Below are 67,257 nucleotides of genomic sequence, written 5' to 3' on the forward strand. Positions count from 1 at the left end.
TCATGCAAAATATTTTGAGAGACGCAATTGGGGGCTTTCTACTGATTCTGGAACTAAACTTAAAACTAGTATGGCAGAAAACTGGTGATTTTCCCGTCATATCCACCTTGGTTTTGCTACTTCAATTTACATATTAATTCTCATTGCGTGCTACCATCTATTTAATATAAATTGGATGAAACAATGATGATTTTCCCCTTGCCATCATTATAAGTATTCTGCATATGCCTATCCCTATAAATACATTAACTAAAGGGACATCACACACCTTCATCTTAGTCCCTGCTCAAAATTGCTAATCCTAATATATGTTTTTGCTTCAATTCTACCTCAGTCTAGGAATAGCTTTCAGCTCCACACTTATGCAAAATCTTCCACAATTCTTGCTTATTCATTTTATTACACACTTTTTTCTATCAATAAATGTATTTTGTCTTTCTCACATTCAAACACTTTTCAGTGACATAAAACTGCAGGGCTCTTCCTGAATTTTGCTGTCATCTCTTGCCATCTGTCAACCAAACGTCTGCAAAAGAGCTTCTTGGGCACACCTAACTCATTAATTCCCACTCTCACACACCCCCTCCTCCCAGTTTTTGCATATACTCTTGCTACCTTAAGCTTTGTGCAGGGGAACAATAACAGCATTCTTCCAGTTGCCAGACAGAGATGCAATCTTCACATATACTTTTGGTAAGGGCTGAAGATGGCAATGTGACAAATAAGGATAGGCAGAACCCTTGTGTTAAGATGAAAGAGATGCCAGTCTTAGAGGCTGGGAAACAAATGGCTTAGCATTCATTGGTTCAAAACAACTGGAGGGGGGAAAAAGGATTCACTCCTAGGGCTGAGGTACATACATATAAGGGTTTCATTCCTGTGCTCTTCTATCTTCTGAGCATGTATGACTTGGTCGTACCTTCCATAAAGCTATCCCAAAGGTGCTTTTTTTCACGGGGCAACTGGACTTTTCAAAAGGCAAATAGCTTCCAGAAAGCTGTTTAAGTGTCAACAAGTGTCTGCAAGTGTCAACTTACTGAAGAAAGGAGGCTACTCACTGCTGTGATCGGTAGAGAAAATCTGACGCAGGTAAAGCAGGTTGCACAGCCAGTTTCACCTTTTAACCATAAGCAAACCAACTCCCTCTTCTCTTCTCTTCTCTTCTCTTCTCTTCTCTTCTCTTCTCTTCTCTTTTCTTCTCTTCTCTCCTCTCCTATCCTATCCTATCCTATTTTAACATTCCTCCAGCTTCTCTCTCTATATCTATAGCCTTCTTGCTTTTTAACTTTCTCACAGATTATTTTAGTAGTAATATTTTCTTGGACACTGACAATTGTAGCGTTCATTTCAATGCCACTCTTCAGTATATCTCTATCATTCCCTTAGAAAGCTCTAAAATACTCTTTCTGGCATTCCCTGTTTGAATTTCATCCCATTTTTTAATTTTATTTTTAATTTCATTCATTTTGCCACAGGCTCCTTATTTTTGCCTTATTTGGCCATTTCAAAAACAAAATGTCTGTTCCTTGTGATCCTTCAGGATATTCTTCTTTTCTCGGTACACATCGTATGTATCTTTTAATCTTTTTTGTAGGAATTACTTTTCTATATGCTCTTCTTCACCCTCTTTTATATCAATTTTCTCAAACATATTTTCTCAAAATATCAAACATATTTTCTCATATAGGCCATTAGTGTAACTCCACATATTTCCATGTGATGATTTAGATTTAATATAGCTGCCTATTCCAGTAGATGAACAGTATAACTCTTTGTTTTGTTCCAAGCAATTTCTACATACTCTTTAAGTCTACTTACTATGCATTTTATTGAGAGATTAATTTATCCCCCAATATATTTATAGGGAACCTATATAAACTTTCTTTTCTGCAGTTTTTCTACGTTCACTCCTACGTTTCATCTTTTTTCCTTTTCTTCTTGTCCATTTTTTTTCTTAAGCTCCATTCTAAACACAGATAGTCCTCTACTTACAACCACAATTTTCTTGTCAGAAGGCCACAAAAGGTGACAATATGACCCTGAGACACTGCAACTGTCATAAATATAAGTCAGTTGCCAAGCGTCTGAATTTTTCACCATGTGACCATATGAATGCTGCAACGGTCAAAAGTGTGTAAAATGGTCATAAGTCATTTTTCCAGTTCCTTTGTAAGTTTGAACAGTCACTAAATGAACTGTTGTAAGTCGAGGACTACCTGTACTACTTTAAATGGTCTTAAGTGAATACTGTATTCAGACTAAGTTTATCTATCAACCTAAGCTGTTGGTTATTAATCAATCACAACTGACTGGGTTTGTGCTAAATTGTTTATTAACCTACATGGTTCATTTCACATCACACTAAGCCAAAAGCAAATTCACCCCATTAGTTCAATGCAATGTGAGAACCCAGCATTTCTGCACTATATTCATGGCTTGCCAAAAAGCTATTACCTCAAAAGCAGTGGTCAGATTCCGTAGAATGTCTGCTTCTTTGTCAGATTTTGGAAAAGCCCACAAAACCTGATCACTGAAAAAGAAGGAATGAGAGTGCAAAGATCTGAGCTGCAGAAACCATGAACAGAAACTATGAGTTTCCCCACTCTGAACGACTGTGCAGCCATGAATGTACATAGACTCCCAATAATGTTGCAAGGAGCCATTCCAGGAGCTTTGGCCGCCATCTACCATGTTTCCCCCAAAATGAGACCGAGTCTTTTTTCTTTTTTAACCTCCAAAAGAGGCACCAGGTCTTATTTTTTGGGGGGGTGTCTTTTCCATTCACCTCCGGCACCGACAGCCCCGCTCAGCCAGCCCACTTCTTCAGCGGTTAAAGGAGCAGCTTCATTCTGCAGCTCAAAATTGAGCTCAGGCCTGCATTTGCAGTCAGTCAGGCCTTTCCAGAAGGCCTCTGCAGCTGAGAACTGAGCAACAGATTCAATCCATAGCTCGGTTTTCGGTTGCAGAGGCCTTCCGGAAAGGCCTGACTGCAAAATGCAGGCCTGAGGATGCCACAGAAGAAGCGGGCCAGCGAGGAGAGGCCTGGCTGCAAGGTAAGTGGGTGCACAGTGCACGGGGCAGCTCCACCGCCCCCCGCCCCCGCTCTAGCTTGATTTTTAGGTGTGTGTCTCACCCCAAAACTAGGGCTTATTTTTGGGGTAGGGCTTATATTAGGCCCACCCCCCCAAAAAAATCAAGCTAAGGCTTATTTTCGGGGTAGGTCTTACTTTCGGGGAAACATAGTAATAGGTGTTGGAATAGCCCACGTTGATTGGGACAGTCCTACTGATCAGCTGGAATGGAGTCTGTGTAAAACTAGAAAAATATTGCGCATTTCTCACGGTATGGTTGCATATGATGATTTAAGTCAGGCTATTCTTCAAAGCGCCTGAAGGCAGGAGAAGAAGCAACGGGTGGAAACTAACCAAAGAGAGAAGCAACCTAGAACTAAGGAGAAACTTCCTGACAGTTAGAACAATTCACCAGGGGAACAACCTGCCTCCAGAAGCAGTGAATGCGCCAACACTGGAAGTTTTTAAGAAGAAACTGGACAGCCATTTGTCCGAAATGGTATAGGGTTTCCTGCCTGAGCAGGGGGTTGGACTAGATGACCTCCGAGGTCCCTTCCAACTTTATCATTATTATTATTATTATAAGCCTCTGTGTGCCTTTTTCAAGGGTCCTTAATGTCAGCGGCCCTATATGGATATAGAAGCCTACCAAACTGGAAACTCACTACAGTCAAATGAAATGTCTGAAGGAACCACATAATCTTGAGGGTACCGCTAAATATACCGCCCTGCAAGCCAGATAAATCCATATTGGCTTATCCAAGTATGATCTTGAAGAGAGTTATGATTAGATATATGCCAAAAGCCCAGCTAATACCATTTTACCATATGTCAGCTTTGGCAAAAGAGGACACTTGAGTGAGGGAAGTGCACATTTGCTTTTGTTTTCCCAACACTGTGAAACTGCAAATAGATCATTAGATCTGTTTTATTTCCTATGGCCATTTTCATTTGAAATGAAAAATCCCTACCACTTATAAATTACTTTGTTGTGAAATTAAGAGTCAGTACTAGTTAAAAACCATGACTTGTATGAAATCAGAAACCATATGAAACTCCATTACTGAAACCCTGTTTGTTAAAGGAGTGGTCTCTGGCCTCTTTTCCTGGAAGCACCTAATCCCCAACTCTGCTGCCTGGAACCACGTAGCTATGAACACTTCTATTTTTAATTTTTAATTTTTAATTGTAAGATAACTTGCCAAGGAAATCAGCTTGTTTGATAACTCTAGCTAATAGGATTGAAGTTTCAGGCCAAGAAACCAAAATGCTGGGTGTTGCTTTAGTTTTGTGCTTGTTATAACAAATCTCTGCTTGCCATCTGAAGACCATTTTCTGCCAACAGAAGTAGGGTGGGTGGTGAAACCAGTTAATTTGGGACAAGGTTTTGACTAGTGAAGAATTAGGCTGTCTGGCAAGTCCTTCTAGGCTTCAGCTGAAGTATAAAGCAGAATTTGGTGTGAACTGTGGTTCATGACCTCTCCTCTTTTGCTCCAAGTTGACGGGAACTCTTATGGACATCTGGTTCTTCCAATGAGAAGGAAGAGAATGAGAACTATCTCTTCTGATTATGGTTGGAAGTACTGAAGGCCACCAAGAAGTCAGAAGAACCAAATGGAAACCCCCCTTTCCATGCCCTCACTTATATCATCACTAGGGTGGTCAAGACTGTTTCCATCCCAAAATTGGGCAAAGAGCTTGGTCATAAACAGATTGAAAGATATTTAATCAGTTGCATCCCAGATTACTTGGAGTTGAGATGACATGCATCCCCAAACCCATAACATCTATATAGTCAATTTCACATCTACAAAAATGTTGAGATTCAGTATGTTATGTTAAATTTAATTTTGAAATATTTTTATTGGTTTTATTATCCTAATGTATGTGGACTCAAAATCTAAGTCCTCAATATGGTACCAAGCTGGCGAGATATTTGGCTTGAATTTCATTTGAGGCTGTTGGATAACTTTGTAAAAATAATGGAAACTTCTATAACTGAAATTGTTCTGCTGATGGAACAAATTTTGCCACTGAACCTCAGAGCTGAGTAATATTCCTTCCTGATCATATTCCAACTTTGAGAAATCATTTGGTGTACTTCTTGGTATAGATTCATCAGAAAAAAGGAACTGAAGATTTCTGGAGAAACTGGAGACTGCACTGATGAATTGATTATCCTGGTTTCAAAACAATGAGCTGATTCTAAAACTGTTGATATCTCATTTTCACTATTATGTGATTCACATGATCTTTCAGAAAACAGTCATGCAGTCTGTTCTTGGGAAATTTCTGGATCAGCCAAACTTAGGCAGGAAGAGCACCTAAGTGATAAGATTAAGGCTGCATCACTGAATAAACATACAAAATGCAGGGATTAGAGAGAGTAAATGCATTCACTCATGCAGAATCCATTAGCAATGGTTTTGAGCAAAAACAAGATTTAACCTCCAAGGAAAAATTGTGCATGTAATAACTCTTTTAATCCACATATAAAATGAGTTTGAGGATTTCAGTTTTGATGGCTAAGTTTATTTTTTATCTATTGAAGAGAATATATCCTATTGTGATATAAAGTTTATTATTAACTTATTAAAGTTTATTTTCTTTTGGAAAGTCCCATACAATGATTTATCAAAGATTTGGGACCTGAATGTTAGAAATCATTGAATACTTGGATTACTACCCTCATGTTAATTATGTCATAAAAAGTTAGCAGAAACCTAATTGTTTGAGAGAAGAAAAAGAAGAGGATATAGTATTGTCTATGGAGATTCTCAGTCATCCAGGTCATGGTTGTCCCAAAGATGCTTTTTGAAGAGGCAACTGGACTTTCTTGTTTTTCTTTGAAGACCTTTCCTTCCATTATCCACCATCCAGTCAGAGCTGAAGAAGCTTCTTGGATGAGAAGCAAAATGTCTTCCAATAAAAACAAAAAAGTCCAGTTGCCTCTTGAAAAAGCACCTTTGGGACAGGATATAATATTGTTTTTATTAAAAATATATTCTGTTTCAATTTTAGGTGGCAATTTTAAAAAAACATTATTCTAAACTGACTTGTTAATAGACAGTTGTGCTCTGTCTTGAGTTTAGTCTCACGGTGGCATATATTGGCATTAAATTGATATATAATTTGTCTATGCTACAAGCTTCTCATTATGACTCTTCTCCCCACAATAATTTGGCAATATACAATAAAGTTCTGATCTCTACATCCATTTGGGCATATGTCCTTATTTTCTGGAAATATTTCCTATCATTTTCACTAAAAGATAAATACATACCTCTGGGAAGCAGAAACAGAGGTCTTTTGATTGAAGATTGATACCAAACATAAAAGGAAAAACTTTAGAGCAGCCATTTGCAATGAAACCAAGAGAAATAGTAAAGGTTGGTGACTTTGTTGATTTTCTAAAGTCTATATTGAAAGAATGGTTAAAATTTAATATTCTCTCTCTTTCTCTCTCTCTTTCTCCCTTCTGGCAACTCCCTTTTCCTCAATCTGAATCTGGGCAGTTCATATTTTTGTTAATAATGATAATTGCTAGCATATGCAGTTCTGATTGATTGCTAGAGTTAACGAAAATTATACTTTGATCCCTGTAGCGTGAACCTTATGCTTATCTTTAATTGGGCAGGAAGCAAAGCACATTCTCTTTTCATTGATTAATTTATTCATAACATATATGACATTTTCCCATTGGCATTAGATGAATCACAATGTCCTTATTTAATAAAATATTGTAATCATGCTTTGAATTCAGCAGGTAGGTCTGGTCATGGTATCTCAAATACTGGAAAAGGGGAAGAATATACAGTAGTAACCAAAATGATTAAGGAGTTGCAGCAGAAAGATGTAAAATGATCCATCAGCCTAGAAAAAGAATGAAGATTTCTTTTTCTGAGAATGGTGTGATGATCAACAAATTCATGGAGAGGCTGTGTAACTCAATTCATACTCTCTCTCTCTCTCTCTCTCTCTCTCTCTCTCTCTCTCTCTCTCTCTCTCTCTCTCTCACTCTCTCCCCTTCCCTCCCTCCCTCTCTCCCTCCCTCCCCCCTCTCTCCCTCCCTCTCTCTCTCTCTCTCCCTCTCTTTCTCTCTCTCTCTCTCTCCTTCAAATCAATGTTGATTCCTGGCAAGTGTCTGGATTTGTCCTTCAGTTTTTATGGCAAGATTATGGCAAGTGGTTTGGCATTGTCTCCTAGGACTGAGAAAGAGGGACTAGCCTAAAATCACCCAGCTGGCCTGGTGCCTAAGGTGGGACTGGAATTCACCATCTCCTGGTTTCTAGTCTGGTGCCTTAACCACTACACTAACTGGTTTCCTCTTTTATATATTTATGAGCGGGATTTTACATCAATCAGGGCAATCGTGTGTGAGCAAGCATTACTAATCTTCATCTGACAAGCACCTCTGACATGTTCTCAACAGTCCAGATGTTCCCCACTGCCCCAAAAGGGATTGAAACCACTAATATGCCAGTATGTAATTTATTCTCCCATAGGAAATCATATTTATTCAGGATTTATTTACATATAATTATTGTATATAAGATATAAGCAACAATCTCTCTTTTGGTTTCATTTTTTTCTGACCCATCTGGTTCCTCAGCATTTTTATACAGTTCTTTCTTCTGAAACAGCTAAAACATTTTCCCTGCACCTCAACGTTTTTGAATCTGCAATCCGATGTTCAGTAAAGCACCATCAGACAGAATGGGAGACATATTTCTATAATTGTGCCTTAGAAGGCGTGGTTAATAATTGGAGCACAGGATCTCCATCAAAACAGCAGAAAAAGAAACCAGTAGTATCAAATAGTATCGGCCATTTATTATATTATACTTGGTATTATGCTTATTACAATAATTATATATATATATTAATTAATTAATTATAATAGAGTAGGAGTCATACTTGGTTTTGAATATTTGTTATACTTTGTTTCATTGCATACAGTACCAGATCAGTCAGAGCCAGCAATGCTGCAGAGGAATGTGCAACCTTACATTTCATGTTTGATTGTTTATATAATTCTAAACCACGGAATGATATTATTTCTGCTTCCTGTGAGATACCTCTCCGACTTTTCCACATTACAAAGCAGGATAATTATAGATAATCTCATCACTGGATTCTTTTTTCCTAATAAGTTGAGAAATTGAAGCAATACATTTCAAGAAATGGGGAAGAAGGCTGCAATACGGATGCCATAAAGTTTGTTTCTCTTCTTTATATTTTTCACACAATGCTTCATAATATCTGAATGGCCCCACTTAGGTGCTGGTTCTACCTACTGAAAAGCTGAAGAACTCTAGATTCAGTTGAAGTAGCTCATTCTAGACTATGGGATCAATATCATGGACTGTCAAGGCCAACAATAACTTAATTACCTTGAAACAACTCATTTCATTTAATTGTACAGATAAGGGGAAGAGCTAGTAGGCACAATTATGCAAGCTCTCTGCTGATTAGATTTACCAGAGTTTTCAGAAAGTTAAAAGCAGTCGTGTAGGTTTGAAGACACATCCATTTCTATTACACCATTTTCTGATATAAACCAAGAATCATTCCTCTTGAGCTATGATTTGTTCTATGGAAAAACAAAACAAAATATGCACTGCTTTCTTCAAAGTAGTACCTACAAGATGCATTCCCAGACAGTATGGGTTGCAAATTATGGGCATTGCACTCTCAACATCAGCTTGGAGAAGGCTATAGCAGTAGCTTTTATCTCCAATTAATGAAAAACAGGAGTAAAAAGATTCACTTCCTAGGAGATTCTGACTGAAATGATAATGATAACACTACATAGAATGCTCTGCAAATGTAAAACATTCTAAAGTACATGACAGAACTAGTTGATCTTCTGGTTATATAACAAAGAAAATCCCAGCAATGCTTCAAGTCAAGCAGAAAAACAATCCTGGAACCAAACCGGTTACTTTGCTATGTTTGGATTACAAGATTGCCCCCCCCTCCCCCCGAAATGTTATCCATCCTGATATAAGCTAATATTATTTTAATTATTGATTGCAGTAGAATGCATGATTTACAAATGGATGGGTGGTGATGGCAAGGAAAATTTCCCCAAACTGAATGGAGAGTTAAGATAAGGTTGGGGAAGACTTTTCTTGGATTCTTAACTTCATGCGGTGCTGGTGCCTCTTCTCTTCAGAGGAGCTCTTCCTCTGTCACACAGTGGCAAATATTCTTTGGAACATAGCCAAGTAGTTAACTCTTAATTTTATTGTCTAATTAATAGACGGCTAGTTAAAGAGCTACTGAGATGGACTTTGTCCTGCACATATAGCAAAGTCTTCATTCCTTGTCTCTGAGTCTCGACACAGAGAGCTTAAATATTTCTTGATTGCAATGGACAAAACACTGAATGGATAAATGTGAGAATAAATAATCCCCCCCCCTTTTTTTCTCTCTCTCTCTGGCAATTCCCCTGTGAATACCCCATCTTATTTTTCCACTTAAACTTGTCTTACATAGTCAATTTCTTTAATCTCAGTAATATTATAAAACCCTTTTAATATTTCAGGATGGTGAGCATTTTGTTCTGACCAACTTATTGAAAGGCTAGCTATCTCAGTCCCTCTATTAATTCATTACTTATCTCTTTACTCATTAATTCAGAGCTGGATGCCCAATGATGAGAGAAAGTGGTAAATGCAATTCAGCTAAAACAGGAAGGGCTCAGATTTCCTGTCTCTGCATAGTTAGGATTGATTTTCTTCTCACGCGGGTGCTTAATTCGCCAGTCTTGTCTGTTTACCTTGTCCTGTGCCATATTTTAATTAAGATGGAGACCGTGCGTATTTGAAGCTCCCCTCATTCTTCTGCTTATGCAAGGAATATCAGTAAGAGCTCATCGTAGCTGCTTTTGGGGTACAGGATTAGGCCATATTTCATTCAAAAGACTAACGCAGATTATATGGCTTCACAGAGGGCAGCTAGATTGGTGGAATGATTGAGATTCCTGGGCTAGAATCCAGGTGACTATGAGTTCTAGTCCTGTCTTGGGCAGAAAGCCAGAGAAGTGACCTTGGACCAGTCTCTCTCTCTCTCAGCAGGCAATGGTAAGCCATTTCTGAAAAAGTTTGCCCAGAAAACTATATGGCCTTGTCCAAACAGTCACTAGTAGTCAAGAGTGATTTGAAGGCACACACACACAAAAAGAAATCACCAGAAACTACCCCAGTAACCTGACCATTCTTGCACAATTTAATAAGATTAGCTAATAGTCCTCTAAATCAGAACAAGTATAGAATAGAACGGAACGGAACGGAACAGAACAGAATAGAACAGAGCTGGAAGGGATCTTGGAGTTTCTAGTTCAGCCCCCTGCTCGAGCAGGAGAACCTATACCAGGGGTAGGCAACCTCGGCTCTTTTATGACTCATGGACTTCAACTCCCAGAATTCCTGAGTCAGCTATGGGAGTTGAAGTCCATGAGTCATAAAAGAGCCGAGGTTGCCTACCCCTGACCTATACTATTTCAGACTATTTCAGACAAGTGACTGTCTAGTCCAGTGATGGCGAACCTTTTAGAGACCAAGTGCCCAAACTGCAACCCAAAACCCACTTATGCATTGTCGGGTGTGGGGTGGGTGTGGCCCATTGCGTGGGCGTGGCTGCAGTGGTAACGGCAGATTGGGTGGGACTAAAAAGTTCAATCAATTCCAACTTTGCAAGATCTTTTTTTTCCCCGCGAGAAATTGAAATTGACTGATTGATTGAACCATTATTTTTTTTTGCACACGCGGCGGAGGCCTAAAGAGAAAAGGTTTTATAAAACCCAGCTGAAGGCCTACGACTGGGGCGACGGCACGGGTGCCCACAGAGAGGGCTCTGAGTGCCGCCTCTGGCATCCGTGCCATAGGTTCGCCACCACTGGACTCTAGTCTCTTCTTAAAAACCTTCAGTGATGAAGCACCCACAACTTCTGGGGGCAAGCTGTTCCACTGGTTAATTGTCCTCACTGTTAGGAACTTTCTCCTTAATTCCAGGTTGCTTCTCTCTTTGTTCAGTTTCCAACCATTGTTTCTTGTCTTGCCCTCTGGTGCTTTGGAGAATAGTTTGATGCCCTCTTCTTTGTGGCAGCCCCTCAAATACTGGAATACTGCTATCATGTCGCCCCTATTTCTTCTTTTCTTTAGACTAGCCAAACTCAAGTCCTGCAGCCATTCTTCATATGTTTTAGTCTCCAGGCCTTGGATCATCTTAGTTGCTCTTCTCTGAACTTTTTCCAAGGTCTCAACATCTTTTTTTGTAGTATGGTGACCAAAATTGGTTGCAGTATTCCAGGTGTGGTCTTACTAGGGTTTTATAAAGTGGTACTAATACTTTGCATGATCTTGATTCTATGCCTCTGTTTATACAACCCAGGATTGTATAACTGCTGCACACTGCTGGCTCATAGTCAAGTGATCCAAGGTCCCTCTCACAATTACTGTTTTTGAGCCAGGTCTCGCCTAGTCTGTACCTATACCTTTGATTTTTCTTGCCTAAATGTAAAACTTTGCTTTTCCTCACATTAAAATTCATTTTGTTGAATAGGGCCCATTGTTCAAATTTGTCAAGATCTTTTTGGATCCTGAGCTTGTCTTCTGGGGTGTTGGCTATTCCTGCCAGTTTAGTGTCATCTGCAAATTTGATGAGTTCCCCTTCTATTCCCTCATCTCGGTCATTAATGAAGATATTGAAGTGTACTGGGCCTAAGACAGAGCCTTGTGGTACCCCACTGCTTACCTCTCTCCATGTGGATATAATATCATTGAGGACTACTTACTGAGTACGGTTTGTCAGCCAGCTACAGATCCATCTGGTGGTAGTGTTGTCTATCCCACCTTTTTCTAGCTTACTAAGCAACAGGTTGTGGTCTACTTTGTCAAATGCCTTACTGAAATCTAAATATACTATGTCCACAGCGTTTCGCTGATCTACTAATTTAGTCACTTTATCTAAGAATGAAATAAGATTGGTTTGGCATGATCTGTTTTTGACAAACCCCTGGTGGCTACTGATTATAACTTTATTTGCTCCTAGTTGTTTGCATATCTGTTTTTTTATTATCTTTTCCAGGATCTTCCCAGGTATTGATTCCCAGTACAGAGCTAGTTTACTTAATCAAGAAATTCCTTAACATGGAGAAATCAGATTTAGTCATAGTCAAGGATATACAAGTAACACAAATGCCCAACCTTGTTTGATGAATGTGTCAAGGTTTATGTAAGTTGTTAGTAGGTTACAGCTAATGAGGCAGAATCTTTTCTATATACTATGGAAGAGCAATGCCAAGAAGTAAGAGTTTGAATCAGACATTTAAGTCCTCTGGTTTCATGGTAGAAGCCCCGGCATAACATTCGGAAAACATACCTTCTGCTAAACTGAGACTGGATCCCTAAAACAAGGGGAAGGGTGTTATTGGCTTTAAACTATTTCAACGTTATTTCTGGATTTCAGGGTAGATCTCTAGTCTGGATTAGGCAATTTGGCCAAACAAGTATGGATTTGTCCAGATCAATATACAGAGTGAGATCAAGGTATGAATTATAAAGTGCAATTGTCTAAAACTTTACATATGGATTAGAGAGGGTTTAAACTATTCATCAGCAGCAGAGAGATATTTTTTTTACAATTATTATTAAACTACATACATTTCCAAATGGCAAAGCAATGTTATTTCTTCGTGTTGTTTGAAATAGCCATAGCACATATACAACAAAACCATTCTGCAACTGTAAACAAATAGACTCCTGTGTTGATTTCTACATCTTTATGTATGTATCTACCCTTTCTAAGAGCGACATATTTGTGAAGAAATGTCACCAGGCCCACTGCCAAGGGTGGATGAAGATAAGGAATTGAGCAGTCATAGGGAGTAAGATGGCTGTGCAACTGAAGAAAAATAGCTTCTTTAGAAGTATATAACTGTGGCAGAATGCCTGCTCATTTGCCCACAGCCATAAAATGACTAAAATATACTTTCTTTGGAGCTTGGGAGAAAGTATCTTCTGTCAAATGGGTGTGCAAATCAATTGCATTCTACATGACAATCTGTGTTTTGATCATTTCCATTTTCTCTTTTGAAGTACCAGCCAATCCTGGTGACGCAATTGTTTGAACTGCTACTTTTAAAGCAGATTTTGCCCATATTCCACAATTCCTCCAGAATAGATATCTTATTCCTTTCTTTTGGAGAAAGAAACTACCATGACCATTTCACCATCCCACAATCACATGGAGATGTCTCTATGGTAAATACCTCCCCAGTCTGTAGTGGGTGGGGCTTTTCCAGAGTACTGCAAGCCAATTATACTGGCTGGTCCTCTGCATACATATATCTTCTGCTGTTTAAGAAAGTACAGCCACAGAGTTCATGAGTCACAATCTTGAAAGAAGAAAATTTCTTTTACACTGGAAATCTTCTCCAAGAAGTCTGGTTGCTAAAGAGAGACTGGCAAGAAACATCACAGATTCAAGTGTGACAAATAACAACAGAAAGGTAAGGTAAGAGCTGGTGCAGGTAGATTGGTACACGTGATACATTCTCTTAATGTTTAATTGGAAATAAACTTCACCAGTCAAATAAATAATGTCTTTTGACTTAACTTTGGTCAGAGCAGACTTTCAGTTCCTACATTGGTTTGCTTATAAGTGAAAACCGATTTGATTTATCTTGGTCCTGATTAAAATTAGTCTATGGAATTGTTGAATTATAATCATAATTATTAAAATTCAGAGGAGGTCATATTACATAGGGGACGATGCGTCAATTGTTGATGAAAATTAGAAAGGATTATCAGATGGGTGATGATGTGTTGGGAGATATAAGTTGACTTGCCACTAGTTATCTAAGATGACTGTGCTGAGATACTTTCCAAAATACAGATCCCTACAGGCTGCCCTATATGTATTGATTCCCTGGTCCTTACATACCACTGTTGTAGTTTTGTGTAAACATCAGTTAGCAAATTAGTTATCTGTTCTTATGTTTTTCCCACAAAGCTTTGGAAAAACTATCATTACTAAAAAGGAGGGACAATCAGTTTCGCCCAGTAAATGTCTTATGAAAGTGTGAACTTTCAAGACTATATAATTTATTATATGACTCAACAGCCAATAGCTCCAGTTACAGATTGACAAGCTTTGGTATGTTGTCTAAAGTCCTTTCCAAGGTGATAAATATGCTTGTTACTACATTTTCTCATCCTTTAGAAAGTCTGATCTTGCTTTGTACAAACATGGGAAGCAACTCCGAAGATCCTTCTCATTGTAAGGTAAATTTAAAGGATAACACTGTTTTTTCCTCAAACATATTAAGCACCATTTAAAACAAAGAAGGTGATAGGCTATTTTTATTGACTGTTAACAGAGAAACAAGCAACAGGCTGCCATAAAGCCATGCTTGACATATTGTCAAAGGCATTTCCATATAGTAGTAATCTATCTGCATATAAAGATATATGGACAATTTGACAGTATGTAATTTCTAATGTCACTTTTTTTAGCTGGATAAATTATTTGTCAGTATGTTTGGTGTCATTTAAATGCATAAATTATTCGCAGATTGATTGGGCAGATACCAAATTCATTGCAGAATCCAGAATAGTTGTTTGTACATAGTATACCTGATTGTGATCTTGAAAGAGTAAATTGGAGATGTCTAGGTCTGTACTCATACTTCTTTACATGAAATGCTTAGAGGAAGCAGTGAGGAATGACTCAAAGGTGTTGTGTGTTGAAGTTGAATTTCATGTTCATAGTGGATTCTTTAGTTGTTGTGTAGCACTAGAATTTAGATCACAGAGGATGTAATTCTTGAATGTTCAGCAAGTCTCCCTGTATTTATATTTCTATTGGTTTTATATTGTGGATGTGGCTTGATCTTATTGTTTATTTACTTATTTATTAGATTTTTTACTCTGCCTTTATTTTTGTCAACTAATGGTGGTGTTCATACTCAGTGCTCATTCCTCCCATTTTCCACAACAGCCCTTAGAGATGGGTTGGGCTGAGAGAGAGTGACTGGCCCAAAGTCACCCAGCCTGCTTTCATGCCTAAGGCAGGACTAGAATTCACAAGTTTCTGATTTTTAGCCAAGGTTCTTAGCTACTAAGCCAAACAGGCTCCATGGTCTCCTTCTGCAGTGGACAACTGGATGGAATTATTGATAAGAATTTGGGATTTCTTGCATGAACTCTGGAAGTTGTAATAAAAAAAATATACCATCACCAAAAATATTAAAGATCATGGTTGGATAAGGCAGAACACAATTCTAAATGCAGCATGATTAATACAGCCAGTTTTGCTGCCCACATCTGCCTCTCAGATCATGTTTGCATCTCTCATAAGTTCTCCTTTCAGTTACGATGGAGGCAACCCTCAGAAAACCCAGCCAACTCTAGAAGTTGTAAAACTTTTTTTTTTTTAATATGTTCAGCATATTCCAGGTTGAGGAAAGCCATTTTTGAGAATTTAGGAGTTCCTCCATGACTACAGTCTACAGAATCTGACTGTGGTCATACTCTCTTTCATTTTCAGCAAAAAGCAGCAAATGGGAATTGTGTTGCTCCACCAGTCTCCGAGGAGCAGAAGAATTTTGATATGCTCTATACAATCGAAGATGCGCCTCCATGGTATCTTTGCATCCTCCTGGGATTTCAGGTATAATAAACTGGGTTAGCTCCTTCCAGGCTCTTTTGCTGTTCTCCCTAGCTTGTTTAAATTAACAAATATTTGGCATGGTGATTGTTTCTCCACCCACAATAACAAACTGACTCTTTACATGTATTTAGATGTTACTATGTGTGTTCCTTCATTAATGATGCTATTGTTGAAAAGGTACAAGACGTACCTTGACTATGAATCTTATACTGAATGGTGATTGCATCTTACTTCTATTGTTCTTTTATCTCTGCAATATTAGCTTGTATAGAACTTTGCACCCCAATCACATCTTGGGACTATGCTTTCGTACATCTATTTCAGATGCATTTTTTAAAAAATTGAAAAATTTATAGTGAGAAGGAAAATATGCTGTGTCACCCTTACAAAGCTACCAAGACTAGGATCTCATCTGTTGGCTCAGTGCTAATAATGGATGTACAACAACAATGAACCCAACTTTGTGTGCCCCGTTCTCTACATAGGACAGGGGATTCCTGGTGGTCTGTGTCCCAAATAAGTCGTGTATAATTAGAGGGGAGGGGGAGGGAAACACTGAACTAAGCATGGTGTGATATTTGTGTTGCTTGCAGACAGTGGCAGTTGATATGCAGAGTCCAGCTTTTGTTTAATCTGAATCAGGATCGATCAAAACATTTCATTTTCGGTTTTGATTTTGCTGAAGAGTAGCTGACCTGAAACACTGATTAATTGTTCTAACTGTCAGGAAATTTCTCCTTAGTTCTAGGTTGGTTCATTCCTTGATTAGTTTCCATCCGTTGCTTCTTGTTCTGCTTTCATGTGCTTTGGGGATTAGGTTGACCTCCTTTGTGGCAGCCCCTGAGATATTGGAACATTGCTATCATGTCATTTTATTGCAATAGGAGCAAAAAGTGACTGTTGGAAAGGCATTTGGGCATTCAAAAAAACATTCTTGCCTCTTTTAGGTTTTTTTTTTTTTAAAGATTTCAACAAAGCTCAGAATATGCCACGCATGATTAATCCTCTGTTTTTGCATGTCATTGCCCCCATTTGGCCTACACTCTTACAGCCCTGGCCACTGAATTCACAGATTAAAGAAAGGTCATAGAACTCTCAGGAAATGTCTTTGACTACTATTTTACAAGGAGAGGATAAGCCCTATTTGGGGAAATTACTATCTGTATTAGAACAACAGGTCAGTTGTGAGAATGTCAGCATTTCTGCATAACCAATAAATCCCAAAGTGGTGATGCCTGTGTGTCAGTTTGGAGACATCGTCTAATCTTATGCTCATTTGACACATCCTCCACCCTAATCTTTCCTCCAGCACTACTTGACGTGTTTCAGTGGCACCATCGCTGTTCCCTTCCTTCTGGCAGAGTCTCTCTGTGTAGGGAAGGACCAGTACACCATCAGTCAACTGATCGGCACCATCTTCAGTTGCGTGGGCATCACCACCCTCATCCAAAGCACTGTGGGCATTAGGTATGATTCATCTGGTTTGATCCTTGGTGAATGTAACAGAGAGGAGACTGCGGCGAGAGGGCAGCTGTTAAGATATTTAAATTTAGTAGCTGGAATAGCGGGGTTGTACAATGAGCCAGAACATGCAGTTATAATTGATTAGTTGGAGAGTGCTGGCTCTTGCGTGAGGTAATCTGTGCTGTGATTGGTTGCTGCGGGTGTGGAGGGGGGAGTTTCCCCTTTTTCCCGCCTTTTTTTTTCTGTGCGCCCTGTGTGCTCTGTGATTTACCTCACGATGCCCCCATTTGCCCGACTATCTTGTTTGCTGTAAATATAGATGTAAAATATATTTATTTATATAAAACTACAAGTTCATGTCAGCCTGACTTCATTTGGACACCTGACAGCAGCACTGAATCCATGCACTGTTGTTTCCCCTCCCCCCTTCTGTAAGGCAGGCTTCCTCTGTTTCAAGCCAGTGCCCTGGCATTCCTGGTTCCTGCCAAATCCATCTTGGCCCTGGAAAAATGGAAATGTCCTCCAGAAGGTAACTGAAACTTGGATAGCCTATAAGTTGAGAGGAGCTAAAACAGAAATATCTTCAGAAGCCTTTCACTGAGTGAAGGAAATCAGTAGCTTTTCAAATGGTCATACAGATAGTCCTCGACTTACAAATATTTGTTTAGTGACCGTTCAGAGTTACAATGGCACTGAAAAAAAGTGACTCATGGCTGTTTTTCACACGATCATTGCATGGTTACATGATCAAAGTTGTCCCGTGGCAACTAGTTTATATTTATAACGGTTGCAATGTTCCAGGTGATCACTTTTTGTGACCTTCTGATAAGCAAAGTCAATGGGGAAGCCTAGTTCACTTAATAACCATGGCAAGAAAAGTCATAAAGTGGGGCAAAACTCACTTAACAACTGTCTTGCCTAGCAACAGAAATTTTGGGCTCAATTGTGGTCATAAGTCAAGGGCTAACTGTATACAGTATGTGATGGGACGTGACTATAAACAAGAACTATATATAGTATCCTCTGTGATACCATGCCTTGCAGTAAGAGGACTTAACAGTCTCCTGATTATGAAAAATTCTTGATTTTTTTTGTATTTGTTTTGAAGTAGCATCCCAGAAGTAAACTTGATAATTCTTTTCATGTTGATGTGCAGAAATCTTTGTTGCCCCAAGGGCTTAAATAAAAAAAAGTTTAGGGAAAAAATGGATATTTAAAAGAAAACAACATCAGGAGTATATGTGTGCTGTAGGAATGAGGAAGTTGTCACACTATTAGGACATAATGTGACATAAAACTATCTGCTTTAACTTTCCAGATGAAGATAAAGCTGAGATTGAGGTGTACAGCATCCTCTTTTGCATTGATTGGGTGAATTTAGGCTCTAAAAATTGCTAAAAGCCAACAGGTTTACTTATAGAATTATATATAGGTCCCAGGCAGACCTCTGACAACTCACTTTTTCTAATGTCATACTGTAATAGACCAGTGTTTCTCAATCTTGGGAACTTTAAGATATGTGGACTCCCAGAATTTCCCAGCCAGATGTCCATGTATCTTAATGTTGTCAAGGCTGAGAAACACTGTTGTAGACAAATTGGTTGCCTTCCAGATTTTCTGATTAGAATTCCTAGAATTCTTTACCCTTGACTTTGGAAACGATAGCATGTAGGAGGTCTACAAAAGTTTAAAATACATACATTCAAAGCCATCTTGGGGTCTGGATACAGACCTTTGGGGTTAACTAATATTATGTAGAGTCTAAAAAGTAAGTAATTAGAAAGGCATTAAGGGCATACAACCAAAGACATTAAAGGCATACAATAAGAAAAAGCAACATGGCTAGATTTAATTCATACAAACCATTCACAAGCTTTCCATAGCTTTCTGTCTGTAGAATCCATCCTTGCATCCACCATGGTCGCACACTTTCCTATACTACTTTTCTCTTTTTTTATTGTCATAAACTCCATTCAACAAAGACATTCTCTGTCTTCTTCTTCTCAGCCCATTCATTCAGTCTTTACTTTATAAGTTAGGGTTGGAATTTGGTCCGTTCATAGCATTTCTTTTACCCTGGTCCCTCTGCTTTCCATTCAGTTTGCATTCAATCATCAGCCTCTTCACCTTGACCCACGCTTTTCCTGTTTTACTACGCTTACTTCTTAAGGACCCTGTCCTCATTGCATTAAATTTATTTTGTTTCTCTTGGCATACCCGACTGTCATTTCTATGTAACAAAATCAGGAGAAGCACACATTTATACACAATTTTTAACAAATGTTTATTCCTCAACACATACTACCTACCACCATAACATCAATAAACTGGATGGAGGGAGAAGAAATATATTGGCTCATGTTCACTATTCTGTCTGGGATTCAGGCTGTTCTGAAATAGAGTTACCTTCCTCCAGAAAGAGAAAGTGTATTGTCTAATTGTGCTCTTTAACCCTAATTTCTTGCTTAATTCATGCAGACCAAATCTATGGCAACTGGACATTACCACTGAACACCTCTCACATATGGCAACCAAGAATGAGAGAAGTAAGTTTGATCCCAGCCTTTCCAGGTGCACACCCGGCCACATTTTTTCAGGATATCAATCATCAGTGGGAAATAGTGAACAGGAGGAACTCTTTATAGCCTTCAAAGGTTTTTTTTATGGCAGACATAAAAAAGAAGACATCTTCTGTTTATAAGTACAGTGTCAGGGTTCTGACAGATGTTACTCTTCAAAGAACTTCGAGGCATTGTTTACCTTAAAGAGTCTTTATTCAAATAACATGCCATCGGCACGTAGATGGTCGAAGCCAAAATCTGAATTCTTCTTTTTCTTGCTTTGACATACAGTCACCAGACGTTCTTTATTTTAAGGGACAAACCTTCAATTCCGAAAGCTGTCCTTTAGATTTATTTGATTTGGTTATTTATTTTCTTGGTTTTGCTCTTGAATTTTCCCTTGTAATACAAAGTTATAAACATAAACATTTTAATCCTTATGAACCTCTTTTAGATTTGCCTCTTTTTCAGGTTTGTCTTTTATTTATTCCAAGAAAATAGGATCATTGCACTTATAAGTAATTTTCCATACTCATCCAGGAAAGCGTGTATCAGATGTTAACTTTTCCTAATTCTTCTTTGTTAGCTAGATGGTATGTTAAGCAAGATGAAGCAATTAAAATGTGCTATTTACTAAGACTTCAAATATGTCCCAAAGGTGCTTTTTGAAAAGGCAAGTGGACTTTGTTTTTCCTTGAAGACCTTTTGCTTCTCATTCAAGAAGCTTCTTCAGTTCTGATTGAACTGAAATCAGAACTGAAGAAGCTTCTTGAATGAGAAGCGAAACGTTTTCAAGGAAAAACAAAGTTTAGTTGCCTTTTGAAAAAGCACCTCTGGGACAACCATGACCTGGATGACTGAGAATCTCCATAGAGAAGATTTCAAATAATTGCTTGAGCTGTGTCCTACTATGAGGTGTAGAGCTTTATTTAGTATGTTTTGGGGAGGAACTAAGGTATACAAGGTTAGGGTTAGGATTAGGATTAGGATTAGAGTTAGGGTTAGGGTTAGGGTTAAGGTTAGGTGACCAAGAACTTTCCTGGAAGTTTCTATTTTGCTTGGATTTTTATTTTTATTTTTGGCAATGCAGGAGTGGGGAGGAAACTTTGTTGGAAGGGACCGGTGCAACAAGTGTCAGGGAACCCCTATGTGCATCTCATCAAAATACCTTTCATGGCTGTCAGAGTGGATGAAGCTTAACATTTGGATTCTTTACAATCGACGGGAGAAGTTAATTTGATTTTAAACAGATGCTTTGACTTCTTTGAGGCATCCATTCACTCTTTAAATCCCCAAACCCTAATTCTCCAGGTTTAGAGTGCAACCCTTAAGGTGCTATGCAAATCCTGGTGTAGCCTTCAAGTTGAAGAAAGTGCACATCTCTGGATTAGACTTATAGTTTTACATTTATTGCTCAAAGCTGGTTGGCAAGAAACTATACTGGGAGACTGCAGGACTCAGATATGGAGGCTCAGCTGGGAGGATTTATGCATCATAAATTCAGGGCTTGCTAGGCTAGGGATTAAGGTTGCAGTGAATAAGGGCAGGTTAGAACCCAATTTGTACAAAAATGTGTCTTTTATAAAGGGTTATAACCCAACCCAAAGCAGCTGGGCACATAAATGTGAAAGACCAAGAAAGTTACATACATCTTTGCAAGAAAGCAGGCGTTTTGTCCTAAATTATAGTTGCCAGCTGTGCATTTCTCAAGCAGTGATAATGAAGAATATCATAAAATGCATGCATTCTTCTGAACATTTCTGTCTTTTTTAAAAGTAAGATGTTCATCTTACCATGGGGGTAGAGGAAGAGGATAACCAAGTGACTGTATTGGCTTCCTTATTTAGTCTGCTAGTTCAGATGCTGACAGTTTATAGCCAACACTGAAACATCTGTTTTCTCTTCCCACTTAGAGGTCTTCCTCTCTAAGACTTCAGGAAATCAAGTCAATCTATGAAATGTCTAATCTCTTTATACAGAGGACTATCCTTCCTAAATTAGGATTATTACAAATATTCTGAGTGAAGTATTTGCAATGCATCTTTGCCAACATAATTCATCCTTTTCCTGTTTCTATTCTAGATTCAAGGAGCTATCATCATTTCCAGCCTGGTGGAAGTGGCAATTGGATTGGTGGGCGTTCCTGGGGCCTTACTCGGCTACATTGGGCCCCTGACAGTCACACCCACTGTCTCCTTAATAGGTCTCTCCGTCTTCCAAGCAGCAGGGGATAGAGCTGGATCACACTGGGGCATTGCCGCATTGTAGGTGCTCCTTTTTCAGTACAGCAGATTTTCAGACTGATGCAAGAGTGGAGCAAAGCCTGTAGAGTTGCAGAACTACTGTAGTATCTCAGAGGAGTGAACTGCAGAGATACAAACTGGCCCGTTGGCCAGATGCTCTCTCATCTCCTCACTCAACTGCCAGACCAAGCCAAATGAAGCAGAGAGTGAAGTTCTGGATGGTTGGCTACCAGTGGCTCAAATCTTCAGAAAGACTGTGCTTGTGCACACTTACGGGTGTAAGTGTGCATGATAAGTAGAATAGGACAGTGGCATGGTGAGAACATTATGAATCTCTTGATCTCTATTCCTAAGGGGTTTGTAGCTCTGCAGTTCTGCTATATGGTATGACCAAAGAAAGACCACATAATTTTACAAGTGATGGAATAAACCACACATGAGTGTTGGCGGCTGAAGTACCACAATTCACAGTTTGAAGGGTCATGAATTTACAAAGTGGATGTTATGAACCTTTCAGTCACCACACTCATTCTATGTGATTCTCACTGGCTTCAGGGAAGTTTGTTTTAGGGACCTAAATTGGAACCTTGCATTTTATACTCATCCATTGGTTCACTGTGGTTCTGTCACTCTAGACAGGCAAGGGAGCAAGGGCTGAAAGAATATGTTGTGGAAAGAAGCACTGAACTTTTCTTGGTGAGACTGTTGACAATTATCTGAGCTCAGCTCAAGTACAACCGATACATTTTTCATATATTTGCTCTGACCTCAGCAGGTCTCAGCTGAATGCTGCTGGACTTGGACTGAAGCTCTCCAGGCAACAATACTCCAAGTCTGGTGACAGCCTTGCCCATGGATGCTGAGTGATGAGTGATGAGCACAGTCAGAAGATGAAAGCAGATTCTAAACCAGCCATCCAAAACCCTGGCTATGCTGAACCTCAACTCTCATGATTCTCAGCTAGTATGCCTGTTAGCCAAGATTAGATTCACCTATGGAAAAGGTCATGTAGTCATTAGATGCAAATTCAGAAAGAAGTTATGTTAAGGTTTACACACTGTCTCAGTTTTAGGACTTGGTGGTGGGAGGGAATGAAGTACCTTTGTGAAATTATTCAGCATAAATCAGAAAATCAGATCAAATGCTCTCTGAAGAGGTTAACCCAGGGCATATGAGAGCCAGTTCATGCGACAGACTGTTGATCCAACTGGTGGTTTATTAAAATTGCAGAACTGCCTTTTTTTTTTTTAATCTGCTGCCCTCCAAATCATTTTGGACAACAACTCCCAAGAGTTTTAAAAAGCATAGCTACTGTTCTGCTATCCAGAATTTGGAGAGTTGTAGTCCTAATATAACCTGTGTATCACATTTGTGTAAGGAAATGCCTAGATAATGGTAAATTCATGATAAATAACTCCCTAGATATAATCCAATAAATCCAATTTGAAATCATATGAATAGATCCCAGGGTTTCTGCATCAAATTGCTCCTAATCTGTTCACTCATGTCTTTTCTCTCCTTTGAACAGGTCTATTTTTTTAATTGTTCTATTTGCTCAATACCTACGAAATGTTTCCTTTCTCCTTCCTGGTTATAAATATGGGAAAGGCTGCATTTTGATCCGGATACAGATCTTCAAGATGTTTCCAGTAAGGAGATTGTCATTTGTTCATCATTTTGGTATGGGCACATTTTCTGTGGCCCTCACAATTTGGTCAGAATTTGCTGATTTTTATCCTGCCATGTCTCCCAGTTGCATTAGTTAGCATGAGCAGCTTATTCTTTACCTGCACAGAGGGTTACTTTGAGAAAGAGTAAATAATCCATTCACATGCAGTACTCTCTCTTATCCATGATGAAAGGTCAATTGACACAGAAGCTTCCCATGCATCAAGAAGGCAAAATGGGACAAAGGAGAGATTAGAAGTAAATTAAAACTAAACATAACAAGGAGAGGGGGGTTTTAAAAGCTTTTGCAAATCAGTTGTATACATTTGTTTGATTTTGGTTGAAATACTCAAACCTGCATACTTGAATATTTGAAATTTTCAATCTGCAATTCTAGACAATTCTCCAGGACTAAAGCTCCCCTAGCTCTATGGGATTTATTTGCAGTAAATACTCCCAGGACTGGATTACAGGTGGTCCACAGGCATCTTGAAAGTGAAAACTAGGCAGAGCAGCACAGAGTAGCTGGATAATAGTTTAGAGACCTGTGCTCTTTTCCTACAGCTGCTTCCTGTCTTCGGACGTTCTTTCAGTGTGGATGTACAGCTGGGAGATTATGACGGTTCTACCTTTCTGTATCTCCTCTTCAGATCATACTAGCCATTTTGGTGGTCTGGCTGCTTTGTTACATTCTGACGGTGACAGATGTGTTTCCTCGGGATGCCAATGCCTATGGATTCAAGGCCAGAACAGATGCTAGAGGAGAAATCATGTCCATAGCACCTTGGTTCCGCTTTCCCTACCCCTGTAAGTTGGGCTCGTAGCTCTCTTCGCCTCACATCAATCTTGGGAGGGGGCAATGTCATATGCATCCACATGACATGCTAAGCCTCACAAGAGTGCACTGACAACAGGTCTGATGCCCTCGTATCTCCAATCCCACCTTCCCTGTTATTCTTTCTCTTTTATTTGCCTGTTGCATGAGAATGGGCAGGATCTGTCCTTATTTTATCCCATTCTGCTCCTACATGTTCCCTTCCCATGGAAGAAATCTCCCTCCCCTGGGCTGATATGATTTTGACTTTGAACGCTGTGGGTGAACTCAATCATGTGCAAACCCTACTTTATGGCTTGGTGTGGAGGGCATGAACACAGCCAGCTGTGGCTTATTCAGCCAGTGATGGAATCGCTGCCTTTGGTGTGCTAAGGCCTTTCCTGCAACAAGGCCCTTCTAGGAACAGGCTGAATGGCAGACTACATTCTCCTGAGAGAGCCTTATGTTGTCCCAAAACCTCCATCACCGCCTGCATCCCAAGACTTGAATTACACATGGGAGTTGGTGGCCTGGAGGAAAAAAAAAAGTGGGGGGGGGTTTCTCTCATCTCTTCTATCCTTCAGTGCTCCCATTTGCCTTCCAGAATGACAGTTGGCAAACCATGTATCTACATTCTTACCTCCACTCCTTTGCTCTTTACATTCCATCCTAACATGGATGCTAGGAGAAAAATAAATAAATAGATTTGGAGATTTAAAAAAAACACACCCACCCCCCAAAGCCATTTCTTTCAGCTGGAATTCAGCAGCTTTAAGAAGTGTGGACTGGAACTGAATTCCACAGGCCGGGAATTGCAGTCCACACATCGTAAAGCTGCTGAAGTTGAGACACACTGAGCCAGAAAGTCACAAAAATCTTAGGGTGGAACCCCAAGGTAGAACCCCAAGAGCGCTTATGGTAGAACCCCAAAATGTTCTACCGTTTACCCCTTGTACTCTGGGAATGTTTCAGGCTGTGCTTCACCCTGCAGGCAGTTTTAAGACACGGCTTAATTTGTCAAGAGAATTCATACGGGCTGGTGTGAACGTGTGATTGAAAGAGGCACACTCAAAGACAGAAGAATCTGGGCTTCATGATTTTTATTCATTGGACTTCAGTCTTTGCTCCTCCTAGAGAAAGCAACATTTTACAGCCCAGCTGATATTTGTTGTGTTGTCTGTTTTCCCAGGTCAGTGGGGGATCCCCACCGTGACTGCGGCTGCTGTGCTGGGAATGTTCAGCGCTACGTTATCTGGCATCATTGAGTCCATTGGAGATTATTATGCCTGTGCCCGACTTGCAGGCGCTCCCCCGCCCCCTGTGCACGCCATCAATAGGTAGGGTGCATCCAGCTTAGAGGGGTCTATATTTTTTTTTAAAATGTCTGTTCTGCTTTTCACTGATAAAGGTAATATTTTAAGCACATTTTTATAAAAACTGCGGGAGATGATACTTCAGTAGCTAAAGGTTCTTAGAAAAAATGGTTTCTCATTTTGTGATGACAAAGGTCAGAAGGGGGGGGGGAAATGTCAATTTTTGGTGCACTTCAAATGCTGATTTCTTTACACATTTAAGGATTTTGAGATTATTTTTTTTTGCTATGGCAGCACACTGCCTCATTAACATATTCACGAGGCCTTCCCTTTATCATACCCTGCCCAATCCAGGGAGATCCCTGTACAACGTTTTCTAGACTGTGGGAAATGTGGGTCATGTTACCACCATCATTCCAAGATATAGAATTTCCACCATGTTTGCCTCTGGATTGATCTTTGGGTGACATTTCAGGGGATTTAATTCTTGCAGTGCCTCATCTCTTCCCATTTCTCATGCATAGTTCATTCTGACATTCACATTGTATCCCCACAGTGTGGGATAGGACAGCTTTGCTGGCTGGCTCATTTTACTGATTAAAATTTGAGACCTACTCAGCATCAGTGTGTGTGGTAAGGATAAGCCTTGCAAACCCTTTAATAGCAACTGCTTCCTGCCATTTTCTCAGGCTGCTTTATATATTGTATTACATAACAACTTCACCTGGTTTCTGAATTAATTTGTTTTCTTGGTATGCAGACTACCTGAACTGTAAACATTTAAGCAGGCTGGGTTCACAGGATTTACTAAGTCAGCCATCAAAACAAACAATTTCCCCACTTTGCTGCTAGACTAGAATAAAAGGGCTTACAATATTGTGCAAATACAGCTGTTGAGGCTTGCAACTGACCTGGTCAAGGTTGTCATGTGAGCACAACCACCAGCACAGACCCAGTAGGTCAAAGCGGCTGTTCCTTGGAACAGCTTCAAGAGACCATATTTGTTTCACTGCCGAAAGCAAAACACTGTTAACTGCTCCCTTCTTAAGAAAGAGGCCGTCAATACTTGAGGTCTAACTTTAGATTCAAAATGTGTCTCATGGGGTTTCTTTTGAAAATCTTTCAGGGAGTCAATAGGCAACGTGTACATTAGTCTCGCCTATACCACACATTATCTCAGGCTGCTTCACAGATTAGCTGGAAACTTTTAACTCAAGCTTTCCTCTAGGATGAACCCAATGAGGCCTTTTCTTTTTAAAGGGTGGTGCCGTTACATCCAAAACTGAGAACACCCAATCCTGTGGGTGTATGAAACTCCAATGGATTTTTTTGTGGTATGAGCAGAGGGGGAATATTGCCCCAGGAAGACTGAGCCATCAGGCCAAAAGAATTTAGGAATGTATCTAGTCAGGGAACCTGTTATCTCCGTGAGTACCTGTGGGTGAGCAGTAGGTCTGTATGGTTCTGTGGGTTCGATTCCTCTGAGATTTCCAATAACTCAGGATGTGGCAGCTACCTACATATGACATCCCCAAGAGCTGTAACCAGCAGGAGGAAGTATCATAAATGTTATATTGGGTGGGGCAAGGCAGGATTTGCTCTTTTTTAATAAATAAATAAATAAATCAGGTGGCTTTGGCCTGCCAAGGTCAGGGAATAGGATGAACTATGGTGCTGATGGGAATCCGAAGCACCACAAATCACCAGGCAGCCATATCTGCGTACGATGGACCGTCATCTACTTGTTAATTCTAATTTTTTGGAAGTTATCCCTTTAAACTATTTGACAAGATTTTCATGTAATTTGCTCCAAGATTTCCGCTTATGTGAAGGATTATTCACAAGAAAGATATATTTCGGTTTGGAGAAGATGGATAGATTATATTGAGAGTAAATATGGTACTAAAAAAAATTCATTTGGTTTTTGAGTAAATTTTAGAGTATTAATGTAGTTTATATGTTATAATAGGTTACTTATTTTTATTTATAATTATTAATATGATGTTATAATTATTGTGTTTAATATTAGTATATTTGTTTAAAAGAGAGTTAAAGGNTTTATCATACCCTGCCCAATCCAGGGAGATCCCTGTACAACGTTTTCTAGACTGTGGGAAATGTGGGTCATGTTACCACCATCATTCCAAGATATAGAATTTCCACCATGTTTGCCTCTGGATTGATCTTTGGGTGACATTTCAGGGGATTTAATTCTTGCAGTGCCTCATCTCTTCCCATTTCTCATGCATAGTTCATCCTGACATTCACACTGTATCCCCACAGTGTGGGATAGGACAGCTTTGCTGGCTGGCTCATTTTACTGATTAAAGTTTGAGACCTACTCAGCATCAGTGTGTGTGGTAAGGATAAGCCTTGCAAACCCTTTAATAGCAACTGCTTCCTGCCATTTTCTCAGGCTGCTTTATATATTGTATTACATAACAACTTCACCTGGTTTCTGAATTAATTTGTTTTCTTGGTATGCAGACTACCTGAACTGTAAACATTTAAGCAGGCTGGGTTCACAGGATTTACTAAGTCAGCCATCAAAACAAACAATTTCCCCACTTTGCTGCTAGACTAGAATAAAAAGGCTTACAATATTGTGCAAATACAGCTGTTGAGGCTTGCAACTGACCTGGTCAAGGTTGTCATGTGAGCATAACCACCAGCACAGACCCAGTAGGTCAAAGCGGCTGTTCCTTGGAACAGCTTCAAGAGACCATATTTGTTTCACTGCCGAAAGCAAAACACTGTTAACTGCTCCCTTCTTAAGAAAGAGGCCGTCAATACTTGAGGTCTAACTTTAGATTCAAAATGTGTCTCATGGGGTTTCTTTTGAAAATCTTTCAGGGAGTCAATAGGCAACGTGTACATTAGTCTCGCCTATACCACACATTATCTCAGGCTGCTTCACAGATTAGCTGGAAACTTTTAACTCAAGCTTTCCTCTAGGATGAACCCAATGAGGCCTTTTCTTTTTAAAGGGTGGTGCCGTTACATCCAAAACTGAGAACACCCAATCCTGTGGGTGTATGAAACTCCAATGGATTTTTTGTGGTATGAGCAGAGGGGGAATATTGCCCCAGGAAGACTGAGCCATCAGGCCAGGAGAATTTAGGAATGTATCTAGTCAGGGAACCTGTTATCTCCGTGAGTACCTGTGGGTGGGCAGTAGGTCTGTATGGTTCTGTGGGTTCGATTCCTCTGAGATTTCCAATAACTCAGGATGTGGCAGCTACCTACATATGACATCCCCAAGAGCTGTGACCAGCAGGAGGAAGTATCACAAATCTTATATTGGGTGGGGCAAGGCAGGATTTGCTCTTTTAAAAAAAAATAAAAAAATTAGATGGCTTTGGCCTGCCAAGGTCAGGGAATAGGATGAACTATGGTGCTGATGGGAATCCGAAGCACCACAAATCACCAGGCAGCCATATCTGCGTACGATGGACCGTCATCTACTTGTTAATTCTAATTTTTTGGGAAGTTATCCCTTTAAACTATTTGACAAGATTTTCATGTAATTTGCTGAGTATCCATTGACTGAAATGCATCACCCTAACATTGCTAGGAGAGAGACCAGGAACACCTAACACAACCCTGAGGACCCTTCTTCTTCTTTTTCTTCTTCTTCTTTCCTCTCAGAGGCATTTTTACAGAGGGAATCTGTTGCATCATTGCTGGGTTGCTGGGCACTGGCAACGGTTCTACTTCCTCCAGCCCCAACATTGGAGTCTTGGGCATCACCAAGGTATCACCCTTCACTGTTCGATAACATCTTCTGTTTCTAGGCTTTTGATGGATTTGGACACAGCTGCCTGCTTCTTCTTGCATGCTGGGAGAAGCACAAAGCTTCAGTTTATGTGCAAAATCTGCCACTGAGATATAGACAGTATTTTTGGCATCACAAGATAATTTCAAAGGATGAATTCTGAGTCATTTGTAAACAAGTTCCCTTATGCCAAACTGTCATTCTAGATCCCTGAGAGACGTTTTTGCTCCAGCATTAAGGTAGTCTAGCCCATTTTTGGTGCTGTGTTGTTCACATCATGGGCTCTGTTAATTATGCAGAATTGTTGCCACCTTTGCAGAAGTTAAATTATAGTATTGTTTTCTAAAAATGAAAGAACTGCAGATTCTGGAAGGCTATTCAAGGCTAACCTGAAAAACATCTAGTCAGATTGGTAGTAGCTTTCCAGGGTTTGGATTAGGCAAAGAGACTCACCTTCTTGATCCTCTTAACTGGGGAACAGTTAGGCCTCTGGAAGGACCATCATTTCTCACCAACTGAGCAGGTTTGCACAAGTGCACAACCTGTAATTTGAACGGGAAGATTTCCTCTGAGATGTGTCACCATTCAGCTTGGCTTGCAGCCGGGCTGACCAGAGACAGCAGCTGTGACAATCGTCACTCTAAACAAATGGGTTTGCTGCTCTTATTTTGCTCTGAAAGCACTCTGGAAATCCTACTGAAAAAAATTAAAGCTTAAATGTGCCAGATGTTATCAAAGGCAAAATTAATCTGTCCTTTGGGGCTCAGCGTGTACCTGCAAGCATCACCCAGACGTGAGTAGAGGCAGCAGAAAATGTAACAGCAGAAGAACCCTTTACAGATTAATAATAATAATAACTCAGTGCATACAATGGCCAACACAAATTAGATAACCTTTATTGTCATTTTTTCCTGTGGGCACAATGGCACACATTAAAAATGAAATTTAGTTGCTTCCTCTCAAAGTGTACACATACATAACACACATTTAAATCATACTATATACATAAGGTGACCAACTTTTTTACAATGAGAAGGAGGACACAAATCAATTGAAGGAAAAAAAGTGAGTCTAATGCGTGCGTGTGTGCTGTATCGTGTTTCGGTAAGAAGTAAACAAAGCCACTTGCGTGCGGCGCACTCTTGCGTGCAGCGCATTCTCTCAAAACAATTCTCCTGTGCGGAGCACATGCGTCTCATAATCGTGTCTCGCCGCACTGTACCGAGCCTTGACGAATCGTCATGTCAAATACAAATACGTCACATCACACGCAACGGATCGGATCGGCATCGATCGAATATGGAGATTTACAGATTAGTCTTCAAATATCAAAAAGGAGGACATGTAGGAGGACACTTTTTGAGAGAAGATAGAACTTACAAAAGAAGGACTGTCCTTCCTAAAGGAGGACGATTGGTCACCTTAATATACAACATATGTATAGACCTACATCCTTACATATAAGTAACATATAAATATTAATCAGTTAAAGAACTGGCAGTTGTGATTTCATATTGTTGTGTACAGATAATAATACTGACTGTGCAACAAACCATCATAATTTGCTTTACTTTACTTGGAACTTTACTTAGAACAACTTACCTCTTCCAACAATATCTGTAACACCATCAAACATGCACATCTGCCTATCTCAGGTCCTTGGTAAGGACTCGATAGGGGGATAAAAATGCCAGATCCAGTCTGAACATCTGGCTGTGTGACAAACTGTAATAATTAATAATTAATAATGAATATATGCTAATTATTTGTACTACTGCTTTTCCTCCACAGGTGGGCAGCAGGAAAGTGGTACAGTATGGTGCAGGAATCATGCTTATTTTAGGAACCATTGGCAAATTTACTGCTCTGTTTGCCTCCCTCCCTGATCCCATCCTTGGAGGGATGTTCTGTACTTTGTTTGGTAAGTCATTTGTAGAAATAGCTGTGTCAGTGACACAGCAACTTACTGATTGGGGGACAAGGTTGAAATGAATTATTTACTTTTAAAAATGAGATTTTTGTAAATCCATGCAACAACAGGAGGGGCCAGTTAAAAGAAACTGTGGGTTATCTTCTACATCCCGTTGCTTTCCAATTCTAAATATTTGCTTCTCATAAAACATCCTGGGTGCTATTTGTTACAGTGTAATGTACTGTCTCCACACAACAGCTCTAATTTGCGCTTCTAGGATAGCCTTTTCTTTATATCATGTTCGGATTTCAACCCAGGGATCCTTCTGAAACCATATCCAGGAAAAATCAGTAGACTGAAATAGTTTCTATGGTCTTTGTTGCCACCTGATTTTTAGTTTGGGGCTTAACTACCTTTCTCCAGCATCCTCTATTTATTTGTTTAGGCATGCATTTATTTAACGTTTTCTTCCTTTCTGCAGGTATGATCACTGCAGTAGGCCTCTCCAATCTGCAATTTGTGGACATGAATTCCTCCCGCAATCTTTTTATCCTGGGTTTTGCAATGTTTTTTGGTCTTACCCTTCCAAACTACTTAGATTCACGTCCGAATGTTATCAATACAGGTACTGAAAAATCATTCAGTCTTTACCTAGGGAGATATGAAAACTATGCCAGACTGAGGTTAGAAAAAAATTCCAGTAAAGTTTTTAGAAAATGTATGTATTTCTGAAGAAATTATTATTCTCAGATGATATAAATCAGGGGTGTCAAACTGCCGGCCAGAGGGCCGGATGCGTCATCCGGAAGCCGCGCCCACCCCATTGCTGGCAATGGCAAAAGTGTCCTGATACGTCTCGCAATGTCACGTGATGTCGCGAGTTTGACATGTCTGATATAAATGAATGGATGGAAATAAGATGATAGAATGCAGAAAAGGTAATTGGGCCATTAGGAGTCTCAGGGATAATAAGAACAATGACTGCTTGGAAATAGGTCTTCTAAATAGATGGTTTAAGGATAAATATTTTCATATGTAGATATGGTCAAGGAATAATGCCAGTGACGAAACTGAAGAGAATGTGAATGGATTCTCTTGGATTAATTTTCAACAGAATGAATGGAGAATAAATGGAAGGAAAAAGAATGTGGAACTTGCTTGGAATAGAGGGAAAAGAAATGCCCCAGAAATGTATAAGTTATGCTAATGGCAACATAAAAGGGACGTGGATAGAATAAAGCAGGGGTGTCAAACAGGCGGTTGCATCATACAGAGGCCGCGCCCACCCCAGTTCTGGCAATGCAAAAAAAGTCACAATACGTCATGACACATGTGACGAGGCGAGTTGGACACCTTTGGAATAAAGTGAAATATGCTATGATGAAAAAAACCACTAAATATAAAAGAATCGTTGTAAAAATCAGAATAAATGTATATATAGAGAAAAAGACAATAGAGAGCAAAGAATGCAGAAGCAGAGAAATATTTTGATGGGGAAATACTGTATAGATGAAAAGGGCTAGACCAGGGGTAGGCAACCTTGGTTCTTTTATGACTCATGAACTTCAACTCCCAGCATGGCTGGCTCACGAATTCTGGGAATTGAAGTCCACGAGTCATAAAAGAGCCAAGGTTGCCTACCCCTGGTCCAGACAAAGAGCTTCCTGCCTGAAATCTGAGTTTTATTTTTTGAGATGACCACTCTCATTACAAATTCCACATTTATTGTGGATTGGCATTCATTCTGTGTGGTAGCAACAGTAGGAAATCTTGATTTTATTTATTAATTTATTGTACTTTGTTCAAGTGGAATCAGTTCTGACAATAATCCAGCACTGGGTCCACATGCAAAATAGAAAGCCAGTAAGATCATGGTCTGGAGTTTCTTCTTTGCTTACTTGGATAAGCCAACAGCTGGCTTGTCCAGAGTGGCTATGGACCGATAAGTGTGAGAAAGTTTGCTGATTTAGAGAAAATATGTGACAAAGTGAGTAAGCTTGAGTTATACAATCTGTGCATGCATGAACTCTGAGAAGGATGGAAGGTAAGAATGTGTGCTTTCTTTGGTTGTTAATGTGTTGATAAATCTACAAGGGATACTTGAGATGGTAGTGGAGGTGGATGAATTTGGAATACAAACCTAAGTAGAATTTTTTTATGCAGCAAAGACTCCAAGGCAGAAAGAATTTGATTAAGAAGCCACATGATTTCCCGTGAATCTTAGATTTTATGATGTTGTAAGGAATTAATGTGTTAAAAACCAAGGTAACTGAGTGAAAGTGAGGTGAACAATTACAAGTTATGCCTATACGTGATAAAAAGTGATATATAACTAATGTGTGTCCTGGTAGAGTAAGATGAAAAAACAGATGGAGAAATTTAAGATATGTAAATGCTGGTTGAAAGGTAGCAGGTAGCATATGCTGTTGTGAGGAATATAAATGTCACAAGAAGTGATAATGACTATGTACAACAGCTCTGCTCACTTTATTATATGGAAGTGAGAGTTGGGTAGGTTGGGTGAACATAAAAGCTAAGTGCATTGGAATGTAGTAAAACGAGAGAATGGGTACTGAATGCAACCATGAATGACAATTATATTAGAATTATGTGGTGGTGGTGGTGGTTTGGTGATATGAAGTGCATGAATGAGGATCAAATCAAAGTGTGAATGAGTCAAGAGGAAAGGGAACTCCCAGAAAGTCATAGTTGGATGAAATTGATGGAATCATCAAAGAGACATGAGAGGTTTTAAAAAACAAAAGTCAGAGTATGAGGTGATATGCTGAATGGACATGGTGGAAACATGGAGTGGTTTACAAGAACAGAAAGATATAAAGAGATGTAAGGAATGGTGTTTGGCTAAACCAGATTTAGCTATGTTTCCCTTCCTTTTCTTGTCACTTATATCTTGCATTCCTACTTTTTTTTCTGTGCTTTACATAGTGTTTCCTACTCTAAAAGGGAATACAATGAGATATGAAGATAAATTTGAGAAATGCAGATATGAAGATAAATTTGAGAAAAGGGAATACAATGAGATAATGAAGATAAATTTGAGAAATGCAGAAGTATATCAAGCTTATTTTGATCATATTTTGGACTATAAATTATTACTGTTTGTAGGCATTGCTGAAGTGGACCAGATATTAAGAGTGCTCTTGACTACAGAAATGTTTGTTGGGGGCAGCATTGCATTTATATTGGACAACACTGTTCCAGGTAACAACCTTTTCATTATATTATTTGGATGTGTTTAGTCTGTATTTCAAAAGATTAGATTTAAGGAACCCCCAAATTCATCCAAAATAATATACACTTTTATTACTTTGAGCTACATGTGATCATTTGGTGCTTCCTGGTTACTGCATTAGCGCTGCTATTACACTAGATAGAACCTCATACATAGCAGTGGCATAAATTGCAGAATTAGATGTACAAGTATTGTATTTACAACCATTTCTTTTTCATTTCTGCTTTCCCAGATATATTAGGAGACAGATGACTCCCAACATTTTAACCTCCTATCGTAATACTGTAGTCTGACAGTTTTTGCAAAGGCAGATGTAGTGAATATTATCTTAAAATTTGATTCTTGCAGTCCTGTCTCATAACATTTGCTTTTTAATATTGTAACTACCTTGTGGCATCATAAAAGGCTAACGAATTTATTATGGCAAGGATTTTCAAGAACCAGTTGCCTCTCAAATCTACCAAAGTTCATGCCACAATAAATATGCTAAATGTTAAGGGGCAGGAAGTTGTTTTTGTGGCACCATAACTATCGCCCCAGAATTTATGGTAGGAATTTCCCACCTTTTACCTGGTTCTCCACTGGGTAACAAAATCATATTGAAAACAAATTATGTGTTTTCTACTAGGATTTTAACCTTTTGCAAAATGTAGTACCCAACTGATTCATTTATGGGATGAGATGCAAAAAGCAGATGCTTCTTTTAACACTGTTTGAGCCATCACAGGCAAATCTAGCATGCATTTCCCAGAAAGTTTATTATTTCAGCTTTTATGTTCCTTGAATCTCATGGCATAACTCTCTACTTCGTTAATATATTATTAGCACAGCTTTCTTTTGTGAAGAATTGGATCACTGAAACGTTTTCCCCACAACCACCTGATTTATAATACACATGTTCTTTTCTAGGGACTCAAGAGGAACGTGGCTTAGTACAGTGGAAGGCTGGAGCACATGCCAACAGTGATGAATCTGCAAAACTGAAAAGTTACGATTTTCCATTTGGGATGGGTGTGATTAAAAGGACTCACTGGTTAAAGTATGTACCAGTGTGTCCTGTTTTCAAAGGTTTTAGGTCAAGAACAAAGAAAGATCCCACTCTATCAGAACAAGTACAGAATACAGCGGATGCATCAGAGATGTGTACCAAGGTTTGAAGGGGTTGTCCATAGTATAATGAAAAGTTAACAACAGAGACTGAAGAAAGGTTTAGGTGTATTTAAAATATTCCAGTGAAAATGTCTCAGATCAGTCAAGATCAATGAGTGAATTACATCAGAGGACATTTGTGTGGCTATTCAAGAACTTTTATTTTTATATATCATATTCTCTTTAAAAATGTGATTTAAGAGTTCACCTAAGCATTGTCAAAACACACTCACTCGGAGACAATAATTTTATTCATTTTGATTTGCAAATATCTAGTAAGAGTTTAGAAGGAAAAGAGGTACTAGTGTGTATGTACCTAATGCTGGAAGACATCTATTCTAAGACTCCGAGATCTGGGCCACAAAATCCAGCAGATGATAAAAAAGATACACAAAATATTCTTTGTTCCTATCCAGATTTTAATAGCCCATGTCTGATCATGTGCGATCCAGGGTCAAGTTATTGTAGTCAATCCTAATTATGTGACATTTGTTCATACTTACATGCAAGTAAAACCTTGGTTTTTTGGGGTGTGTGTGAGGAGACAACAGTGTCCATAAAAGTGAAATATCTGTAAAATCCAATCTTATATATTTATGTCATTGGTTATTTCTGTCAATTTCTGTCAACCGTGTAAAGAAGCAAAATATGTCAATTGTTGGGAATGTGCCATAAACAACAGTTTTTTCCTACTATTTGGGGTAATATCTGAACTAAAATATTATCCGTAATTCAGAATCAAAAATTGAGGTTTAACAGTCATTTGTTTCGCTTTGGTAAATCAGGCACTTTTATTAAAATACTAATAGGTGGTAGATAATCTGATGAACACTCTTATCAAGATTTTCTTCACAAGTATATGAATTAGATGTGATTCCAAGAATCAAATTCTGTTTTTATATACACATATATGAAATGGTGCAAATATCCAAGATCCAGTCATCTTTTTTACAATTATCATCCTTTTACAACTATTAACATATTTGTCTTATAGAGACAACCAGTAAAGGCCGAAACCTAAGGTGAAATTTTAGCAAATCTGAACCGAGTAGTTTAGCAGCAGAAAAAGAAAATTGGAAACTTACCCTTCCAAGTGTTGCCAGATTGAACTTTTAGCATCTTTCTCCATTAACATGGTGAGAAGGTAGCTTGCGTTGAGATTCAGTGACATGTGGAGAGGCCCAAACCCCCACACCATACCTATTCAGATATTTTCTTGTATACTTCTCAAGTACGTACTAAAAATAAATAAATAATACAGCTACAGTGCATTCAGAAGGTATTCAGACCCCCTTCACTTTTGTCAACTTTGTTATGTGGCAACCTGATTCTACAGTGGTTGAAATTCATTTTTTTTCTCATTAATCTGCACTTAGTACCCCATAATGACAAAGTCAAAAGAGAATTTTAGAATTGTCTGTAAATTTATTAAAAAGAATGTCCTAGAGTGGCCCAGCCAAAGCCTTGACTTGAACCTTGTTGAACATCTCTGGAGGGACCCGAAAATGGCTGTCACCAACGGTCACCATCCAGCCTAACTGAGCTTGAGAGGATTTGCAAGGAAGAACGGCAGAAAATCCCCCAATCCAGGTGTGCAAAACTTGTCGCGTCATACCCAAAAAAGACTCGAGGCTGTAATTGCTGCCAAAGATGCTTCAACAAAGCACTGAGTGAAGGGTCTGAATACTTATGCCAATGTGATATTTCAGTTTTTTTCTTTTTAATACACTTACAGACATTTCTAAATTTCTGTTTTCACTTTGTCATTATAGGGTACTGAGTGTAGATTAATGAGAAAAAGTGAATTGCAACAACTGTAGAATCAGGCTGCAGCATAACAAAATTGACAAAAGTGAAGGGGGTCTGAATACCTTCTGAATGCACTGTATATGGCTTCTAAATGTGAAATTGTTAAGGTCAATCCCCTTCAAGCTGAAGCCCCCCATTGTTTGGGCTATAGCTCTCTGCAATTGCATGACTACTGGGAACATGCTGTAATACATGAAGGGAACATATGAAGTGCAGCACATTAAAGAACAGTGACTTAGATTGTTAAAATACAGTATCTTCATGTGATTATAACTGCTATTTTTAAAATTTACCATTAAGCCACCACTTATGTTCTGGATTTTTCCAGTTCATTTTTCCCAAAACCACTTTTGCCCAGAACTCTCTTTTGGTGTATATCTGAAGCAAACCATCCCTGTTCTGTTTCATGAACAGACTAATATATTCCAAACTACACCAGTTTGGGCCTGGACTACCAGAAATAGCTCTCCTGTTCTTGAAATATTCTGTACATTCCTAAAAAAATCATTAAACAAGGGTAGTAAACACAAGCTACCACAAGTAGAACATGAGCAGCAGTGTTGTGGAATTACACACCAGAGTAACTACTTTGGTTGGGTTTTTATAAATTAGCTAATTGGCTTTTATGGTTGTCTACTTGAAATTCTGGCATCTTCTTTTCCAGAAAACATTCCTGATATTCCACATGTAGTCTTGAATGCCTGCATCACCAATGTTGTCATTTCATTGGCAGCTTGCAAAACTATAGCCGTTTTCAATCTCAAAGGGTCACAACTTCATTAAAAAAGCTTCCATATTTATGGCATATAGTACTAAATAAAGACAAACTGGGTTATTAAATAAAGGGACAACATGAATACACATTTGCACCTACTTGAATTTGCTTCTATTATAGAGGTCTCTCTCTGACAAGAATGTCACTTGGATTATTTCTGAGAATTGCAAAGAATTTTTCATATTTCCAGCTTTTATCACAGACACTGGGTTTGCATTGGTTGTAAATGTAATGTGTGAACAGGACAACAAAGGCATTCTCACAAGCTCCAAATAAGATGAACACTCGTTTTTGTCATTTCTACTGTTATTTATTTTTTTTTTAAATATTTTTGAAAAAATATAATTTTTTTACAATATTTTCAACTTAAACACTATTCACACTGAACACATAAGGCAGCGTAAGCTACCCAAATATGAAGTTTAAGAAGCCAAAACTGTACTAGGTGTTTTAAAAAAAAAGTTGTGCTGTAGACTATTGTGTAGTGATGATTAAACAAAGCAAGGGAAAAGCACCACTCAAATCACTAATACTAAATTTTACAGTTAAATCCAATTTTTAAGATTGTAAAATTTTACAGAGGCAGTGCCATGTTTCTGGATTCCTGGAAGAATCTGTGATGTACAACTTCACATCACCTTAAATATAAACTCAGAAGTGGGACAAACATTCCAACATGATAACTTGCTGCAAATATAATCTCAATTGCCAAATTTTCTCCCCCCGCCTCCCCCCAACCAGATCTGTAGCCAAGAGAAAGGATTCTATACAGGCCTGTAAAAATGATTCAGGTATTTTTTTACAATTCACACTTTCCTCAAAAAAGAACAGCATGAAATAAAGTTTTGCTTGATAATGGGAAGAATTAATAGCAGTACTGAAATTCAGCTAATCTGCATAATCAGATAAACCTTGCTTTTATTTTCACATTAAGGCATTATTGGGTGCATATCAACACCGCCATAAGTTTTAATTAAAACAGACCACTCTTTATCAAAGTCTGAATCCTTCTAAAAACAGAATTGCAAGAGTTTCTCAGAAACTTGGTACTTTTCTCAACAATGACTGGTGCTTCCTTCCTTATTGTCTCCCTCACAAAAGGCCTGGATCCAATTAGATTTTTCCAATTCATTAACCTCTGACAGCAGTTGACTTAATAACAGTCTCAGCACTTTTATTAAGCATGCAAGACTAACAAAACTTTGGCAATGCGTAAGTGTAACACAGTGACAAGAAGAGAGAGCGTTTTAACAATTAAATCTTCTAATACTGGCTTCACAGTGTGGAAATTGTGCTACATCCACCAAAAGAGGGCCCAGTCTACTCATATATTTAGTACTTCACCCCAGGAACAAACTCCTTTGCATTGGGATTCAGATTACTCTTGACCTGGAAGAGAGAGATTTTAAAAGCTTAGACCGTGGAGCCTAAGGTTTTCTTTCGAACATATTTGCACTAAGTTTAACAGGGATTCTCTTTGCAGTGAAAACATTCCTGAAAATAGGCCTCAGTGGAGAAAGCAAGATACTCTTCCCAAGGAAACAGCTTAGAGTCAGCTTACATGCCAGATAGATCAGGATCCCCTGGTTTGATTGATTACCACCCAATTCAAGATCTCAATCTCTTCCTTCGATAAGAGCTAAACCAACTTTCACAACAACAACTGAATATATTATAACACAGGGGTGTCAAACTGCTGGCCCACGGGCCGGATGCGTCACGCGGAAGCCGCGCCCACCCCAGCTCCGGCAATGGGAAAAGTCACAATACTTTGCGACACGTCCCGTAACGAGTTTGACACCCCTGTTATAACATGTGGCTCTCCAGATGATGTTAAATCGTAGTTTTCAGCATCTTTCTCCACTGGCTATTGTAAGACAAACAAAAGTGGTAATACATCTGCAGCATCTAGAACAGTGATGGCGAACCTTTTAGAGACCGAGGGCCCAAAAACTGGCCCCGCCCCCACTCCACCCCGTCCCCGCCCCGCCTACCCACAAGGCCATTCACCACCTCCAGGGCCTGCTGCAGATCGCCCAGGCAGCTCAGCAGCACCATGGCGGCCACGCCCTCTGCCTGCGCCCTGCAGCATCAACTGTGCATGATGGGGTGTGAGGGCAAAGTCTTGTCTACGCTGCCTGGCTGCCATGTCCTTGGCTGTGCTGCTCCGTGTGGGCCACACTTGGGGGCGACTCTCCTCCAGGGGGGCTGCTGGGGAGGAGGGGGTCGCAGGGGGAGGCAAGGCTGGGGCAACGGCACGTGTGCCCACAGAGAGGGCTCCGAGTGCCGCCTCTGGCACCCGTGCCATAGGTTCGCCACCACTGATCTAGAGGATCACATATTGCTCTTCCTAAACTAATTTTCTAAACTTGTTGACATTATTAACAAAAATGTAGAGGAGGAAATCCATCAGACACTGTATGCACCTTTGATAATGTCCTTTACCAGAGATTCTTGAGCAAACTTGGAAGCGGGGGGGGGGGGGGGGATAAAAAAGGCTTAGGTTCTTAGGGATTGGAAATTCTCTTAAGAATTAAAAAAAAGAGAAGAATAAGTAGACAATAGTGCAAAGTGAAATTCTCGGGGACTGGGGGTGGTAGGATCAGTGTTTCTAATTAGTTTATAAATAAACGGAAGTTAAGGACTAAGGTGAGCCAGTCCGCTAATGACATAAAGATCTGCATTTTGATTGCAAAGATATTGGGAAGAGCTCCAAAGGGCCCTCTCTCCAAACTGAGTAAATAGGCCTCAAAATGGCAAATGCAAATCAGTGTGAGCAAGCACAAAGTAATGCAGATGGGTATAAAAATTCCAAAGGTAAACCTCCATGAATGGGAGTTGAAGTTACTAAAAGTGATCGGAAAAAGAATGCTGGGAGTCAGGGGTGCACAGCTCAATAAAAAGTAACAACTCAGAGAGCATTTCTTGTTAAAAATGACAAATCTCGTGTTCAGACTTAAGAAAGGAATAGAAAATGTAAAAAAAATCAGTACAGTAATGGCAGGACTGGAATACACTTGAAAAGGTGCAAAATAATCAATATATAAAAGAGCAACCATAATTATAAGGGGGGCTCAGATAGGTTTTTTATAAGGAATGACTACTTTGGGGCTTTTTAACTTGGGCTGAAAGTAAATAAGGAAAGACAAAGTTGTATAATAACATCGTGCATGATGCAGAAAATACAGATCCCATTCTTCTTTTTATTTACAATGCTGGAAGTTGAGGTCATGTGAAATATTTCAATCAATGCATATATAAACTATGGAATTTCCTGCCATCAGATGGAGTCCCAATTTAGACTTAAAAGGACACCAGGCTACGAGTTCTCAATCTGTAGGCCAGGGATGATTATGCTCCACAAAGGTATTCTAGTAGCATATCCAATGTGCAGGTATCCAATATAAATAAATCAAAGTATTACAATTTTAGAAGGTTGTCATATCTCTCAATATTTGGTAATGTCATTTGAAATTTTGCAAGATTTTGACATTCTCACCCAGAATATGCAAAATCAATCTTATGAAAGTCCTAAGATTTTAAATCTATTATCTTCCTATCCACGTGTCTGGATTAATGTGCACTATAATACAGACCATGATACACCAGGGACCTTCATATATTTTTCTTACAATATACAAATCCTACTTTTAAGAAATAATTTTGTGCCTTATTTGATACAACCCAACTTGTAAATTCAGAGCAGGGGTGAACAAGCTTAATAGGCAGGTACAGGCAATCACGAAAGAACTTAGTTTGTATTGAGAATAAAATGGAATTTTAAAGGTGCTATATTAAAAAAAACAACCCTGTTTTAAGTTACTTTCAGTCAGAATACTAAAAAGACAGGTAATTTACTTATAATGAAAGCAGCTGGATCAGTTCAATACATTTGGTATCCATGTAACAAAATTGCCCATCCACATTAAATGTTCACCTGGCAGGTTTAGCCAAGGCAACAATTCACAGACAAGGAGGGTAATATTTCAACGTATCAATGCAAAAATCTAAAGTGCAATAAATTGTTCCCAAGTCTGCAATGAGCTAGAATTTATCAAGTTTTTTTTAAACAATATTCCTGTTAGTGATAACAGGCTGAAATTATAGCTAAAAAAGTAGTTCATCTTATAAATAAAATTCTAAGCTTTTTAATTACAACCAAAGCAATAGAATTTTAAGAATACCTACCAAATGAGAACATCATCAGACTATGATATTGTATCTACTATATTGTAAGAGAGTTTATGTGATCTTTAGAACTATTTGTAACCCTGCAGACCTACAACGGAATCTGAGCTTCACTGAAAAACCTATTAATAGATAAAGAGAATCTAGTTAAAACGGGGTCTTCAAACTTGGCCCTTTTATGACTTGTGGACTTCAACTCCCAGAATTCCTTAGTCAGCGTGCCTGGCTGAAGAATTCTGGGAGTTGAAGTCCACAAGTCATAAAAGGGCCAAGTTTGAAGACCCCTGAGTTAAAACATTGCATTCTGTCATGTCTTTACTCAACAGTTTGAGCCAACATTTACTTTCCTCGCTGGAAAAAGTATGTGACACTTTAATAATCTAACAATATAATAATGGTAGAACCTTCTTTAGTAGACATTGTTTCAATTAAATGCTTCCAATGCTTGTTGATCAATACTTCAAATTGGCTTGGAAGAATGTTGGCCCACCCCTCTTTACACCCATTTCAATTCATGGATATTTGTGGACTGTCTAGCACAGGGGTAGGCAACCTGGGCTCTTTTATGACTCGTGGACTTCAACTCCCAGAATTCCTGAGCCAGCCATGCTGAGGGGAAAGGGAGAGGCTTCCAAGCTGAGCCATGCTGGCTCAGGAATTCTGGGAGTTGAAGTCCCCAAGTCATGAAGGGGCCATAGTTCCCCCGTGCTGGCTCAGGAATTCTGGGAGTTGAACTCCACGAGTCATGAAGGGGCCATAGTTCCCCCATGCTGGCTCAGGAATTCTGGGAGTTGAAGTCCACGAGTCATAAAAGAGCCAAGGTTGCCTACCCCTGGTCTAGCATAAACTGCTTGTATCAGCATTTCAATATTTCAGTTGGGTTAAAGGTCAAGACTCAGCCATTCCTAATGTAACATTTATTTTGCTTCACTAACTCTGTTATAGACCTACTTGTATGTTTACAAAACAGTGAACTGAGTTTTTGGATTTTTTAAAAAATATTTACATATAAAGAATTCCATGCAAACTATAAACAAACCTTTTTTAAGTCTTTACCCTATCCCAGAGGGTAACATTTACAGGAATGATTCCCATCTATCGATGTCAAAGAAACCTCTATATATCTCTTACTCATATTCAGTGTAATTATATGAGAAATACCCCGTGGAATAAGAATACCTAAATAATTGATACATTCAGTACATGCCTGAAAATCAGAATGACTTAAATATGAGGTTCAAGAGATGAGGAATAAATCATAATGATGCCCTTCTAGTAACACTGCATGAAAATATGTTTTTACAATGTCCTAAAGTATTATCTTCTTGGCAGAAATAATTTACATATATTTTGACTTTGAAACAAGGTTCATAATTTTCAGATGCAAACATTCTTTTGAACTACATACTGACCTCAAGGAAACTGACAGATGAACAATGGAAATGAATTCTCCATGTCCTTATTATTCCCTTGAGGTTAATTCTTCAAACTAAATTTAAGACAAATTTATGAATTACCCAGTGGACTGAAGACATCACGTAACATGCATCCTATAAATGAGTTGGCTATTGACATAAATTACGCATGGACAATTACAATGAAATATGGTTATCTTTTATGGAAACCTTTGTGGATCAGTGTGTGTTTGTGTGTGTGTACATACATATAAGAAGCACTCATATAAATTACTTAGCTTGTAATCAATCTTTACTGTTTTGTTTTTTTAAAAATAATGTTTATTTTACTTTTTTTCTTGGATGTTTTAAATGAAGCAAAAGTAAAAAAAACATGGGGAGGGCCCCTCAAGCTCTGATTGTTCTCTTATTAACTGGAACATCTCACTCAATTAGCGTCTTCATACAGATTATTTCACATACTTTTTCCAACAAAGACAAGCAGTGTTGCCTGAATGTGTCTAATAAAGACACAACACAGCATACCATTTGCAATATTGTTTATTTAACCATCACCTCTTTATCCATTAATAAGACTGCAGGATTATGGATGGTACCCAAGGATTCACCAACTTTCTCACACCATTGTAGGATTTTAATTAGTCGGATTGCTAAAAAAATGTATCAAGATTTTGTAAAAAAAGGTGCTTTCAAAAAACATGCACAGTCGGTGCCAACTCGGCACACTTCCTTTAAGACACTGACTGCCTGTGTAGGAATCATTTAAGCAAAATGCATTTTCTTCAGAACAGGAGGTTTATTTATTAGTAAATTTATGTCAAATTTAACTTATCAAACCCAGTAAATACAAATAAACAAACCAATATTGTAACTTTGGGAAAAAAATATATGCATGCTGAATATGAGCTAAAATGTCATGCTCAACGGGTTCCTCTATTTAAATAAGTTACATCATCTGTGACATCAAAGTAACCACAAGTTGGCTTAAAAATCAGGGGAATATTTAAAGGTTTAACGTTCTAGTTATACTTTATGACCTATACTCATTTTCATATGAGCCTAATTTTACCCTTTTAATTAAAAAGTAATTAAAGCCTACACCAGGGGTCAAGTTTGAACCGGGAAAATACTGAACACCTGAAGTTGAGGGTCTTAAGGAGTCGGTCGCACGGACCGACTCCTTAAGACCCTCAACTTCAGGTGTTCAGTATTTTCCCGGTTCAAACTTCTGGGGACCGGATGTGATAATTTTTTATCAGGATACGTGGTACCGGTCATCTGAATTAACATGTTGTTTACAGTCGTTATAAATGCTTCAGGTCTCTCTCATCTACCAGACCTTCAAATGGTATCTCTGCAGAGTGAAAAGTTAAAATTAGGGAGACCTCTGAACTTTCCTAATCACTTAGCCTACACATCCAGTCTTTACCCTCCCAAATGGTTCCATGTATTCTTCTCTCCCAATGCACACCTGTGCACTCGACAAAAACAAATACTTGCAGGCGGACTATTATGAAAAGATTAGAAGGAGGAGGAGAAGATGGTACAGTTGTTCTGCGCACACAAGGCTTTGATTGTTGTCAGAAGGCCACATCTCAGCTAGCTTCTGAGTGAGACAGCTGACAAAGTATACTGCTAACATTTGAAGAAAGGGGCTTGATTAAAATAATTCCAATTTTAAAATCAGATGCTTACCACCAGATCTTCCAGTGACGAACTGTCACCGATAACAAGATCGTTAAACTGGTCTTGAATTTGATCCATCGTTTGCGGAAGATCTCTCGCTGGAATAAACCATTCGTGCTCTTCCTCTTCTTCCAGCATTTCTTGGAAGCAACGTTCTATAAATTCTTCTTCCCACAATTCCTCTTCAATCTATAATTGGAACAACAGAAGGAAATCTACTATCAAGGGACCTGAGTGGAACTGTCTGAGAGCTATGGCAAAAACGTCTCAGATGGATCCTCCCCAATGTTAGGAGAACTCAAGTGTTGAGCTGCAGCAAGTGAGGGCAAATGCGGAAAAGGAATAGGAAGTTTAAATAGCTGCTTCTTCCACACTGCCACAACATTGGGTCTGAGCCCTGCAAAGCTCTTCCTTTACTTCCTCAGTCACCTGAAGTAACCCTCCCCCCTCTCCCCCACCCACCTGGTGGGTTATTGCTGTTCTCTGAGCTTCTTTTTCTGCAGACATCTCAGTTATTAAAATATAGAGATAAACCCTATCTATGCAACTGTTAAAAAAGCAACCAAAAGTTAACAAAGGAAACAGATAACAAAGAGAAGATTTAGGAAACTAGGAAACAGCACCAGATAAACAACTGGGGAGAAACTACACTCCAACCAAGTTTGGCAGACTATATATAAAAACAATTTCAACTACCTCCACTCTCTAATTCACTAATGATGTTACCTAGCTTGATTTAAAACTTTTAAATCAACTCTTCTTCAAACCAAACAAGGATGCAAGATCTTTTTCGTTTAGAGCAGGGGTAGGCAACCTTGGCTCTTTTATGACCCATGGACTTCAACTCCCAGAATTCCTGAGGTAGCATGGCTGGCTCAGGGAATTCTGGGAGTTGAAGTCCATGAGTCATAAAAGAGCCAAGGTTGCCTACCCCTGGTTTAGAGATTCACAGAAAACACTGGAAGAAAACTAGACTAACGGAAAAAGTGGGATCTTTCCAATAATGCAGAAGAAAAAAACAAACAAACAAAGGAAGCAACGTATCCTCTCACTTACCTGCCTGTTGAATTCCTCTTCATTTTCCATCCACATATATTCTGCAAACGGATTATCATCTTCATGAGAGTGACCATTCATGATCATGTCTTCACTGATAATGCTTGGACTAGTACTCCTACGACTTGGATCTTTCATGGTTGTGCCTTTGAGCTTTAGCCTGAAAGAAAGGGTCCCCAGGAGTTAAGATTTTTAGTTGAATTTGTAGCAATGTATGCTTAGATGGCAGACCCGTGTGAGGTCAGCGATATTTCCATGCAGGTTTGTCTGTCTACTTGAACTTTCAATGGACTTGTTTAGCAGAGAATTATTTGTAATGCAAGATTCTTGCTAGGAAAACAAGAGGAAAATACGAAAAGAAAGGACAAAACGTGTTTGAAGATTGGTCTTGTGAACCTACCTTGTCTTCTTCAAGTAAAGGTTCTAGTTCTAGTATATACAGGTTTGTATCAAATAGAAACCCATCCAGGAATTTGGCAAGGAGGATCTAAAGGTATATTGCACAACATGTGCTGCTCAAAAGCAACTAAGCACAGTCATCTTCCCCTCCATCCATTGCTTTCTCACAGATCCTGTCAGTAAGAAGTCTACATTGGTCCAAAGTTAATTTTATGGATTCTCCAAGCTTGTAGCTATGCAGTACATGTGACAATATGTTGCATATACATTCTCTAGTGAGCTATTAATTTTTTAAAACTTTTTAAAACAGCTTTTCTTCTAAATATTACTTTTCCTCCGGGTTTTATTTATTTGATTTGAGCCTTCTACTTTCAATGAACTCTTGGCAGGTAACAATCAAGAACATCCATAATACAGGACCCTTCATTTCAACCCTGAGCTAAATATTCTCCTTTACTGGTACACATTGTTACTGTCTAGCTCAGGGTGTCAAGCTCAATTTCATTGAGGGCCGCATCAGCATTGCGGTTGCCCTCAGGGGGCCGGGTGGGTGTGGGCAGGGTGGGTGCAGCCTACTGGGTGGGCGTGGATGGAATGGGTGTGACCTACTGGGTGGGTGTGGCCAGCTCTACATCGTTCGTGTCAAGGGTGCCTGTAGGGGCCTGGGCAGGAGTGGGATAGATCTGAGGGTCTCTGGCAGAAGGGGGTGGGACCGGGGCAAGTGCCAAGGCATGGTCCACTGGAGGAGCCTCACTGTTCCTCTCAGGCCATGCGGGGGGTGGGTGGGCTTATGGAGCTGAATGTGTTTCAGCATAGATGGCCACCACAAAATTGTACATTGGCTCCCAGCTGGCCTGGGCCAGGGCCAAGGCAGAGGGGGCTGTTCCCTCACTGTTTCCAGGATGACTTCGCGGGCCACATGAAACCACTTTGCGGGCCGCATCTGGCCTCCGGGTCTTGTGTTTGACATGTCTGGTCTAGCTCAGCATGGTTTTTTTTTTTAACCAAGTGAGATGTCAGTTTTACTCTCAGTATCTGTAAAAACTTTTCAATTTTACTAAAACAGTTCTAATGCAACAACTACCGTATGTGAACTTGCACATCATCTTTTCAGTTAATTAAGTTTGCAACTGAGGTATCTTTGAATTTTTGCATTTGAAGGGTTTAGCATCTGCATGTTATCAATTCATGTTTGAAAAACACAGTTTTAGAATGCTATATACCAGCATCAATGCTTGCACTGAATTTCAATTACTTTCCCTGACCAGAACAAGTATCCAGGCTTTTGACCTATAAAAATGCCCAGCTATAAAGGTTCCACGAATCTCAAAGGGTAACTGCATTTTTCTAGTCTGCCACAAAGTGCCTTTCTGACTACTGACAGTCCTCATTTAATGACTGCCTAATTTACTAACTGTATGCAGTTACAACGATGAAAAAAATAACTTTAGGATCAATCATCACATTTACAATCTTTACAGGTTTGTTGAGCAAAAGAAAACTGAAGTAAGATCGTAAGCATAGCTGTGGCTTCACTTAGCAATTTATTGACTGAATTGCTGGTCCCAACTGTGATTGCTAAATGAGAACTACATCTATACCATTATGTGTTAAGACTCAGTAATATTAACAATTTTGTGTTACCCATCATATTAGCAGTCTATCCAAATCGAATACTTTCCCAAAAAAATGCCACAAGACTTTATTATTTAAGGTATCTTTAAATAGTAAGCAGTAATGGAAGAATTTTGTTTCTAGTATTTGTTGTTCCCTCACAAACGACTTCTATAGGTGTATAATAGAACGGTTGGGTCTTTCTTTTTGGTCGAATAATTCTTCTACTTGTGACTTTAATTTTTATTCGACGAAAAATTTTATAATAAGTTCAGTATTTATATACGTTAATAATTTTTGTATCGTCATTATAGGTTCGACCAAAAATTTTATTCTTAAATTACAATCGGGACGTTAATTTAACTGTGCATTTATTAATCTGACTATACATCTTAAATACCTACAATACTACATTGTTCTTCGACCATTATTAGCAGTGAAGAAATGATGTCCTTATGTTTCCCAGATACCACCTACTGGAAGCATAAATTGTATTATTATAATCTGCAATTTAAAATCCAAATTTACTCTCGCTCCCATAGGGAAACAAAAACACTCTCTGATGAATATTTTACAATAATGCTTAAAAAGTAAAGATGTATTCAAACAAACCCTTATGCTTACTACAAATCTTGTTTAAAACATATAGATTCTATTACTCAGTTTGGGAATCTAGGCGGCCAGTCACCTTAGAAATTTCATCATGTTCCTCTCTCCATTTGCAACAATCAAAGGGAGCTGTGTTTAAATACAGACTTCCCTCTGGCAGCTCTATGTCTCTTCCTGATGAATCCTGCTATGCAGGAGTTCAAGGGATTCTGATGTCAAATGAGATTATGACCTCACGAAGCTCACCTTTGAAGGATGAGGCAAAATGAAAAGAAAAAAAAATCCCAAAACCTGCATAGCTGCTCTAAAAGAACGGGTTTCCAATTTTCTTTGCCGTATTACTTGTAACTGTACTTGTTGTATAACACTATGTGATGAGGGTCTCCAAAGATCAATGAAAAACAAGGTTTTTTCCCCCAGTTTAAAAACCTGTTCCAAAAACTGCACTAATGCACAGAAATTATGAATGTGTTCTAGGGCAGGGCTGTTCAACCAGTGGTACGGGTACCACCTGTGGTACATTGGCACCTGGCAGGTGGTACGCGACCATGCTAGAAAAGTGGTAATGGGGGAGGGGAATGAGCTGAACCGGTGGCAGCACCGCACAAGCCTGAGCGAGAGACGGCTGGAGCTGCAGGGCTGTCAGGGCTGGCTCCAGCTGGAGCTCGGCGCTGATCCTGGTGCTTCTGCTGAGCCCTGAAGAAGCAACAATTAGCTGGAATGTTGCAGCATCTCCAGGGTCTTGTGATTTACATTCAGATGCTTGGCAACTGATTCATATTTATGACGGTCACAGTGTCCCAGGGTCATGTGAAGTGACCAAAACCTGTTGCAACCACCCAGCAGACGGGTGGAATAAAAACCAAACACCCCCCACTGCCAATCCCCAACAGAAATGCTGACAACAATGAAAACCTCGGACAGGAGGAAGAGCGCCGCCGGGTGGGCAGGCAGGTGTCTTGCTCGGCCGTGGCTTGGGGGGCACTTTTTTTAGTGCCACTGTAACTTCGAACAGTCATTAAGCAAACTGTTGTAAGTTGAGGACTACCTGTACTTTATCACTTTTTTCCTTTTTGGGGGGGGTGTCATCAAGTTTTGGACACCTTGCTAGGCGACTGGTGGTACTCGGATATTGCCATATCCTAAAAGTGGCACAATGGGTGAAAAGGTTGAAAAGCCCTGTTCTAGGGAATAATTTTTAGGATTTGGTAGTCTTTCCTAAGCTGGGCATCCTTCAGATATATAGTATTCAAGTCTCAGAATTCTCAGCAGTAACCATATTGGTTGGATAAGTTTGGGAGTTCTCTAGAGTTTAGACCAGACATGTCAAACTCGCGACGTCACGAGACATCATGCAACGTATCGGAGCTTTTCCCCCATTGCCGGCAATGGGGTGGGTGTGGTTTCCCGGTGATGCATCCGGCCCACGGGCCGGCAGTTTGACACCCCTGGTATAGACCGTGTCCAGATTTGAGAAGACTGATATATGGGCAACTAAAAGGCCCAACACTGTCCTGTACATTTTTATGTATGCTGCAGATATTTTTAAATCTGATGAATGTCTGTAGGAGTTATACAGGAATTCCTAAATAGTAAAGTGATATGGAAAGTGTTCTTTGAACAGCCGATACATTAAAAAAAAAACTGACCATGCTATATTAGACCCCCCCCTCTTAAACAGCTAAATACTTTATACAGAGTAAGTTAATACATAATCGTACTTTTGCTTTTGAAGCCCAAGTGAAGTGCTTCAAAAGCTCCACTCAACACATCTAAAAACCAGGACACAGTATTCTGTTTCTTTTCTCTCTCTCTCTCTTTTTTAGGAGTTGGAGACAAATGCTGAAAGTCAGTAAAATCAAGGGATGGAAAAACAGCTGTCTTCTTCCTTATATTAGCTCTAACTTGTAAAAAACATTCTCTTGAATATAAATTTAAATCTAGACTAGAAGGGCAGCATTCAAATTATAAAATATCTTAGCAACCAAAGCCTCCTTTAAATTTGATAAAAAGATGCCATTGTTTGACTTCAGACATCTCTGAAAAACCAAAAGAAAGAAGTGAGTTACGCTAACTCTTAGCATCAATGCATATTTATTTATTTATTTATTTATTTTATATGCCTGTTATTATTTTTATAAATAGTTCAGGGTGGCGCACATATAATCCTAATAATCCTTCCTCCTCCAATTTCCTCAACAACAACCTTGTGAGTCAACTGGGCTGAGAGAAAGTGACTTGTCTAAAGTCACCAAGATGGTTTTCCTGCCTAAGGTGGGATTAGAACTCAAGTCTCTTGCTATCTAGGCCAACATATTAACCTCTGAACCAAACCGGCCTACAAATACTTGCATTTTACGTAATTCTGAAGACACGTCACTTACCATTAAAAAAAAACAAATAATTAACATGCAGGTTCTTTTTTTCCCTTACTTTATAATCATCATAACTATCTATAAATCAGTAATGTGATTTTGACAATGCTAGAAGTGCCCTCAGACGACAAATTTACCGCTTCTGGACTTTATGTTGGTGACTGAAAAAAATAATGAAAATTTGATTTTAGATTTTGATGACTAGATTGACTTTGTTGTTGTAGAAATAGTTTGAAATAGAAATATAAAATAAAAGGCTGAGGTGTACAGGTAGTCCTCGACTTATGAACACAGCTGGACCCAAAATTTCTGTTGCTAAACGGGACAGTTGTTAAGTAAATTTTGCCCCATTCTATGATCTTTCGTGTCACAGTTCTTCAGTGAATCACCGCAGTTGTTAAGTTAGTAACAAGGTTATTAAGTGAATCTGGCTTCCCCATTGATTTTGCTTGTCAGAAGGTCGCAAAAGGGGACCACGTGACCCCAGGACACAGCAACCATCACACATGAATCCGTTGCCAAGTTGTTTGAATTTTGATCACTTGACCACGGGGATGCTGCAATGGTTGGTTGTAAATGTGAAAAATGGTCATAAGTCAAGTTTTTTTCAGCGCTGTTTTAACTTTTAACAGTCATTAAATGAACTGTGGTAAGTCAAGGACTATCTATAATTAATTTTTTTGTATTCTTTCGCACTGAAGAAAGTCGGAAGCACTACGCCTTTTCCTTTTCTTGGCACCTCTCTCTTTATTTCTCCTTTTATTTTTATTTTTATTTTATCTCAAAACAAACTCCTAATAAAAAAGATAAAAAACAGATCTCCAAAACAAAATTAAGCAAAGTTATTACACCTCATTATTCATCACATTCTTTTGAAAGGCTTCGTCATGATTCTGAAATTTTGTAATGGTTTTACTTGAGCCAGGCTGGATGTGTTGCCCTGAGTAGTTCTTTTTGAACATTTAAGGGGACTCCTATGTCTCTCTGGTTATGTCCATGGGGCAATGGTTCAATAGAAATTCTAAGCCTTATCCTGCTACATACTCCCTACATAAGCACTCTAGACCAGGGGTGTCAAACTCAATTTCATTGAGGGCCGCATCAGCATTGCGGTTGCCCTCAGGGGGCCGGGTGGGTGTAGCCAGGGTGGGTGCAGCCTACTGGGTGGGTATAGATGGAGTGGGTGTGGCCTACTGGGCGGGTGTGGCCAGCTCTACATCGTTCGCGTCAAGGGGGCCTGGGCAGGAGTGGGATAGATCTGAGGGTCTCTGGCAGAAGGGGTGGGACCAGGGCAAGTGCCAAGGCATGGTCCACTGGAGGAGCCTCACTGTTCCTCTCAGGCCATGCGGGGGGGGGGGGGGCTTATGGAGCTGAATGCGTTTCAGCATAGATGGCCACCACAAAATTGTACATTGGCTTCCGGCTGGCCTGGGCCAGGGCCAAGGCAGCGGGGGCCGTTCCCTCACTGTTTCCAGGATGGCTTCCCGGGCCACATGAAACCACTTTGCGGGCCGCATCCGGCCCCCGGGCCTTGTGTTTGACATGTCTGCTCTAGACTGACTTTCATTTATCTGATCTTGACGGAATTTCCAGGGGAGCAGGGAGTGTGATTTCAATTTACCAGTACTTCTTTGCGACAAGGACTCTAAAATGTCCTACCAAGTCACTCCATTTGTGCTACAATGCATCACACCATTAATTAACTTTGAACAATCATTCATTAATCGATTTTTATAATACTATTTTATTTTATGATGTACGTTTCTACTTTAGATCAGGGGTCCCCAATCCCCGGCCCAATACTGGGCCGTGGGCTATTCGAAATTGGGCCACATGAAGCGGACCGGTGCACACAGCTCCATTCGTGCAAGTGGCAAACCGGCACACAGCTCCACTCACACAAGCAGTGAACGGTGTGCACGTGAATGTGTACTGGTCCGCCACTCAGGTGAGTGGAGCTGCATGGGTGCCAGCCTGCTGCTCGCACAGCCGGATTCTCCTCTCCCCCCCCAGCAGGGACACCAAGCCCCAAAATTGGGGAGCGCTGCTTTATATTGTATTATACTCATTAATTTCTATTATACAGCAAGTCCCCAGGTTAAGAATGCCCTGGTTTAAGGATGACCCATAGTTAACAACAAAGTCTATTGTGGCAACATTCAAATTAAATACACGGTGGTTCCAGTTGATTACATAATACTACTTATACAGCATTATATGTTAATATATATATATAAATCATATAAATTATGATTTAAGAAAACTGAAGTGATACATGCAGTACTGAAACTATAAACTAAGAAGCTCTGTTTCATATTGCAGTTTAACCATGAGTTCATGGCTACAACTCTGCCTCCTACTGCTGGGAGACTGCTGTTTAAATAAGCCTTGCCGCGGACACCTGTATCAGATAATATACATGTACTTGAAGTGATATAAATTATTTCAAGCACTAAGGAGAAAAAACATCTATGAAAAATACTTTGGAAACTTATGAAATGTTTTCGGTTATCACAGTTCATAGATCATTATCTTAAAAGTACAACCCTACTTTTCATTTGAAAATTTGAGGTGGGAGAACAAAAATGGTAAAATTATACCATAAACTCCATCTTGGATTCAGTGAAAATACTTGATAAATATGTTAATGCATATGGAGATAGATTTTTAGTCACGGCTATATGCTGTTATGAGAATCAGTTTGGGGTGGTGGTTATAGTACCCAACTAAAAACTGGGAATCCGTGAGTTCTAGTTCTGCCTTAAGAACAAAGTTAGCTGGGTACCTTTGGGCCAGTCACTTTCTTTCAGGCCGAGGAAAGAGGCATCAGCAAACCACTTCTGAAAAATTTTGCAAGCAAATTGCGTGGACTTGCCTAGGCAGTCTCTGAGAATCAGACATGATTGAACAGAAGGAAAAAAAAATCTGTTATACCTAATTGCCTAGCTAGCATCAAGAATTCACTGGAACTAGTGGTTGCCTCTAGTGCTTATAATAGTAAGAAAATTATTGTTGTTGTTGTTAGTTGTCATCATGGAAGCTCATATATCTTAAAGCAATTCGCTTCTTATCCAAATAATAAGATTATGATTACAAAAAGAGAACAATGCTAACCTTTTAAATTTTGCATTGCCTTTACCAATTTGCTTTCCCACCAAATCTCAGTTCCATTGTATTTTAAACATTAAAAACTGCCCTTTGGGATGATACAAAGAAATATTTTTATTTTTCTAAATGTGACAAACCAAACCAACAAAAAAACAAATTAATAATTCAAAAACAGAATATTTACTACTACCCCCCCGCCCCCACCCCACCCTGGTCTGAATCAAACTTGGCAAGAAAATAGAAATGAGTTGCTATGTCTTTTTCCAGGATGTAGTTTCCATCCCATTATTAATCAGGGCCAACTTTGCGGTCTTATATATCCGGGTGCTTTCCTCCGATACAAGATCCTTTCTATGCTAAAGTTCACTGTTCCACTACAGAACTCACCGAAAACAAGATGCAGGAAATGCATGTCTGATCATCTTTCCAAAAACCCACAGAGGGTTTTTTTTTTTAGCTGACTGCTTTTGATTCACAGAATAGGATGACGTAATCACATATAGTATATAGTATCTAGGTTCCTAGGTTCCTCACTTGACCCGGATACTTGCTGGTAACGTTAGCTTAAGCACTATCTTCTAGTTTAAGTATCTGGCAGAATTGTTCTGAGGATAAAACTGGGAAAAGAAATCACATAGATCAGTGGTTCTCAACCTTTTTAATGCTGCGACCCCAACCGGTTGTAAGTCGAGGACTAAACCGGTCGTAAGTCGAGGACTAAACCGGTCGTAAGTCGAGGACTAAACCGGTCATAAGTCGAGGACTACCCAACCGGTCGTAAGTCGAGGACTTTCCCTGCCCGGGAGCACCGCGCATGCGTGGTTCCGTCCCCTGCGCCGGCCGAGGCGTAGCTGGCAAGCAGCAGAGATGGAGCAGGCCGACCACCAGCTGGCCCAGCCCAAGGGAGGTAAGGCACCCGCCGGAAAAGGGGAAAAAAATGGCGGACAGCCTTGCTTGGCGACCCCCGTAAAATAGTCGATCGACCCCAAATGGGGTCCCGACCCACAGGTTGAGAACCACTGACATAGATAGACTATCCTTGGAAAACAGGACACTTGCAAACAAATTCAGCTAAGGTAATTTTTGAGGACAAATTTTGTTTCTCGAGTGCTACAATTAAAACCCAAAGCTAACAGGATGGAGATGGCGACCCAGGGTCACTTTATGTGAAATGGGTGGCCATATAAATGGGAGAAATAAATAAATAAATCTGAAAAACCCATAACACGGAAGGCTTTTAAGTGCTTCCTCCCAACCTTTCTTCCACCAGAAACTTAAGTCAATAGTTAAGTTTCCAAGCAGATCAAAATTCTAGATACTAACTAAATGCAGTTCTCATTTGCTTTTAACAGATGAACTACACTAAGCATCTTCATACATTTATATTTTTCTAATACAAAAGTAAATGCTTCCTCTATGTGAAAGAATGCTACCTTTCGCCTCTTTCGCTAGTAATGTTGTTATGGTTTTAGTAAGCAGGTCAAATTTTAATCCAAGACTGGGCCTTCTGATTTCATGTTTTTTACACGGAATTCACCTCATAGTAAAATCAAGTCATAATGAGGAGTTTCCGCACTCAGTCACTCAAGCCCTGGTCCTGCATTTAGACTACTGCAATGCATACATGGGACTACCCTTGAAGAGTATCGGGAAGCTTCAGCTGGTGCAGTATATAGGTGCACGGGCAGTTCTAGGGGCCCCTACAGTGACCTATGTTACATCACTGAATTGCACTGGTTGCCAGTTTACTTCTGGGTGCAATTCAAGATGTTGCAATTCAAGATGCATGGCTCCAGGCTATCTAAGAAACCAGCTCACCGCATAGGATTAGCCTACCCTAAACATGCTGCAGGGGCATGCTGCAGACCCCGTCAGTCAATGAATTTCATCTGACGAGGTCCAGAAGAACTTTTTCTGCCGTGGCTCCTGGAACATCTTCCGCCCTCCTGAGATCAGTTCCACTCCCCCTCTTTTGGCCTTCTGAAAGGCCTTGAAGACATGGCTATGCCAACTAGTCTGGGATCCCAGACTGGGGTGTGGCACTTTGGAGGTGGCTAATGGAGTAGATAACACTCCACCTCTTGTCTGTGAGCACTTTGCTCCCTCCTTCTCCCTCCTGCCTAGTATGATTTTAATTGAATTTTAAATGTAAGATCTTTATTTATTGTTTTAATGTTTTAACGTGCATTTTATTCTGTGTCTGTAAGCTGCCGAGACACCTTTGGCAAGATAGGTGGCATACAAGTTTGACAAACAAATAATATATCCAACTGCACAAAGAGAGTTTTTCCCTTCATAGATTGGATGTGTTTTGACACCAGTAGTCACAGATCACAGATCTGTGATTCAATTTTTGGCATAAGCATAGTTGCAATGCAGTTGCTAAGGCTCATTCATGATTTGTGAATTAGCAGAACTTCCAAGTGGACTCTATGGAAAAATTAGCAGGATCCACATCTCCGTTTTCTGAGGTATCAGATCCATTACTAGGAGTACAGGTAGTCCTCAACTTATGACCACAATTTATGTTGTTAAGTGAGTTTTGCCCCATTTGAAGACTTTTCTTGACACGTTTGTTAAATGAATCACTGCCGTTGTTAAATTAGTAAGACGGTTGTTAAGTGAATCTGGCATCCCCACTGACTTTTGCTTGTCAAAAGGTTGCGAAAGGTGATCTAATGATCCCCGGACAGTGCAACCGTCATAAACGTGAGTCAGTTTGTCAAGCATCCGCATGTAAATCACTAGACCATGGGGATGCTGCAACGGGTCGTTAAGTGTGGAAAAATGGTCATTTGGTCACTTTTTTTTCCAGTGCCGTTGTAACTTCGAACGGTCACTAAGTGAACTGTTCTAAGTCGAGGACGCCCTGTAGTTCAGGGCTTTTCAACCAGTGGTATGGGTACCACCTGTGGTACATCGGCACCTGGCAGGTGGTAGGCGACCATCCCAGAAAAGTGGTAGCGGGGGAGGGGAATGAGCTAAACCGCTGGCAGCACCGCACAAGCCTGAGCAAGAGATGGCTGGAGCTGCAGGGCTGTCAGGGCTCAGCGGAAGCGCCAGGATCAGCGCCACTCTCCAGCTGGAGCTCAGCGCTGATCCTGGCGCTTTTGCTGAGCCCAGAAGAAGCACCAATCAGCTGGAAGTTTGCAGCATCTCCAGGGTCTTGTGATTTACATTCAGATGCTTGGCAACTGATTCATATTTATGACGGTCACAGTGTCCCAGGGTCATGTGAAGTGACCAAAACCTGCTGCAACCACCCAGCAGACGCGGGGAATAAAAACCAAACACCCCCCCACCCCACCCCTGCTGCCAATCCTCAACAGAAATGCTCACAACAATGAAAACCTCGGACAGGAGGAAAAGCACCGCTGGATGGGCAGGCAGGTGTCTTGCTCGGCTGTGGCTTGGGGGCCACTTTTTTCAGTGCCATTGTAACTTCAAACAGTCACTAAGCCAGTGGTTCTCAACCTGTGGGTCGGGACCCCATTTGGGGTCAATCGACCATTTCATGGGGGTGGCCAAGTAAGGCTGTCCGCCATTTTTTTTGTCTGCCATTTTTTTTGTCCGCCATTTTTTTTCCCTTTTCCGGCGGGTGCCTTACCTCCCTTGGGCTGGGCCAGCTGGTGGTCGGCCTGCTCCGTGTCTGCCGCTTGCCAGCTATGCCTCGGCCGGTGCAGGGGGCGGCACCACGCATGCGCGGCGCTCCCGGGCAGGGAAAGTCCTTGACTTACGACCGGTTGGGTAGTCCTCGACTTACAACCGGTTTAGTCCTCGACTTACGACCGGTTGGGGTCGCGGCATTAAAAAGGTTGAGAACCACTGCACTAAGCGAACTGTTGTAAGTCAAGAACTACCTATACTTCATCACTTTTTTCCTTTTTTTTTTTTTGGGTCATCAAGTTTTTGACACCTTGCTAGGCGCCTGGTGGTACTTGGATGCTTCCATATCCTAAAAGTGGTACAATGGGTGAAAAGGTTGAAAAGCCCTGCTGTAGTTCGTGCAAACTGATGGGAGAACCCCTTCCGAGGATTCCCCCTGTCAAAAGGCATCAATCTTCTTAGAGGCTTAGGCGTTAACTGTCACCTTAGCACCTCCGCCCTCTACCGTTGCTTTCTGGCCTGTACAAAAACAAGACCCAGACGACGGAGCCTTCCTTCGCAGACAAGACAAGACACGACAGCTGCGCCCTTTACACCCAGCCCGCCACGCAGCTCCGCCCCTTTTCCCAGCCAAGCCCCACCCCCGACCGCGCGCCCCTCCCGAGCCCCGCCCACTCCGACCTCTTTGTTCGATTTCTTCAGAGCGCGCGACGGCTCCGCCCCCCCACCGACGGGGAGGGGGGAGCTGTGGAAAGAAGCGGCGCTATCCCATCATGCACCACGCCCCCTAACAAGACAGGTAGTACACTTCTTGAGAGACCCGGATGGATGGATGGATCGGATGGGGCGGATTGGGGGGGGGGGAGGAAAGCAAACCAACGAGAACTCGAGCCCCGAAAAGAGGCGAGGCCGTTGGGCTCTACAAAGCCGATCGCTCCCTCTCCGGGGTGTCCTTCTACTTTCCCCTCAGGGCTCTCGTCGTTTTTTGCCCAGTAGTCCAAGGGGCGGGGGGAAGGGAAAGAGAAGAGGCGAATGGAGAAGAAATAACGGCACCTTTCAGTATTCCGCCCCTCCCCTCTGCGCTTCCGAGCCCCGAGGCGCACCTCGCGTAAGCAGCCTTTCAGACACCGAGGCTCCCAGCTGGCCGTTGCTTCTCGCCCTTCTTTATTCAGGTCCCTTTCTCCTTTGCCACCCCCTTCCTTTGGATACACAACAACCCTCTTAGGCCGGATATGATGTCACTTCCTCCGCCTGCGTGTGTTTTTTTTTTTTTTTTTTTGCGAATACCCGTTTCTACCCAAGTTCTCTCACTTCCGGTAACGGCCGTAGATATACCAAAGTCTAGAGCGATTCCTTTCCTGTCTATATAAATAAGGGCGCTTTCCTTTGAATGTTTCGAAGTGACCGTTATTCTCTCTTCTCCCTGCCTGGGAAGAAAAAATTGGAAAGGGGAAACTATGATCCAAAACCGGCTTAAGAAGTATTTTTCAATATTGGACGCTACCTGTGTAAGCCAGGCTCGAAAACTACAATTATTTTTTCTTAAGAATTTCTTTAGACTAGAGCAGGGGTAGGCAACCTTGGCTCTTTTATGACTCCTGGACTTCAACTCCCAGAATTCCTGAGCCAGCGTGGCTCAGCTTGGAAACCTCTCCCTTTCCCCTCAGCATGGCTGGCTCAGGAATTCTGGGAGTTGAAGTCCACGAGTCATAAAAGAGCCAAGGTTGCCTACCTCTGGACTAGAGGATGAGCCAGTTAGAAGTCAGACTTCCGACAACCTATAAAATTTGACGTTAAGGCCTTTTAAACCACATGCACGGTGAAATCACTCCGTTCACTCTGCTGATTTATTGAATAAATCTTGGCTGGGTTTGTTCAATAAACTAAAATGTCAATTTTCATACAGACCGCAGATATCAAGCAGGTAACCCGTCTCTTAGGGTGCGATGCAAAACTCACCCTGAAGGTACTATGTCAGTGGTGGTGAACCTATGGTACAGGTGCCAGAGGCGGCACTCAGAGCCTTCTCTGTGGGCACGCACACCGTCGCCCCAGTACTAGGGCTTTAGCTGGGTTTTATAAAACCTTTTCGCTTTAGGCCTCCGCCGCCATGTGCAAAAAAAAAAGGGGGGGGTTCAATCAATCAGTCAATTTCAACTTCTTGTGGGAAAAAAAAATCTTGCAAAGTTGGAATTGATTGATTGAACTTTTTAGTCCCACCCAGTCTGCCGTTACCACTGCAGCCACGCCCACCCAATGGGCCACGCCCAGCCAATGGGCCACACCCACCAGGCACCCAACGATGCATAAGTGGTTTTTGGGTTGCAGTTTGGGCACTCGGTCTCTAAAAGGTTCCCCATCACTACTACAGTGGTTCTCAACCTTTTTAATGCCGTGACCCCAACCGGTCGTAAGTCGAGGACTAAACCGGTCGTAAGTTGAGGACTAAACCGGTCGTAAGTCGAGGACTTTCCCTGCCCGGGAGCGCCACGCATGCGTGGTTCCGCCCCCTGCGCCGGCCGAGGCGTAGCTGGCAAGCGGCAGAGACGAAGCAGGCCGACCACCAGCTGGCCCAGCCCAAGGGAGGTAAGGCACCCGCCGGAAAAGGGGGAAAAAATGGCGGAGAAAAAAAATGGCGGACAGCCTTGCTTGGCGACCCCCGTGAAATGGTCAATCGACCCCATATGGGGCCCCGACCCACAGGTTGAGAACCACTGCTGTACTACGTTATACTTCTCATAGTTGGCGATGACCTATCATTCTCTTCAGGTTTTCAGGGTGAAGAAATTGAATTTAGAAATTGAATATAGGGAGGAAGTTTAAGATGCTGTCTTTTAAGTCCCATTAAAATTCCAAAAGTTGCTTAAGTTATATCTAATTATAATTACAGATCAGTTCATTCGATTTTAGCCCTGGACACACTGATTTTCTGAAGTGCAAATTCCAGAATACAATTTGAAGATCAAGTGTTACTGACCCCCCCCCCTAAGATTGGGCACCCTCCTTTAGCACACTATTCCACTTAACTGACTTTTTGCATAATTAATTGCAGAAGCTTTTACCAATCCTAGCAGGCTTCCCTTTTTAAACCTTATCAAGATTTAAGTATAATGTACAATCCCTTCCCAATGACTTCCTGGCTAGAGGGTTCTAATTCTTGTACTCGTTGCATCTGCATTAGTCAGAATGGTCTTGTAAGATGTACTGTTAACAGTGCATTTAATGGTAATCCAAGGAACATCCATTTAATAGTTTAAAAGAAAATTTCTGAGATCAAATACCAACATAAAGGAAAGGCATAGTTAGTATAATTAGCATTTCTTAGGAGTGTTCAAAACATAGCTAGCTCAAAACAACAATTTTGAATATTCTAAAGTTGAATTAACCCACAGTGCATCCAACCTTTTGGCTTTTGCTTGGAACAAGAGAGAGCAATTATTTCCACGTTCTCATTCTTTAGCTAAAGGAATTAAAATCAAGCCAGCTAATAACGGGAATTTGGAGAGTGCATTCAAACAACTGATACAAAGGTGGCATTAGACAGGAATAATAGAATGATAAGGCTGGAAGAGACTGGGAGGTCTTCTAGTCCAATCCCTTGTCCAAGGCAGGACTCCTTATAGCAGTGGTTCTCAACCTGTGGGTCGGGACCCCATTTGGGGTCGATCGACCATTTCACGGGGGTCGCCAAGCAAGGCTGTCCGCCATTTTTTTTGTCCACCATTTTTTCCCCCTTTTCCGGCGGGTGCCTTACCTCCCTTAGGCTGGGCCAGCTGGTGGTCGGCCTGTTCCGTCTCTGCCGCTTGCCAGCTACGCCTCGGCCGGCGCAGGGGGCGGAACCACGCATGTGCAGCGCTCCCGGGCAGGGAAAGTCCTCAACTTACGACCAGTTGGCTAGTCTTCGACTTACGACCGGTTTAGTCCTCGACTTACGACCGGTTGGGGTCGCGGCATTAAAAAGGTTGAGAACCATTGCCTTATAGCATCCCATACAAATGATTGCCCAATATTTAAAAAAAAAATCCTCAGCAATTGAGTACCCATAACTCCAGGAGGCAAGCTGTTCCATTTATTAATTATTCTGTCAGGAAATTCCACGTTTCCAGGTTGGTTCTCCTGATGAACTCCCACCCATAACTTCTTGTCCTGCCCCAGGTGCTATGGAGAACAAATTGGCCCCTCTTTCTTCTGACAGCTCTTCAAGTATTGGAAGATGACTATCGGGTCTCCCCTAAGCCTTCTCATCATTAGGCTAAACCCTGTATCATCATTTTTGCTCTTCTCTGCACTCTTTCTAGGATCTCTTTTTTTGTATTGTGGCAACCAGAACTGGACACTGTATTCCAAATCTGGGCTCTCTAGTACAGTATAGAGCGGTAGTATCACTTTCTGTGATCTTGAAACCATCCCTCTGTTTTACAGAGGGGATGTCAAGTTTTTATATAGGGAAAAAAACACAAAGGATATATATGATACATCAGAAACAACAAATTAAACAATAAAAGATATCGATGTGCTTTATTAGATGTGAGAAAAGACAAATTCCCTTAAAATATGTTGCATTTCCTACTTCCACATTCTGGTTTATTTAACACTTGCAACTGTAATCAAATAGTCCTATTGTTTGGTTATTGAAAAGGCTAGTTTTTCCACATCAAAGAAAATGGCTTTGACTCAAAGGAAAAACTTGTTTCCTGATCTTCAAAAGGAGGCATGGATGCTATGCTAAAATGCTAATATCATCTTCCAGAAATGCTAATAATAAAGCCTAAATTTTTACATGTAACACTTTTATTTCATTACCACAGGTTCCATTTTCATTTTCAGCTATTATCAGCATAGCCCAGGTTGATGTTTCTTGTTCCAGTTTGAGAACCACATACACTTTCTTCCAATCCAGTTTCCCGCAATACGTATCCGGTATATAGGTTGAATAAATAAATAAGAGCACATTATACAGTCTTGCCTCACTTCTTTGCTGATCTGGAATTTGTCTGTTTTACCATTTCTATCTGGGCTGTGGCTTTTAGACCTGTATATAGATTTCCCTTGAGGACAATGAGATGTTCTGGGATTCCCATTTATCTGAGCACATTCCACTTGATATGACCAACACAATGAAAAGCTTTTCTATAATCAGTGAAGCACCTATTGAGTTCCTTCTATTATTTTTGTCTTTCTTTTTTAAAAAAAAAATTATTGAAAATTTTAATTACAGTAGTAAAAGTCAATGCAAACTAACTTCAAAAAGAAAAAGAAAAGAGAGAAAAGAAGCAAAGAAAAAAAGAACAAATAAGAAACAGGGAAAATGAATATTTAAGGCAAGTGACTTTCAATCTTTATTACAAATACAAATTTAGTAATTTGCCATCATGTATAAGGATATGTGCAAGTGTCTCTTCTTTCCATAACTCCGTGGTGGCGAACCTATGGCACGTGTGCCACAGGTGGCACGCAGAGCCCTCTCTGTGGGCACACATGCCGTCGCCCCAGTCCTAGGCCTTCAGCTGGGTTTTATAAAACCTTTTCGCTTTAGGCCTCCGACGCCGTGTGTAAAAAATAAAATAAAATTCAATCTATCAATTTCAACTCGCGAGAAAAAAAAGGATCTCACAAAGTTGGAATTGATTGAACTTTTTAGTCCCACCATTTGCTGTTACCACAGCAGCCACACCCACCCAATCGCCCACGCCCACCCAATGGGACACGCCCACCCAGCACCCGACAATATGTAAGTGGGTTTTGGGTTGCAGTTTGGGCACTCGGTCTCTAAAAGGTTCGCCATCACTGGTATAAGGGATAGAGGGTGTGTGTGGTATCATTTCCGTCAATTTATACAATTTTTACAGTTAATCGGCATAAATATTACATATCTTTCATAATTAGATAAAAATGCAAATGATATAAACTGGAATAAATGCTAATTTATGTAAATTGTTAAAAACAACCCATTGTTACCCATTATTTTGAGGTAATGTTGGACAGAAACTTTGTCTGTTCCATGTAGTCTTTAAATGGTTCTGCTAAACTGAGATTTTATTGTATGCTTCTCTATTGAAGCATTTAGTAGTCGCTACAAGTCATTAAAAAGTATGTCCTTGATCAATTTTTCTTTAGGTGACGTGTTCTCTTCAGTCAGTCAGTCTACTTTCATGGAAAAACAAGTTTTGAATTTGCCGTAAACAACAAATGTTTCATAAGAGATCATGCTGACCTCTAAGTACAAAATGTTTTCTTCTGTTCTGTACAAATACCCCGTTTCAAAAGAAATGTAAGATTTATTATTATTTTTAATAAAAGAGCAATGTAATGGGGCATTGGTCTTACCTGAACGCCTTTTCTCAGCATGACGATGGAGAATCCACCAATGGGTTTTCCTCGGGAGGTCTCAAGAGGAGAGGCGGAGCAAAAATTGGCCGAGTAGTCTATGGGCAGAAGACGAGGAAAACCCATTGGTGGATTCTCCACTCGTCATGCTGGAGAATGATATGACCTATAATATTTCCACTACATTTTCAAGATTTAATGTGTTTCATTGCAGGCTAAATACACATTGCACAGAAGACGCCATATTCACAATACCAGAAAATTAGGCTAATTGTGTTTGCATTAAAAAAATTAGTCCTAACTGAAGACCGAACATGAGTGTGTGCCATTCATGATAAAGGATGAAGAACTGGTCTCAAATTTAAACAATTTTATTCCATCTCTTCATATGTTCAAATTTCCACATACTGTACTTTCTTCCAATTCACAATTCGGGCTTTCTTTGACTTTTCCCCTCCAGATATTTCCTACTAGCATCAGTTGAATTTTTCTTAGCTACAGCCATCTTACTTATTTGACAGACAACAATAAATTAGTGAGAGCAGAAATAGCAGAGAGCAAAGCAGAGAAGTAATGAATCCAACTGGGATCTTTAGTTCTAAAAAATTAACTGCTCCTGGCTGACTGAAGACTTCTCCACGAATGAGCAGAAACAATGGCTGCTGTGAGGAACAGAACCTCTCTACAAGTTCTTTGGATCTCTCTGGAGCAGAAATTGGGAAATTGCCTATGAGTATTATGAATGGCAACTCTTTGTGAGGAGACATTGGTTTCCCATAGATTTGAGATCTGGAAGCCGAGGGAGATGACAGCTTTGTTCTCAGCAGTGGCAGAGCTTTTTATATAACACTAAGCAAACTCACTTTCTAATCACTTTTGGAACTGTGCAGTTTAACCTCTTTATGAATATTAGAGATCTTCAAACTGTGAGCTTAATTTGGCACCTGATGAGTTTATCTTCTTCTTTGGATTAAAAACAATTTTAAACAGAAACTTAGGAATTTAAAATAATATACAAGTAACAAAAAACAAAAATAAACGTTTTGATTTAAATGGACTGGGACACGAGAGAGATTTGGTATGTTACACTTTTGCTATGAGATTTGAAAAACAAGTACCCGATAAATAAGCTCATATTGCGCGTGTGCACATATTGCGCGTGGGGATTAAAAGCTAATTTTTAGCCATATTTTAAAACAAAGTGAAAAAGAGCCGAGTCTGGTTCGTAACATTCACTGTTTGCAACAACTTGTGCACGCCGGTACTATTTTTAGTAAATAACTGTTGCATTTGATACTTGTGTTATGGCTTTATAAATTATCGGTAACAATATTTATTTAAAATGCTTCAAAGTCAGATTCATCATCAGTTACACTAAAGAGTTGTTCCCATTCTTCTTGAGTTAATTTATGATCAGTGTCCCAGTTGGCAGGAACATCTGTTTCTCCAGTTTCTTCGCTTTCTTCTGAGTCTGAATTCCACAGCAGGTCGTCTTCTGTGCCGTCCATTTTATTGCTGATGCCTGTCTTTAAAAAACTCTTGATGATCATTTCTTTTGGCATGTCTTCCCATGATGTTTTAATCCAGGATGTCACGAGAGGTAGGCCAGGTTTCTTGAGGTTTCCTTTTGCAGTCAATTCTTTGTCGTCGGATTTCATCCAGGTAATCCACTTTTCCCTGACTCTGTTTTTGAAGGGTTTGTTTAAAACAACATCTAGTGGCTGAAGAATAGAGGTTAGTCCACCTGGAATCACAGCTTGAAATGTTTTTAGACTTTTCAGTTTATCCTTCACAGTGTCTGTCAGGTGTGAGCGGAACTGGTCCCATACAAGCATGGATTTCTTCAGTAGTGCGCCTGGTCTAGAATTCCAAACTTTATTTAACCATAAAATGATGCCCTTCTCATCCATCCATCCTTTAGGATGACAATGGATCACGACACCTGGTGGAAATTTAACTCATTTTGTAATAGTCTTTCTTTTAAAAATCACCATTGGTTTAAGTTTAAAACCGTCTGCCATACAGGATAACACAACCGTAAAATGAGTTTTTTCATGGCCTGTGGTTTTAATCAGGACTGTGTGCTTCCCTTTGCTGTCAATTGTCCTGTTGCCTGGTAGGTCAAAACACATGGGGGTCTCATCCATATTGCCTATCTGTGAAAGTTCAAAATTAATCTGCTTGCGTTGGTTGATTATAAAGGTATGGAATGAAGCGATCTTCTCTTCTAAATCATTTGGCAGCTTCTGTGCTATCTTTGTTCTCTGGCGTATTGCAAGTCCATGCCTTTTCATAAACTTTTGTGTCCATCCATTAGAGGCTTTGAAGGTTGAATCTTTGCAAAACTTTTGGGCTTGAAGTCTAATGTGGAGTGATGTGACGATGAACC

General features: G+C 40.1%; 3 protein-coding genes across 5 annotated transcripts in view; 1 reads left to right on the top strand and 2 right to left on the bottom strand.

Annotated features, from left to right (window-relative positions):
* Positions 1-6,431, bottom strand: part of CPB2 (carboxypeptidase B2) — a 17,094-nt gene extending 10,663 nt beyond the window's left edge. The window contains exons 1-2 of the mRNA XM_015818682.1: positions 6,355-6,431; positions 2,455-2,530 (exon numbers count right to left, since the gene is read on the bottom strand). Of these exons, the coding sequence (XP_015674168.1) occupies positions 2,455-2,530; positions 6,355-6,431 (153 nt within the window). The remainder of the gene's footprint in view (positions 1-2,454; positions 2,531-6,354) is intronic.
* Positions 6,432-14,326: 7,895 nt separating this feature from the next.
* On the top strand, positions 14,327-36,057 carry SLC23A1 (solute carrier family 23 member 1). Its single transcript, XM_015818702.1, has 14 exons — positions 14,327-14,362; positions 15,627-15,749; positions 17,059-17,216; positions 17,654-17,742; positions 19,692-19,759; positions 21,857-22,038; positions 23,546-23,666; positions 24,336-24,492; positions 25,689-25,836; positions 29,461-29,566; positions 31,379-31,508; positions 31,981-32,124; positions 34,626-34,721; positions 35,662-36,057. Exons 1-14 carry the CDS (start codon positions 14,327-14,329, stop codon positions 35,907-35,909), a joined length of 1,806 nt encoding a protein of 601 aa, XP_015674188.1. The 3' UTR covers positions 35,910-36,057.
* Positions 36,058-38,835: 2,778 nt separating this feature from the next.
* On the bottom strand, positions 38,836-59,783 carry PAIP2 (poly(A) binding protein interacting protein 2). 3 transcript variants are annotated; one of them, XR_001548935.1, is made up of 5 exons: positions 59,595-59,783; positions 46,831-46,990; positions 45,784-45,963; positions 44,086-44,162; positions 38,836-39,874 (listed from the first exon to the last, which is right to left on the bottom strand). XR_001548935.1 is itself a non-coding variant. In XM_015818684.1 (4 exons), exons 2-4 carry the CDS (start codon positions 46,966-46,968, stop codon positions 39,818-39,820), a joined length of 375 nt encoding a protein of 124 aa, XP_015674170.1. In that variant the 5' UTR covers positions 46,969-46,990; positions 59,645-59,783; the 3' UTR covers positions 38,836-39,817. The 3 variants fall into 3 exon arrangements, 2 of the variants coding, with proteins under 2 accessions (XP_015674170.1, XP_015674169.1); XM_015818684.1 differs by lacking the exon at positions 44,086-44,162 and having other exon boundaries at positions 59,645-59,783; XM_015818683.1 differs by lacking the exon at positions 44,086-44,162.
* Positions 59,784-67,257: the final 7,474 nt, after the last annotated feature.

The sequence above is a fragment of the Protobothrops mucrosquamatus genome, unplaced genomic scaffold (assembly GCF_001527695.2).
Source record: "Protobothrops mucrosquamatus isolate PMUCROS unplaced genomic scaffold, P.Mucros_1.0 scaffold778, whole genome shotgun sequence".
In the NCBI taxonomy this organism is placed as follows: domain Eukaryota; kingdom Metazoa; phylum Chordata; class Lepidosauria; order Squamata; family Viperidae; genus Protobothrops; species Protobothrops mucrosquamatus.

Bases quoted from the DNA above. Each gene is read 5' to 3' on its own strand.
- SLC23A1 (XM_015818702.1), top strand. From the start codon at position 14,327: ATGGGAAGCAACTCCGAAGATCCTTCTCATTGTAAG. The intron at 17,217-17,653 runs GTATGATTCATC...TCTGTAAGGCAG, and splicing joins CAAAGCACTGTGGGCATTAG to GCTTCCTCTGTTTCAAGCCA. The intron at 32,125-34,625 runs GTACTGAAAAAT...TACTGTTTGTAG, and splicing joins TCCGAATGTTATCAATACAG to GCATTGCTGAAGTGGACCAG.
- PAIP2 (XM_015818684.1), bottom strand. From the start codon at position 46,968: ATGAAAGATCCAAGTCGTAGGAGTACTAGTCCAAGCATTATCAGTGAA. The intron at 45,964-46,830 runs GTAAGTGAGAGG...TTCCAATTATAG, and splicing joins AAGAGGAATTCAACAGGCAG to ATTGAAGAGGAATTGTGGGA. The intron at 39,875-45,783 runs GTAAGCATCTGA...TCTCTCTTCCAG, and splicing joins CGTCACTGGAAGATCTGGTG to GTCAAGAGTAATCTGAATCC.